This window comes from Triticum dicoccoides, chromosome 3B (genome assembly GCF_002162155.2).
Source record: "Triticum dicoccoides isolate Atlit2015 ecotype Zavitan chromosome 3B, WEW_v2.0, whole genome shotgun sequence".
Taxonomy (NCBI): domain Eukaryota; kingdom Viridiplantae; phylum Streptophyta; class Magnoliopsida; order Poales; family Poaceae; genus Triticum; species Triticum dicoccoides.
Window position 1 is genome coordinate 228,261,767 of NC_041385.1, and position 66,427 is coordinate 228,328,193.

General features: G+C 45.0%; 2 protein-coding genes across 2 annotated transcripts; one reads left to right on the forward strand and one right to left on the reverse strand.

The window, feature by feature from the left end:
- The first annotated feature begins 25,064 nt into the window (after positions 1-25,064).
- On the forward strand, positions 25,065-34,634 carry LOC119275645 (kinesin-like protein KIN-14A). The gene is made up of 19 exons (XM_037556539.1): positions 25,065-25,252; positions 26,035-26,321; positions 26,405-26,660; positions 26,881-26,963; positions 27,046-27,099; positions 28,236-28,307; positions 28,918-28,980; positions 30,336-30,417; positions 30,525-30,620; positions 30,688-30,858; positions 30,954-31,060; positions 31,161-31,339; positions 31,434-31,595; positions 31,679-31,929; positions 32,201-32,364; positions 32,664-32,957; positions 33,040-33,347; positions 33,452-33,630; positions 34,286-34,634. The coding sequence occupies exons 1-19, from the start codon at positions 25,186-25,188 to the stop codon at positions 34,354-34,356; spliced, it is 2,946 nt and encodes a 981-aa protein (XP_037412436.1). The 5' UTR covers positions 25,065-25,185; the 3' UTR covers positions 34,357-34,634.
- A 6,627-nt stretch (positions 34,635-41,261) lies between these two features.
- LOC119275646 (ERI1 exoribonuclease 2-like) lies at positions 41,262-59,449 on the reverse strand. Its single transcript, XM_037556540.1, has 2 exons — positions 59,402-59,449; positions 41,262-42,553 (listed from the first exon to the last, which is right to left on the reverse strand). Exon 2 carries the CDS (start codon positions 42,468-42,470, stop codon positions 41,472-41,474), a length of 999 nt encoding a protein of 332 aa, XP_037412437.1. The 5' UTR covers positions 42,471-42,553; positions 59,402-59,449; the 3' UTR covers positions 41,262-41,471.
- Between the last annotated feature and the right edge of the window lie 6,978 nt (positions 59,450-66,427).

Consider the following 66,427-nt stretch of genomic DNA (forward strand, 5'->3'; position numbering starts at 1 on the left):
TACTTTTGGCAACTTTTTATATGATTTATTTGGACTAACTTACTTATCCAGTGCCCAGTGTTGGTTCCTGTTTGTGGCATGTTTTTGTATCACAGAAAATCCATATCAAACGAAGTCCAAACATGATGAAACTATACGGAGAATTATTTTGGAATATTTGTGAAGTTTAGGAGGTGGAATCAACGTAAACGGAGGCCCGAGGCCACCACAACCCACTAGGGCGCGCCACCAGGCCTAGGCGCGCCCTGGTGTATCGTTCCCTCCTCGAACATCGGGTTGAGCTATACTTCGGCTGCAAGGAAGCTTATATCCGGAAAAAAATCGTGTATAAAGATCAACACAATCGGAGTTACGGATCTCCGGGAATTTAAGAAATCGTGAAGGGCCAGATCCGGAGAGCGCGAAACAGAAGAGAACAGAGAGGGAGATCCAATCTCGGAGGGGCTCCTGCCCCTCTGCCACAATGGAGGCCACGGACCAAAGGGGAAACCCTCCTCCCATCTAGGAGGAAGGCCAAGGAAGAAGAAGAAGGAGGGGGGCTCTCTCCCCCTCTCTCCCGGTGGCGCTTGAGTGTGGCCAGGGCTAGGATCGTGACGACGATCTACATCAACAACCTTGCTACCGTTAACACCAACTCTCTCCCCCTCTATGCAGCGGTGTAACACCCCTTCTCCCCGCTGTAATCTCTACTTAAACATGGTGCTCAACTCCATATATTATTTCCCAATGATATTTGGTTATCCTATGATGTTTGAGTAGATCCGTTTTGTCCTATGGGTTAATCGTGATCTTGGTTGGTATGATTGTATATTTTATTTATGGTGCTATCCTACGGTGTCATCCATTCTCGCGCAAACGTGAGGGGGCCTGCTGTAGGGTGTTGCAATATGTTCATGGTTTGCCTATGGTGGGTTGCGAGAGTGACAAAAGCTTAAACCCGAGTAGGTGGGTCATGGCGTATGGGAGTAAAGAGGACTTGATACTTAATGCTATGGTTGGGTTTCACGACCTTAATGATCTTTAGTAGTTGCGGATGCTTGCTAGAGTTCCAATCATAAGTGCATATGATCCAAGTAGAGAAAGTATGTTAGCTCATGCCTCTCCCTCATATAAAATTGCAAGAATGATTACCGGTACTTGTTATCGATTGCCTAGGGACAAATGACTTTCTTGTTGACAAAAGCCATCTACTTTTATTGCCTTGCAATTTATTCTTAGTTTTATTCTCGCAAAGTACTCATAGTCTTATCCTTGCAAAATAGTTTCATACTTGTTCTAGGTAAAGCAAACGTCAAGTGTGCGTAGAGTAGTATCGGTGGTCGATAGAACTTGAGGGAATATTTGTTCTGCCTTTAGGTCCTCGTTGGGTTCGACACTCTTATTTATCAGAGAAGGCTACAAATGATCCCCTATACTTGTGGGTTATCAAGACCTTTTTATGGCGCCGTGCCGGAACAATAGCGTGGGGTGAATATTCTCGTGTGTGCTTGTTTGCTTTATCACTAAGTAGTTTTTATTTCCTATTCTAAGTTATTCTCTATCTTTTGTTATGGATATGGAACATGAAGCACCAAAAAAATAGTGGTACTTGCTACTAATGGAGATGGGGAACCTCCTAAAATCCTCGATGATTGTTATGTGAAAATATTATGCACTACTTTGATAATCCTGAGAAAACCCCATTCAACTTGATAATGGGAGTAACGTTGGATCAACGTGAATACTTTAGGGATTATCGCTTGACACAAAAATGGAAACTTTTATGGGATCAAATTTATATGTTGCATTGGTATGCTTAGGATTTATGCTTGAGATATGATTTTACTTGTTGCTCTAGGATGAATGCTCTACACCTTCCCTTTTCATGCAAATTTAATGATAATGAAACCTTGGCTTCTTATGCTAGAGGTATATATGATTACTATGATGTGGAACGAATAGAAGAATTTGTTGCTTTATGGGTTCTTATGAAACTGAATCTTTGTGTGAAAAGTTTGAAGATTTTGATGATTCGGTTAATAGGCCTGAAAATTTTGGTATCCTTAAATATTGCTATGATAACTATAAATACAATTCCGATAGTGATGCGTTTATTTAGAAAGTCTCTGTTATCCAAGAAGAGACTAATATTTTGTAGGGGTCTATGGAAGAAGGAATTGATGAAACTGTGAGCTCATGTGATAAAAAAGATGATGAGGAGAGTGAAGAACAAAAGGAGGAAGAGTGAACTAGCTACCCGTGCCCACCTTCTAACGAGAGTAATTCTCCAACTCATACATTGTTTAATGTCCCTTTGTTCTTACCGAAGGATGAATGCTATGATAATTGTTATGATCCAGTTGATTCATTTGAAATATCCCTTTTTGATGATGCTTGCTATGCTTGTGGCCAAGACGCCAATATGAATTATGCTATTGGAGATGAACTTGCTATTGTTCCTTATGTTAAACATGAAATTTTTGCTATTGCACCCACACATGATAGTCCTATTATCTTTTTGAATTCTCCCAACTACACTATATCAGAGAAGTTTGTTCCTATTAAGGATTATATTGATGGGTTGCTTTCTACCATTGCACATGATGATTTTGATGAATATAATATGCATGTGCTTGCTGCTCCTACTTGCATTTATTATGAGAGAGGAACTACATCTCCACCTCTCTATGTTTCCAACATGATAAAATTGCAAGAAACTACTTATGCTATGTATTGGCCTTTACTTGATGTGCATGAATTGCTCTTGTATGACATGCCGATGCATAGGAAGAGAGTTAGACTTTGTCATTGCTTGATATGTGTTGCTTTGTGCTCACTACTAAATGCCAAATCGTTGTTAATTCAAATTGGCTTTGATATACCTTAGGATCCGGGTGGATCCATTACTTGAGCACTTTATGCCTAGCTTAATGGCTTTAAAGAAAGCGCTGCCAGGGAGACAACCCGAACGTTTTAGAGTCATTTATTTCTGTTGAGTGATTTTATAAAGTTTAAAAAAATAGAGGGCAACTTAAAACTTTTCACAAAAGAGAAACGGTTGAAAGGTGATGCATTGCTGAAGTGAGGGTCGACCTTGAACACTTGTGTTCATGCTCATGGAAACAATGTAGAATTTTTCATGAAGATTCTCACAAAAATAGTTATCCCCTTGTATAATTCCATTGTATTATAAAAATAATGTGCCAAGGTTTTCCATTAGGATGGGTAGATTGCTTGTTGGTTTGTGCGGTGCAGAAACAGAAACTTTGGCTGTAGCGCGCGATTTTACATTTTTACCGGAATGTCAAAAGGTTCTGAAACTTTTTGCACAGTCTTTCTATACAAATTGTTTATTTTTTCCATTATTTTTCAAAAAATTTGGAGTACCATAAGTATGGTAGATGTTCAGATTACTATAGACTTTCCTGTTTAAGACAGATTTTGTTTTTGATGCATTGTTTTGCTTGTTTTGATGAAACTATTGATTCTACCGGTGGTATAAGCCATGGAAAAGTTATATTACAGTAGCTAAAATGCAAAAAAAAATATGAATTGGTTTGAAACAGTACTTAGAGTAGTGATTTGCTTTATTATACTAACGAATCTTACCGAGCTTTCTGTTGAGTTTTGTGTGGATGAAGTGATCAAAGACCGAGGAGGTCTCGATATGAGGAGAAGGAGGAGAGGCAAGAGATCGAGCTTGGGGATTCCTAAGGCACCCCAAGTAAATATTCAAGGAGACTCAAACGTCTAAGCTTGGGGATGCCCCGGAAGGCATCCCATCTTTCTTCAACAAGTATCGGTATGTTTTCGTCTTCATTTCGTTCATGTGCTATGTGCAAATCTTGGAGCGCCTTTTGCATTTAGTTTTGATTTTTCTTTTATGCACCATGCTGGTATGAGATAGTCCATGGTTGATTTATAGAATGCTCATTGCACTTCACTTATATCTTTTGAGTATGGCTTTATAGAATGCTTCATGTGCTTCACTTATATCATTTGAAGTTTGGATTGCCTGTTTCTCTTCACATAGAAAACCGATGTTTGTAGAATGCTCTTTTGCTTCACTTATATTTGTTAGAGCATGATCTTTTGTAGAAAGAATTAAACTCTCATGCTTCACTTATATCTATTTAGAGAGACAAATGGAATTGGTCATTTGCATGGTTAGTCACAAAATCCTACATAAAACTTATGGATCACTGAATATGATATGTTTGATTCCTTGCAATAGTTTTGCGATATAGAGATGGAATATGTGGGAAGTACTAGAAAACGGTTGTGGTTAGTAAGAATATTGGTGTTAAGGTTTGTGATTCCTGAAGCATGCACATATAGTCTCTCGTTATGCTATGAAAGTTGGAGCGCAATTTATCCTTGATTGTGTATCTTTGTGTGAAGGTCGGGGGCGTGCGATGTTTAACTCCTAACAACCTCCCCCTAGGGGCATGCGTAGTAGTACTTTGCTTCAAGGGCTAATAAACTTTTGCAATAAGTATATGAGTTCTTTATGAATAATGTGAGTCCATGGATTATACGCACTCTTACCTTTCCGCAATTTGCTAGCCTCTACGGTACCATGCATTACCCTTTCTCACCTCGAGACGTGGTGCAAACTTCGCAGGTGCATCCAAACCCAGTGATATGATACGCTCTATCACACATAAGCCTTGTTATATCTTCCTCAAAATAGCCACCATACCTACCTATTATGGCTTTTCCATGGCCATTCCGAGATATATTGCCATGCAACTTCCACCGCTTCCATTTTGATGACTTGAACATTCATTGTCATATTGCTTTGCATGATCATATAGCTGACATAGTAGTTGTGGCTCAGGCACCATGCATCATTTTTTATACATGTTATGCTAGATCATTGCACATCCTGGTACATTGCCAGAGGCATTCATATAGAGTCATACTTTGTCATAGGTATCGAGTTGTAATTTTTATTTCTTTTGACTTATAAGTAAATAGAAGTGTGATGATCATCATTCTTAGAGTAGTGTCCCAGTGAGGAAAGGATGATGGAGACTATTGAGGATATACCTTGGGGCCTACGTACGGTGGTGTTGAGTTCTTGGAGGGATCTTAATTAGGGTTTTGAGAAGTTTGCAAATTTCCAGATGAAGAAAGGTCAGTTTTGAAAGGATCTACGTCAGCTTTGGTCAAAGATCAGAAATTGTTTGTTAAACGGAGTTCATCCAGTTGGTTGACCGTGAACCGCCGACGCCTCATCGGGTTTCCATGAGAAGGCCCGCCGCCACCGACAGCCGCCTTGCAGGCACGCTCATCGCGTTTCACTGTAAACCGCCACGCCTCAAACAGGTCTACCTCCTCCTCGTCGGGTCGACTCCATGGACACAGCACTTTGTTTTTTGATACTACACCACACACCGCGGATGAGCCATGCCGCACTTCGTTTTTTGCCACCTCGACCAAGGACTCGAGCGCTGCCTCCATGCCTAACCTCATCTTCACCCTCGAATCCGTTTTGGTGTCGCGAGTCGCCGCACCTATTCCAAGTCGCCCAGGAATCTGCTTCCGCCACAGACTCTAAACCGCTGTCGCTGTCATCCGCCTGGTCCTGTCTCTATTACGCCGGGCAACCGTGTGAGCCGCCGCGGATAAGCCATGCCACACATCACCTCCTCAGCTGCAGATCCGTCTCCGTCTCCGAGTTGACCTGCCGGATTGCCAAAAGGGCCTCCACAATTGCGAGCCGGCCCCCACAGCTAAGAACCATCGCCTCCACCCGTGGACCAGGAGGTCGCCAATAAGCCGTGCGCCCAGTGCTCACGCCTGCCGACTCCCGCGCCTGATGAACCGCCCTTCAGCACCCGAGCTTTTCCTCGACTCACCGTATCAATTTTCCCTGTTGAGCCACCTGACGCTTTGCGCTTCTACTGCCATCTTATCCATCCAGTGAGCCGCTCACTGCTGCGGGCCTGATTCTTCCACCGCTGCTGAGTTGCCTTCGGGTTTCGCCGCTGTTGAGTCGCCTTCGGATTCGCCGCGATGAGCCGCCACAGATTTCCCTCGAGTATCCACTAGCGCGCCTCCGCCGCCGTCTCTGCGGCCGGCCTCAGTCGCTGTCGTCGAAGCAACCCCGGACTCTGCTGCCACGGACCTACCGTCTTTGCTTCCTCTGAGCCGTTGTCGTGCCTGCCACCTTCACAGCGGCCTGGAGCCGCGAGTCTCGGCCGGCCTGTCCCCGGTTGAGAGCCGCTCGCGCCCGGCCTGACCTCGCCTCCGCTTCACATGGCTGGTCCAGCTCCGCGGCCGTCGTGTTGAGCCGCCCCCGCTGGTCCGGCCCTGAGACGCCGTGAGCCACCCCCGCTGCTATCAGAGCATCGTCGACTTCCACCACGCTACCGCCTACTCCGTTGCGCATGAGCCACCACGGCCCGATCCTAAGTCGCCCCGGCCTCTGCTCCAAGCCACTGTTGACCCATCGCTCCACTGTCCTCTTCCCCCGCAGCCTTGAGCCATCCTTACCTTTGATGTGAGCTGTTGAGCCCTTCTGCTTATGCCATAACCCACCGGCAAGTTGTATTTGCTTCGCACCTCCGGCGATGAGCCGCCCATTGTGCCATCACCACCTCCTGCTGAAACCACTACTGCCCTGAGTCGCCTCAAGCAAGCTGCATCACAGGCCGCCTTCAAGCTGTCATTGCAACCCTTGCCTTCGTGGCTGTCGTGTCGCATCGTCGGATCCCCGCTGTTGAGGTTGCGACCGTGCCACAAGCCTCCTCTACCTGTTATGAGCCGCCCTCACCTTGTCGTGGACTTGCCTCTACTGAGTCGGCGGCCTTTGACCCGTCGTGGTTGTGGCTTCATCTTGCCGCTGTGACCCGCCCCGGCCGTGGGCTGCCCGTGAGCCGCCCCTCTGTTTGGCTTCCTCCAAACCGCCATGAGATGGACTTCGTCGAGCCGTTGTGGACTCGCTGTCAAACCACCGCGGCCTTGTGTCACCTCAAGCGCGGCCCATGTGCTTTGTCAACCGCCATCGTTGAGCTGTCGTCGTGCTCACAACCCTGCTCTGCTGTGCGTCGCTGTCGCGCCGGGTTGTCGCTCCGGCCTCGAACCGCAGTTTCTGACAAGCGCCGACGAGCGCCTCGCGCTGCTACCTCCGTTGGTGTTGCCCCTGCCTTGAGCATCGCCCGCTCCGTACCGCACCAAGCTGCTCACGTCTGTGCGGTGTTGCAAATCGCCAAGGATCAGGTCCTGAGGCCACAAGTGAATGCTCAAGTTACCAAGGCGTTTATTTGTGCTGCTGTTTTCTACCTTGTCACACAAGGGGTCAATCGAGTTGGTACTGCTCGCTGTTGTGCAAAGCAAATTCAGTTACGGAGTAGTACTCCATGAGTACAGTTTACATAAAGGCCAAGTTGATAAGGACATCCAAGTTTGATGTGCTGCTCGAGGGGCATGACTCATTTAAAAAACTGGATGGATGCATGGTTATCATTTAGTCAAGTTGTCATGCAGTCACTTCATCCAAAAATACATCAGGTGATACCCATCCTATTTATTTTATCTGTATATAATAATGTGTCTACGAACAGTTACTCTGTTTTGCGATATTTTTTTATGCAGGACAATTGTTCACTGCAAAAGCGATGGCCATGTCATGGATATATAGCTCGTGCCACCATTATCATGCGCGAGCATCTGACCATACCATGATGCTTAACGAATATATATGCAAACTGCTGCCTCTGTGGCCCACTCAACATCAACACAACGCGATTGTCTCACCGTTCGCGTGGCTTACCGTGCCTGCGATTGATTCGCCCGTCTGCACCGGCTTACAATGCCGCTGCTGACTCATTTGTCTGCTACTACGGTCAACTCGCCCATGATTGATTTCAGCTTCACCATGGTGATCATCAACTCCGCGGTGGATATTTTCTGGCCTAACATATCAGGTGAAATCCATCCATTATATTTTTATATTATATATTGCTTTCTTTAAAAGTGCAATTACTCTGGCTTGCAAGTGTTTCAATGCAGGACAAGTTGTCTAATGCAAAAGGGATTTTTATATCATTGAGCTGTTGAATGACTTATACCGGTTTATATCATGGTCAAATATGAAGAATCTCAAGGCAACTCCTCGAGTCGTCTTAAGGCTCGGGGGCTACAATGACATGACTCGGCAAAATTGGCCAGTTTCAGTGAATTGAAGAACTCCGGGTCACTGGAGGGAAAGATAACCCGGTCCCGGAGGCTACGACCGTATTGATAAAAATTTAAAGGCTATCAGAAAATTTCCAACTCAAAATGAATAATTCCGGTTTAAAATCCGGCTCAAGGGAAATCTGTCTCTCACTGAAGCTCTCAAATATCCGGTTTAAAATCCGGCTCAAGGGAAATTTGTCTCTCACAAAGCTTTGAAGCTCTCAATATCCGGTTTAAAATTCTGGCTCAAGAAAAATTTATTTCTTGCAAAGTTCAAGTTCTCAGAAAAAATTAAAGGGACCAAAGAGAGTCTATTGCAAAGCACAACTAAAACATAGGTACCCTGCTTCATGGTCACTTGGGGGCTTCCTGTTCAAACATAGGTGTATTCACCAAAGAGAACATAGCTCTCATTACCCTCTTGATCGGAGCAATGCCAAAACCTCATGGTCACTTGGGGGCTTCCTATTCAAACATAGGTGTATTCACCAAAGATAACATAGCTATCGTTACCCTCTTGATCGGTGCAATGCCAAAACCTCATGGTCACTTGGGGGCTTCCTGTTCAAACATAGGTGTATTCACCAAAGAGAACATAGTTGTCGTTACCCTCTTGATCGGCACAATGCCGAAACCTCATGGTCACTTGGGGGCTTCCTGTTCAAACATAGGTGTATTCACCAAAGAGAACATAGCTGTCATTACCCTCTTGATCGGCGCAATGCCAACACCTTATGGTCACTAGGGGGCTTCCTGATCGTATTCGAATCATAGCTGTCGTTGCCTTCTTGATCGGCCCAAGGCCACAAACCACTTGGGGGCTTCCTGCTCGTATTCGAAGCATAGCTATTAGCCCTTTTGGTCCGGCTTCCTGCTCGTATTCGAAGCATAGCCACGTTTTCTCTTTTTTCTTGGTTTTTTGAATGTTTTTTCGGTCCATCTTGCTACCATCTTGACATATGGTTTAAAGAGATTCAGGCCATGTAGCCTAAATTCTTATAGCTCATATTTGAAGCGTACCCGTGGTTTCTATTAACCCGACCTGGCTTTGGATGATAAGTCGCCAGTATATGATGACATTAAATGCTTGGAAGTATTGGCTTCTAAGTTTTGGGTTATCACCCTTACTGCATTGATATGGTCTTCAAAGTCGCTTCCGCGCAATGGCTATTATTTCTTTATCAATGGATATGATTTATTCTGCAATGGAAGAAATAGTCCCGAGTCGCTGCAGGCTTACGACCCAGCACTTGGGGGCTAATGCAAAGTCATTTTTTGCTCAACTCATTGAAGATCCGAATCATCACATTGTAATGAGCCGGCCCTTGGGGGCTACCAATTGCTCCTATCAAAAATTCAAGGTACACAAGCCTTAGTCCATTATATTGAAAGGTCCACTACTCAGTTGGTAGAGTACAAAGCTCTTAACCTTGTGGACGTGGGTTCAAGCCCCATGGTGGAGATTACATCATATGATGTTATTATCAATAAATTATATACAAAAGTCCCAGCTCAATATTATCTTACTGAGCCGGCCCTCGGAGGCTACACGTCGCTACTCAAGTATGCATGATCATATTTACAAAGTCCCTACTCATTATTGCATAATGTCCCGGCCCTTGGGGGCTACACTGGTTGAAGTTTTTTATGAGCTTAAAGGCAATTACAAGTCCCAGGTTGTTGCAAGCATGACAATCCGGTACTTGGGGGCTACATATAAGGGAGATACATTTTCAAGTTTGATGTTAAACAACAATTATGACCCGGTGCCATCAATACTTACAAACCAGATATTTTGCCAATGATAAACCGACAAGTTCTACAAGCTGGCTGAAAATCAGATGAGTGTGTCAAGACCAATGTTTTTCTGTGAGAAACCAACGTCAGCAAATTGATTATGAAGCTGGCCTATTAACCCAGATTTTCTAGAAGGGAATACATAGGAGTTAAGGATGATTAGGTGCCGGCTTACAAGAGTTCTTAACCCGGAGCATAATCTGTCAAAATTGTTCTTGTGTTTGTTTTACAGGATCAGTTTAACATGGATAAATCCAAATTAAACTAGGGGCTAATGTCAGGGATATACCCCGCGGTGTGACCCGGCCGGAGATATGACCCGGCTGGGACTTGGTGTTTCATTGGTGACCCAGCAGATTATAAACCAGCAGATTGTAAGCCGGCAGACAATTAAGGCAGATTGTAAGCCGGCGGACAGTTAAGTCAGATTGTAAGCCGGCGGACAGTTAAGGAAGATTGTAAGCCGGTGGACAGTTAAGTTAGATTGTAAGACGGCAGACAGTTAAGCCAACTTGTAAGCCGGCAGACAGTTAAGCCAGATGGTAAGCCGGCAGAAGATAAGCCAGATGGTAAGCCAGATTGTAAGTCAGATTGGTAAGCCAGATTATAAGTCAGATTGGTAAGCTAGATTGTAAGTCAGATTGTAAGCCGGCAGGTATTGGTAAGCCGACTTGCGTCAAGAAGCCCAAGACGTTAAGAAGCCCACGGTGAGAAGCCCATGGTAAGACGCCAAAATAGGTTAAGTCCTAATCCGAGTTTGACTCTACATGTAACCCGCCCCTTCAACTTATATAAGGAGGGGCGGGGCACCCCAAGAGGAGGGGAGAGAGGCAAGAAAATAATCGTTAAGGCTAGACACAACTAGAGGAGAGCCGGTTATGCGGCGTCTCCCTCATGAGCATAATGAGACCTAGCCACAAACAGCATGTAGGGCTATTACCGGATGATGTTTCCCAGGGCCCGAAGCTATCTAAATCCTTGTCTTGTGTGTTGATCCGCCTCACGTCTCTTATCTCGATCAACCCCTCTCAAGCTACCACATAGATGTGTTGGCCTCACGACTAAGTCCTCACACTAGGACATCTGTCGTGACTATTCCACGACAGAGACTATGATTCCCCCGCAAGTCGAGATGAGACTCCGGACAATGAGAGAAAAAGAAAGAGAAAAAGAAAAAAGGAAAAGTGAAAAAAGGAAGAAAAAAGGAAAAGGGAAAAATAAACAAAGAGAGAAGGGGCATTGTTAGTATCCTTTACCACACTTGTGCTTCAAAGTAGCACCATGTTTTTCATATGTAGAGTCTCCTATGTTGTCACTTCCATATACTAGTGGGAATATTTCATTATAGGGTTAGATGCACACCCACTTAGTTTTCATATGGAGCTTTCATACACTTAGAGCACTTAGTGCATTCGTTGCATGGCAATCCCTACTCCTCACGTTGATATCAATTGATGGCCATCTCCATAGCCCATTGGTTAGCAGCGTTGATGTGAGACTTTCTTACTTTTTTGTCTTCTCTATATTTACCCCTATCATCATACTATATTCCACCGATAGTTCTATATCCATGGCTTGCGCTCATGTATTGCGTGAGGGTTGAAAAAGCTGAAGCGCGTTAAAATGTATGAACCAATTGCTTGGTTGGCACCGGGGTAGTACATGATTTATACTTTGTGTTAGGAAGACAGAGCATGACAAGATTATATGATATTGTAGGGATAGCTTTCTTTAGCATTGATATTTTGAAAGACATGATTGTTTATTGGGATGCCTGAGTATTGATGTCTTTATGTCAAATTATAGACTATTGCTTTGAATCACTTATGTCTTAATATTCATGCCATGACTAGATATATGATCAAGTTTATGCTAGGTAGCATTCCACATCAAAAATTATCTTTTTTATCATTTACCTACTCAAGGACGAGCAGGAATTAAGCTTGGGGATGTTGATACGTCTCCGTCGTATCTATAATTTTTGATTGTTTCATGCCAATATTATACAACTTTCCCAAACTTTTGGCAACTTTTTAAATGATTTATTTGGACTAACTTACTTATCCAGTGCCAGTTGTTGTTTGTTGCATGTTTTTGTATCGCAGAATATCCATATCAAACAAAGTCCAAATGTGATGAAACTCTACGGAGAATTATTTTGGAATAATTGTGAATTTTAGGAGGTGGAATCAACGTAAATGGAGGCCCGAGGCCACCACAACCCACCAGGGCATGCCACCAGGCCCAGGCGCGCCCTGGTGTATCGTGCCCTCCTCGAACATCGGTTGAAGCTATACTTCGGGTGCAAGGAAGCTTATATCCGGGAAAATCGTGTAAAAAGATCAGCGCAATCAGAGTTACGGATCTCCGTGAATTTAAGAAACTGTGAATGGCCAGATCTGGAGAGCGCGAAACAGAAGAGAACAGAGAGGGAGATCCAATCCCGGAGGGGCTCCTTCCCCTCCGCCGCCATAGAGGCCATGGACCAAAGGGGAAACCCTCCTCCCATCTAGGGGGGAGGCCAAGGAAGAAGAAGATGGAGGGGGCTCTCTCCCCCTCTCCCGGTGGCGCTGGAGTGCCGCCGGGGCTAGGATCGTGACGACGATCTACATCAACAACCTTGCTACCGTCAACACCAATTCTCTCCCCCTCTATGCAGCGGTGTAACACCCCTTCTCCCCGCTGTAATCTTTACTTAAACATGGTGCTCAACTCCATATATTATTTCCCAATGATATTTGGTTATCCTATGATGTTTGAGTAGATCCGTTTTGTCCTATGGGTTAATCGTGATCTTGGTTGGTATGATTGTATATTTTATTTATGGTGTTGTCCTACGGTGCCCTCCGTTCTCACACAAGAGTGAGGGGGCCCCGCTGTAGGGTGTTGCAATATGTTCATGGTTTGCCTATGGTGGGTTGCGCGAGTGACAAAAGCTTAAACCTGAGTAGGTGGGTCATGGCGTATGGGAGTAATGAGGACTCGATAATTAATGCTATGGTTGGATTTCATGACCTTAATGATCTTTAGTAGTTGCGGATGCTTGCTAGAGTTCCAATCATAAGTGCATATGATCCAAGTAGAGAAAGTATGTTAGCTCATGCCTCTCCCTCATATAAAATTACAAGAATGATTACCGGTACTTGTTATTGATTTCCTAGGGACAAATGACTTTCTTGTTGACAAAAGCTACCTACTTTTATTGCCTTGCAATTTATTCTTAGTTTTATTCTTGCAAAGTACTCATAGTTTTATCCTTGCAAAATAGTTTCATACTTGTTCTAGGTAAAGCAAACGTCAAGTGTGCATAGAGTTGTATCGGTGGTTGATAGAACTTGAGGGAATATTTGTTCTGCCTTTAGCTCCTCGTTGGGTTCGACACTCTTATTTATCAAAGAAGGCTACAAACGATCCCCTATACTTGTGGGCTATCAAGACCTTTTTATGGTGCTGTTGCCGGGGAGCAATAGCGTGGGGTGAATATTCTCGTGTGTTGTTTGCTTTATCACTATGTAGTTTTTATTTTCCTTTTCTAAGTTGGTCTCTATCTTTTTTTATGGATATGGAACACGAAACACCAAAACAATTAGTGGTACTTGCTACTAATAGATATGGGGAACCTCCTAAAACCCTCGATGGTCGTTATGTGAAAAATATTATGCACTACTTTGATAATCCCGAGAAAACCCCATTCAGCTTGATAATGGGAGTAACATTGGATCAACGTGAATACTTTAGGGATTGTCGCTTGACACAAAAAGGGAAACTTTCATGGGATCATATTTATATGTTGCATTGGTATGCTCGGGATTTGTGCTTGAGATGTGATTTTACTTCTTGCTCTAGGATGAATGCTCCACACCTTCCCTTTTCTTGCAAATTTAATGATAATGAAACCTTGGCTTCTAATGCTAGAGGTATATATGATTACTATGATGTGGAACGAATAGAAGAATTTGTTGCTTTTAAGGGTTCTTATGAAATTGAATCTTTGTTTGAAAAGTTTGAAGATTTTGATGATTCGGTTTATAGACCTGAAAATTTTGCTATCCTTAAATATTTCTTTTAAGAGTTGTATCGGTGGTCGATAGAACTTGAGGGAATATTTGTTCTGCCTTTAGCTCCTCGTTGGGTTCGACACTCTTATTTATCGAACAAGGCTACAAACGATCCCCTATACTTGTGGGTTATCAATAGCTTGAAGTCTGATCTCATTCTTTCTTTCCAGTAGACATAGTCATTTCCATCGAAGATAGGAAATCTTTTAGAGTGCAAGGATCTACTTGCATACGACATACTCTATACTCCAAGGACATTAGACCTTTAATAAATAGAGACAGGGAGTACCTTCTCTGATACCAATTGTTGGGACTGAGAGTATATCAACCAGAGGGGGGTGAATGGGAGATTCAAAAATTCTTTCGAATGTTTTGAACTGATCCCAAACACATCAGCGGAAATAAGGTTCGGTAGAATAGAAATTAAACAAGCAAGCTATTGAGGAACATATTCATAAAGATATGAAGCAATAATGGTTCGAGTACTGGATATCACAGGCTTGACGATGAATATGGTAATTCAATATGCTAATAGATATAGTAACATCTCATAGACGAGAAATGAGATACAATTAGAGAACACTAGAAAGAATTATGAGGAATGAAAACGATACAGATCAAACAGAATGTATATGACTGGAATGGCTACACAGAATGGTGAGAATGCAACAGGGTGAGTAATGAATGATAGTAGCTGGGGATGACAGAAATGAAGGATACGAACAATATGTAACAGACAAAGATAAATCAGCTAAACTATCGTCATAGAGCAAGAAAGTGAACTGCTGAATGTAATGCAGTAATGTAGAGTGAACCAGTGGTGCTCGATGGCGACAGTTAGATTTGGTAGACCAGTTTGCCCTTCTGCCAAAGGACTACGTCTGGTTGGAGGGGTTGTGATTTAACACAGAGATAAACTCTCTTCGCCCTATTCTCATTCAACTCAGAGCTGATCAGACTCTAGTTGATTTCACTCGTGGTAGATACTTGTTGGCGATCTCCAAACCTTCGGTCGACCTTAGCGAACTACAATTACTCTTGGTTGTTGAAGATCTTGCTCGCTGAAGACAACAACTCTGCAACACTCGAGCCGACACCTATCCGTCTCGAGAGTGCGCAACTCTCAAGAGTAATAGGTACAAGAACTCTAACTCAGAACTATTGTGATGCACTACCACTGTCTAAGTTTGGGCTCTTGATTTTTCTCTCGGTGGATCTTAAACTCAAATCACTCAGAGAGGGGCTGTTTAGACAATCTTCTCAGAAATCTTGAGCGGAGCAGCCAACGGGCAACATTGGAACGGGGTGGCTATTTATAGCCGCAGCCTTCCCTAAAGGGAACTGACCAAATTGGACATGTGGAGCAGCCAATGGCCGAACGACACGAGTCCAACGGTCGGAAGTTGAGCACAACGGTAACATTTCTTGCGGAGCAAGTAAAGCTAACTCCTTAGTTTGAAAGATATCTTCTGCAGCACGAAGAACAACGTCAGTTGCTGCAAGGTAATCATTCGGAGCATAAAGAGATTTCTCTCTCATATTTCATAGGTTTTGGGCTAAGCATCACAGCATATCTAAGCTTCGAGAACCTATACCCCTCTTCATAGTACAGAGGTCCTATGAATCAAATAAATGTAAGAAGAAAAACAAAATGAATACTACGTCTTCACTTTGTTTTTGACTTCCCTTCACTGTAGTGAATTTCTTCGGACAACATCTCCGAACCAATTGCTTTGCTTCAGCAACGAATTTTAAGGGGTTAATGATGTCTACTACCCAACCTTCTTCTTGTAGACTCGTGTTGGGCCTCCAAGCGCAAAGTTTTGTAGGACAGTAGAAAATTTCCCTCAAGTGGATGACCTAAGGTTTATCAATCCGTGGGAGGCGTTGGATGAAGATGGTCTCTCTCAAACGATCCTGCAACCAAATAACAAAGAGTCTCTTGTGTCCCCAACACACCCAATACAATGGTAAATTGTATAGGTGCACTAGTTCGGCGAAGAGATGGTGATACAAGTGTAGTATGGATAGTAGATATAGGTTTTTGTAATCTGAAAATATAAAAACAGCAAGGTAACTAGTAACAAAAGTGAGCAAAAACGGTATTGCAATGCTTGAAAACAAGGCCTAGGGTTCGTACCTTCAGTAGTGCGAAGTCTCTCAACAATGATAACATAATTAAATCATATGGAAATCACTCATCATGCAACAAAGAATCACTCCAATTTTTCTATCGGAGAACGTAGGACGAAAATATGCATCAACCCCTATGCATAGATTACCCCAATGTCACCTCAGGAATCCGCGAGTTGAGTGCCAAAACATACATCAAGTGAATGAACAAAACATCCCATTGTCACCACAGATATCCCATCGTAAGACATACATAAAGTATTCTCAAATCCAACACTCAATCCAACATAACGAAACCTCAAAGAGCAAGACTCAATTCATCACAACAAGAGATAGAGAGGGAAGAACACCATAAGATCCAAATATATTAACAAAGCTCATGGTACACCAAGACCATGCCAAATCAAGAACACGAGAGAGAGAAAGAGAGATATCAAACACATAGCTACTGATACATACCCTCAGCCCCGAGGGTGAACTACTCCCTCCTCGTCATGGTGGCCGCCGGGATGATGAAGATGGCCTCCGGTGATGGTTTCCCCCTCCGGCAGGGTGCCGGAACAGGCTCCAATTGGTTTTTAGTGGCTACAGAGGCTTGCGGCGGCGGAACTTCCGATCTAGGGTTCTTTTCAGAGGTTTCTGTATATATGAGTATTTGGTGTTGGAAACAAGTCAAGGGGACACCCGAGGAACCACAAGCCCTAGGGGCGTGCCCTGGGGGTGGGTGCGCCCCCTGGCTTGTGGCCTCCTTGGTCACCTCCTAGAACAGCTCCGGTGCTCCGTGGGTCTCTTCTGGTCCATAATTGATCACCGTAAATTTTCAGCTTGTTTGGACTCCGTTTGATATTCCTTTCTGTAAAACTCAAAAACAAGGAAAATAGAAACGGGCACTGGCTCTGGGTTAATAAGTTAGTCCCAAAAAATATATAAAATAGCATACTAATGTAGATAAAACATCCAAAATAGATAATATAATGGCATGGAACAATAAAAAATTATAGATACGTTGGAGACGTATCAGTCAACTCCTTCACGTCAATCTTCTCGTCTACATGTCTTCAATAGATGTAGCTCAGTCTTCTCTGCAATGCAGATATTCTTTGGTGAAGTTCCTCAAACTTGGCATCGGAGACAGCATTCTCGTCGGTTCTGCATGGACTATTTCTCTCTGTGTGCACTAGCAAACAAATCAGTCCATGCCTGTTTCTATCAACAATCTCCAAAACGGGCAAATATTGCACCAACAAGAGGTATGAATGAAACATGCTCCACGACTCTAAGCCAACTCATGTCAACCTATCCTAAATGCTTCGAGACTCCAAATGACACCACTCAAAGTGTTTGAATAAAAGATAGGGTTTTTGGTATTTCACAACTCCTAACTTGGAGGCTCCAACAGCTCTCTTGGGAGGGTTCAACTATATTGGAATTTGAGTGTGGCTACCGACCATTCTCGAAATGTCCTGGCGGATATGACCAGGAGTGTCTGAGCTGACATTTTGATACAAACTTCACTCGCGTTGAGGTTCTAGACAAAAATCACTAAGAGAAACCAAATGAGAGCAGGAAGGTTATGTAACATCCCAGAAGATTCGAACCTGTCAATCGAAGTGTCCGAACCGTAATTAGTCTACCAGATGCACTCTCTCTACAAGACTTGGAGGGTCTAGAGATAAGCTTCTCGGCGGCCAGGCCTCCTCAAGGTGTTGAGAACCGAGACCAATAGTCTTAAAAGCGGAAGGTCAAGGGTCCTAACCCTCATATCCGAAATTCTAGGTCGAGACCCTTGACCCTTCACCGCACGAGCTAGGTATCCGCTCGTGGACTACCACACCGCGTGGGTCATCACTGGTGGGGACGACTACATGACCGCAAGGCACCCCTGCACCCTAGTAGGATCCCCGTGTGCCTGACTCAACAACCTCCCAAAGGGATGCACCTAGAACTAGAAGGACCATGAGAAACTGGTCGTCAATCCTCAATCTCCCGAAACTATTTTTCTAGATTTTTTGGGAGTTTTCCTGAAAATACAATAACACCTGAAAATAGAAACTAGAACTCGCACTAGACTAATATGTTAGTTCAACAAAATTTAATAAAAAGTATTCCAAAGTGTTTATAGTTGATATCAACATAACATGAATCATACAAATCCATACGTTTGAGACATATCAATCCTCGGAACAAATCTGGTTTTCTGGCGGTGCCCTCCCTCCCTCCTCTCTCTCTCTCTCTCTCTCTCTCTCTCTCTCTCTCTGCATAATTTTGCCGCAAGGCTGCTCCACCTCCTTGTCCTCCGGTTGTTCTTCCTTCTGGATGGTGAAGTGTTGTTGAACGTTTGATACGATATGCGCGGATATCACAGAGTCACAGTGCTTTCGGCGCTTGATCAACGGATCACTTCATGCGAGGAAAATTCTTGCGGATGGGAGGTAATACCTAGCTACGGGAATCTGCACATCATCACCAATGTTTTCTTCTCTGTTGCGTTCATTGGTGAGATTGATCTACCCCTTGCATCTTCATAGTAATCCTAGGCTTGTATGTAAGTGTGATTTTTTATTACTTTGTACTATGTTACCCAACAAAGCCCCGCTCAAGGAAAGGGCCAAACACCACCGTCTCCCCCCTTCTTGCACTCTTCATCATCGATTGAGCCATAGCTCTACGATCTCTACCAACTTTTGTATTTTGAAGGCCGCCATCCTTGAAGGGCACCAAGTCGCCAGATCTTATTCCTCCCCCTGCGGGAAACCCTCCATACTTGGAATCCCTAGCGCTCTCTTTGTCGTGTCTGATGGGGAACTTCTACTCATCCAAGCAAGTGGCCTTTACAAATCTAGCCCCTAAGATGACAGGGCTGAAGGCGGTGGGTCCATGAAGGCCAGTTCCACTAATGAAGCATAAGGGGAATACAATAGAAGTGTCCTAGTGGTGCATACCACACTTGAAATTGAGAGACAACAAGCGAGAAGGAAGCACGACAAAGAAGACAAGAGGTGATGAAAGCTAGATGACTTCTATGCGGCTACTAACAAGGATGTCTTTCACAGAGTTGTTGGAGCATGGACCAGAGGGCCCCCAATCAGAGGTCGAGATATCTTCTCAAGTCCAGCAAACATCCCAAGTAACATGCCACATTGAAGGGCCTGAGAGGCTACGGACGACTGCCTGTGGCATGATCCAGTGTGAACCAACGGCGTGAACCCAACAATGATCCGACCTTAGTCATGTAACCCTAACTTGTCCATGTATATAAGAGAAGAGAGGCATCAAACACATTCTAGAGAATCCTAGAGCTAGGTTTACCCACCTACCTCCATCTTCTTCCTCTCTGTCGCTAGGCCAAGAGCTTGTAATCCAAGAAACATATCTCCCCACAAATGTTCGTTGTCATTGACGAGAAACCGAGCAACACAAACACCAAAGGCAAGAGTAGGTATTACCTCCTCCCAGAGGGCTTAGACCTGGGTAAATTCCTTGTTTCGTGCCTCACCATATCGATCTGCTGCTTGCACGCCCCTTCGTACAAATACCTTGTCACTGGATGATTGATAACCCACAAGTATAGGGGATCGTTTGTAGCCTTTTTGATAAATAAGAGTGTCGAGCCCAATGAGGAGCTAAAGGTAGAACAAATATTCCCTCAAGTTCTATCGACCACTGATACAACTCGATGCACGCTTATCGTCTGCTTTACCTAGAACAAGAATAAAACTAGAAGTAATTTGTAGGTATGAAGGGATAGGTTTGCAAGATAATAAAGAACGTAAAAATAAAAAGTAGGTGCTATTCTAATTAAAGTACAATTAAATTAGTATAGCAACTGCGGATTAGTAGTGGTAGGATTTGCGGAATTGTCCCTTAGCAATTGACTATGTTACTAGACCGATAGCAAGTTTTTATGTGGGAGAGGCCACTGCTAGCATGATTGGAACTATTAGCAAGCATCCACAACTACTAACTTCATTAAGGTAAAACCCAACCATAGCATTAAGATATATATTGGTCCCCCTTCAATCTCGTATGCATCAATTTCTATGGTAGGAAGAAGCTTCTGTCACCCTTTCCCTCCAATGCATAGTCCTACCAACATACAACTAACCGTATGGTGTGATCCACACGCGCGCTCATATGATGGGCATCAAAAGACAACAACATAACCACAAGCAAATTAAACCAATCATAGCAATTCACCAATTACCGGTAGGACAACAAAAATCTACTGAGACATCATAGGATGGCAACACATCATTGGATAATAATATGAAGCATAAAGCACCATGTTCAAGTAGAGGGTACAGCGGGTTGCGGTAGAGTGGACCACTGAATATAGATGGGGGAAGGTGATGGAGTTGTTTGTGAAGATGATGGAGTTGTTGGAGAAGATCGTCGTCACATGATGATTGCCCCGACGGTGTTCCGGCGCCACCGGGAAATAGGGGGAGAGAGCCCCCCTCCTTATTCTTCTTCCTTGGCCTCCCCCCTAGATGGGAGGAGAGTTACCCCTCTGGTCCATGGCCTCCATGGAGGCGGAGGGAGCCCCTCCGAGATTGGATCTCTCCCTCTGTTCTCTTCTATTTCGCGCTCCCCAGATCTGGCCGAAAACCGTTTCTTAAATATCCGGAGATCTGTAATTCCGATTGCGCAGAGATTTTAACACGATTTTTTTGGAAATAAGCTTTGTTGTGCCCGAAGGAGAGCAGCAACCGCCTTACGAGGTGAGCACAAACCACCACCACGCGCCTCGGCCCTGGGGCGCGCCCTGGTGTCTTGTGGGGGTTGTGGGCCTCCTTTTGCGTTAATTCAACCTCCCAAAAGTCACATATATTCTAAAATAATTCTCCATAAAATTTTATTGCATTTGGACTTTGTTTGATATGGATATTCTGCAAAACAAAAACATGCGATAAGCAGGAACCGGCACTGGGCACTGGATCAATATGTTAGTCCAATAAATCATATAAAATGTTGCCAAAAATATGTGAAAGTTGTATAATATTGGCATGGAACAATAAAAATTTATAGATGCGACGGAGACATATCAATGATACTGCCAATACAGAACACCGACACAAGGCGGTGAAGGAGAGTATGTCACTACTCCCAGGATCTCATGACGAGTTCATCACGTTCATGTACCTACAAGCATATATCTTTGATGCTATTGACATGTTCGATGTTGATCTCACCTTCTTCAATTTATTACCGGTGTTTTGGGTTGATACATCTTGCTTTTGGCAAGTGGAGCTCGAATTTTGGTCGATACTTGATTAGGCGGGGCCATCCAGCTTCTCTGACTTTATGTGATGGTTGGTCTCCCCCATAGGCGACGACACTATTTGTCACTAGCACTGTAGCAGAACAATGATTTGTAGGGGTGTACGATAGCCTTATAGTGAAGTTTGTCATGCATTGAGACTTTGATATTTTCTTGAATGGGTTCAGTTGTCTCAGCACAACGCGACTTGGTCTTGTATTAGGAAGGCATCGGGGGAGGCTTAGTTAGTGATAGTCATACGCAAATCCTCGGTGCCAACTCCAAACTTCTGTTCCTTGACATTGAGTTGAGTCATTCGAGACTCCTCGGTCTTCTTGAGTAAATATTTGATATCTAGATCTCTCCCCTTGGTTGTATGCAAGTGAGAGTGAATAGGGGTACATACACATGGGGTCAATTAAGGTTAGGCTTGCTTGGCAAATGAATAGGGCTACCCTTGTAGTAGTAGGTTGGAGGGGTAATCTTTGACTAACTAGGTTGATGTGGTGCATAGTACATGATGGACTAGCTCACCTAGCTTCGACTGACTAGGTAGGAGTGGTGCATAGTACATGGACTAGCTCACCTAAGTTCGACTGACTTGGTAGGAGTGGCGCATAGTACATGATGGACTAGCTCACCTAACTTCCTACTAGTGGACTTCTTTGTGCTGGGACATTTATTCTATTGACTTGTTCTTTACCTCTCTTCTCATTTGACTTATTAATTATGATTAGTCGCTCATACTTTCGTTGATTCGACTTGATTTTGATAATTTGTGACGTAAATACCAAGTGGGACTCCACTAGAAGTAACTATTCACACAATAATGATAAAAGACTCTTTGATTTTTTAGAGTGTTCATGTATCCTTTTTCGTAAAGAAGTGTTGTCACCTCTCAGCAGGTGGTTAATTCTGAGGACTGGTGCAACACCAAACTAGTGAAGGTGGGACGTCGCATCTCTGAGCTCAAGGTGATGCCAAGTCTCGCAAGTGGGTGGCACGAGAACTTAAAGGATGGTTGCAACACAAAGTTGAAGAAGGTGTGGCATCATGGCTCTGAGCTCGAGGCAATGTTAATGCTTACACATGTTGCATGGAAAAATCAGGGATCCTCGCAGCTTAAAATTGGCAAAGGTGTAGTGCGCAGCTCCAAGGTTTAGGCGATATCAAGGTCCGGAACTCGGAAGCGAGCGAAGTGGTGACTCTGAAGATCATCATGGCTTCAAGTTGGTGAAAGCAAGGTGTCATGGCTCCGAGCTTAAGGCGATGCTAAGACTCAGAAGTGGGCAGCACGCCAACTCCGAGGGTCACGCGTCACCAAGTTGGCAAAGGCATGATGTCATGTCACCGAGGCTCCACATGGCTTCAATGCGGTGAAGGCGAGTAACATCACAACTCCAAGGGTCTCTTGAAGAGCTCCTCACCTTTCTGTAGTTGCAAGGGTGTTTTTCGATGCTCTCGACATGTTCGATGTATATCTTACCTTCTTCATTTATTCACGACACATTAGGTTGTTACTTGAAGTTTTGAAATTTGGTTGATTAGGCGGGGTCATCTAAACTTCTTTGGCTATACTAGCAAAAATGCCCGTGCATTGCAACGGGGGAAAATTTAACTTCCCTAGCATAGACTAAAATATAAACCATTATTTAATTTATGATCCATGACAATTATTCCCAAGATGAATAAGAATTATGCTTTCAATCATACCGTCTTTGCAAAATGATCACAGTTCAGTTTGCGGCTTCATAGTTTCATTCTCGCCTCCATGCCACAATCAAATGAGAAGAAAGAAAAAAATGTTTCGGAATAGGCCCATCTTGGCCGACGTAGGAGAGAAATAGAAACGTACTATTTTTCGCTGCTCCACAATTGAATCGTAGAAAGAAAGAAAATGTGGAGCAGCCTAGGTCGGCCCACGTGTCGGAGAAACGTAAAAGGTGTGTGGTACATTGGTAGATAGACGACGGCCGAAACTATAATTGGATGGAAGAATCCTTCCTTCCTTTAATATTAATAGAATAATTAGTATATATAAAAAAGGGTTTAGGGCAACAAAGTGACACGAATTTTACATCGGGGCAAAATTTCAATGACCTCATCGAAGCAATGACAGAGTCTGCAACATCTGGTTCATGACCATAGATTGCACGGATCATGTTGCATGCAGCTAACGACAACAATCAAACCATCAACAAAATCTAGGAGGTTGACCGCACCTCGATGAATATTGTTGTGAGTAATTGGAAATTTTCTTACAGAGCAAGATGATTATTTTTTGAATGGATGAACATTTTTTATAACTTGTGATCATTTTTTCAGCAGGCCCACATTTTTGGAATGGGTGAACTTTTTTGAAATTAATGGTGATTTTTTGTTTGACAAACATTATTTTTTAATGCATGAAGATTTTGAATCAGCGAACATTTCTGCAATCGGTGAACTTTTTTTGAAATTCATGATATTTTTTTGTGAACATTGTTCTAAAATTTAATGAACATGTTTTGAAATCACATAATTTTCGTTAAATTCATAAACATTTTACTACTTTTGAATCATTTTTCATAACTCACATTTTTTTAATTTGGAACTTTTATGAAATCCCAAATTATTTAAGAAAGAAAAAAAGAAAATACGAAATAAGAAAACAGTGGCGTCCCTCCCCGCTCATGGGCCAGCCTAATAGGGCGCACGGTTTCTAAAACATTTTTCAATACTCTCATTTTCTTTTAAAATTTGGAACTTTCTGAAAACCCAAATTATTTTAAATAAGGAAAATAGAAAAAGGAAACGGAATAAGAAAAAGGGGAGTCCCGCCCCACTAATGGGCGTAGCATATATGGGGTAATATTCCTCTGTCTTTTCATATCTGGGTGGACTGGCTGTTGCATTGCGGCTTGATATAAGTGGGCAGCGGTTGAGACCCTCTAAGAGCAATTTTTTTTTTTACTTTTTAACGTAAAACAGCAACGGACGAAAACAAAAAAAAACATACGAAAAACATCGATGGACCAAAAATAATGGAGAAACAATCTGTCCTTTAATATTAGGTATAAATATAGATATAGATATAGATATAGATGTGATGGTTAGTCTTGCCCGGGGCACTGCCACCATTGTCATCATGGAGAAAAAAAATCGTAAATCAGATTCACTGCACAATATTAAGAGGACTTTGCAATGAGGAGAGAAGACGAACAAGTAATACTGCAATTATATTTTTGATATGGTCAGATTGGAAGTATTAAAAATACATTTAGTCACTTGAGTTACTACCTGGGATCGGGATATGCCCAGATTGGAATCGAGCGAAATAATAGCTCAGATTGCAGAAGTAAATATAGGGTATCTTGTTACATCCACATGATACCGCCGATATACTAGGAGCGTCGGCATGGTCGGTGCACCCGTCACGGAGGAGCGTCCGACTGTCTGGCCACGACCGTTGACTCTCAAGTTGGCCCCACGACGACGGGTTTCCCCACCAGTACAGTACTACTACCTGGGAGGCCGGCGCCGCACACGCACAGACCCCGAGCCAGCAGAGCCCTCCCTGTCCGTCCGATCTTTGGGGGGCGGTGTCGAGATCCCGGACACCTTTAACCGCCTCGGGCAGGCCCCACCGCCGCACCCCACAGTTTCGAATTCAAACCCCTCCCCTCTCTCTCTCCCCTCCCTCCCCACGCGGCGCGCTGCTCCCGAATCGAAGCTTCCAGAAGCCTACGCGGAGGCGCGCCGGGACCCGAGCGGGGTGAGGGACGGAGGCGCATGGCGGAGGCGCGGAGGGTGTCGTTCCGCGACGGCCGCTTCGCGTCGCGGAAGACGGAGGAGGCTGGTACGCAGATCTCTCGTCGCCCCCATCCACGGCTTCTTGCTCGATCGGTTCATCCCTGTAGGCTGTAGCGCGGTGCTTCCTTTGAGATTCCTGCGGCGCATCTTCTTCTTCTTCTTTCTTGCTGCGCCTCCTTTTGGTTGGGTTCTGGGCGGGTTTGCGCTGAAGCGAGCGCGTGGCCATTTTGGGGCGCGTTTGTTTTAGTAACTTTGGTGGAGGGCTCGCGGGAATCGCGCGGTTCCATTTCTGGATACCATATTGAATCACGGGATCCTGCGGATATTGTGCCATCTGATGCGCAACGATTAATTTTTTCCCCTGCTTCTTATGGGTCAAATCGATGCGCTTGTTGGCGGAAGTTCGTTGTACAAATCGGGGTTCGTCGGACTCAGACGCGCTGCTGTGCCTTCAACCCTAGTTCTGCAATATGTTTCAGTGATTCCTGAATCTGCCGCTGCTATCTTTGCTCCAAGAACCGTGCAAAGCAGTGAAAGTGCAGCTTTTATTCCGATTATTATTATTATGCATGCTTTCATTTCTGTAAGATAAACAATGTTAGTTGCGGAGAAAAATCCTAAACAAGATTGTGCAGTTGGCCAGTTCTAATTATACTTTTAATGCAAGAGTGTCATTCTTGCAGCTAGAACGCCGCATTACTGCATTTCCTTGCATATGTAGCCAATACTACCATGTTTAGTTTAACATGCCACAGTTTCCAACACATGAAGTTGTGCTTGTGTAGATCTCATTGGCTCACTGTACTTTCTTGCTTTGATTTGTGCAAGCATGGAGACGGCACCAGGCTGCAGCCTGGCTAGAGAGCATGGTTGGGCCCTTCGGCCTTTCCCATTGCCCATCGGAACAAGAATTTGTCTCTTCTCTAAGAAACGGCATTGTCCTATGCAAGGCCATCAACAAAATACAGCCAGGTGTTGTGCCAAAGGTTGTTGCAAACGCCCCCTGCGATAGCCAGCCATCGACAGCTTTTCAGTATTTCGAGAACATCCGCAACTTCTTGGTTGCTGTTCAGGAGCTAAAGTTGCCGAGCTTTGAGGCCTCTGATTTGGAAAAGGTTTGCTAGCTATCCTTACCGTCTTAATCTTGATGATGGATCGATGCCCATTAGCCACGACACTAATTTGGTTGTTTGTGCAGGACAATCTTGATGCTGGGTCAGTGGGCAAGATAGTTGATTGCGTCAATTCTCTGAAGTCCTACCAGGAGCGAAAGAAATGCAGTGAAACCTATGGGCCAGTCAAGTATATGAAATCACCTCTTGCACCATGTTCTGCAATTCATGTTCGGTCTGAAAATGTCACTTCAGGATCTTCTACCCCTCAAAAGTGTCTAGACTTGAAAGAGATTGATGCTGAGGGTCAATCTTTTCAAAACGTGGGTCCTAACATGGAAGGTTTGTGATGCACTTTTCTTTGCAAGTTTTGTACACTTAGTGCTTAAATATTTCTAGCTGATAAGTAACACGTGTCGCCATATAGATGCTGCTGCTTTAGTTGATTTCTCAATTAATTGCGCTATTTATGTTTTTCTGCATGCATTAACTAATTTCAGCGGCTTGGTTAACCATAGTCTCTGATGAATAATTTGACCATCTATGTATTGTGCATTTGTAGAGGCAATTGGAAAACTTCAGAGGATTATTCTTGATTGCATGATAAGCTGCAAGGAAAATCTGAACCAGGACGTTCTTAAAAAGGTCCTTAGTCAACATGTTTTTTTTTGGTTGAAAGTACAGAACCATGTATCAGCTTTCTGATATGGCTAAACTTATTTTCCAGGATCCAGTAACGCTAGTTGGCACTATTTTATCAAATCAGCTGGAAAAAGAACAGGTGACTTATCTATTGAATTATTCCTCTCAAATGCCATATGTATTGCTGACGTTAGCCTCATCAATTTAGCCGCACTCAGGCTCGCTTTTGTTTTATAAGCCGCAACAGTAAGCACCTGCGTCATTCCATATTCATTCTAAGACATCTTTTCTGAAAAATGCCTGTGTCAAATGGTTGAGAATCCACATACATATGTGGCCCGTTCGCCTTTAGTTGCGGTGCTATTATTCACGTGACGTCTCAGTATATTTTTGTATATCATAAGTTGATGTCTACTCAAAGCATTGTTGCACCAAATATTTTCCGTTTCTTATCATCATCTCAACTATTGTGTTGGCTTATTCTTTTCATGCACATTTATATTCTTGCTCAATTTAGTGCAAACCAATATGTGTTATGTGTGAACAGCTTTCCCTATATTAGTGATTATTACATCATAACTTAAGCATATTACTGTTACCACACTGTAATACTGGGAAAGGTGTTAGAACTACATCTTTCTACGTAAAACATAGAACAAGTTCTGTATAAAAGTAAGAATACTGATACCGTAGAACTGTAGAACTATGAGGAATCTTGACTTTATTTCTTACTGTTCGCGGTTGGGTTCCTCCTAATGAATGAAACTGATGGAGTTTATATTTGTTTTATTACTCTGAAGCACAGCTTTTAGAAAGTACCATGTGATACAAGCAGACACTAAGATCCTCGATCTTTCGTATCTCTCAGTTCTGAATTCTAAACTGTGGTTATACCAAGTTCCTTTTGTTTGTGTTGTCAGACATGTGCATTTTTTGCAATGAATTATATGGCTTTGTAGAGGGCAGGCCTGGCGCAGTGGTGAAGTCCTCCCCACTTGTGCCAAGAGGTCCTGGGTTCGAACCAGCCTCTCTGCATTGCACTTTGCAGGGGTAAGACTAGGTTCCTATAATCCCTCCCCAGACCCCACCTTGTGTGGGAGCTTCTATGCACTGGGTCTGTCCTTTAATTATATGGCTTTGTAGGCTGGTATAGTTGGTCCACATTTCTGTTCGCCGATGTCTATCAGGATTTTTCCAATTGGAAATTTTCCTTTTTAGCGCCTCTTAATATTTTATCAAGGCTAATTACAGCTGACATCAATGCCTTCTATCCAGTTCAAACCACTCCTTCAACTTATTTCTCCAGAAGGGGCTGCTATGAAAAATGAACCAAATCAACATATCGAGGTAATGTTTAAATATTGCAATGTCCCTTTTCATTTATCTGCAGAAGTTAATGGAATTGACTTGAACAATATTTTTCTCACGAGAGAAGCAAAAGCTTTGTGTTTATAGAATAATAGAATGAAAAGCATGGTGTGACAAGCCTAAAGACACCTAAGCAATATGTAGCTGCCACGCCACATTTGGTAGCTAAAGATTCCATGCATCACCTTTAATCTCACGAATAAACTTTTAGAATGCGCAACTAGAGAATAGCCATTTTAGTATTTGGCTGTGATACAGGTTCCTAACCTGACATTCTATCAGTCTTTTCTCATAGTTATGGTAAAAGGCTACATATATTTTTGCTCTGATTTGACTATGTACTTCACATCTGGGATGCGTAATAAATGCCGGTGCTGAAGCCTGAAGAACACAATACCAGAATAAATTCTTACTCTGTTTAAAAATGTTGTTATAGGGTAGAGAAAAGGTCAAATAACTCTGTAGCTTCTGAGGAAATAATCCCCCCATGACATTTATTTCCCCAACACGTCAGTGACGAATTATGACACTTCGCTCAAATTTTGTACATCATTGTGATGCATTATACCTTTTTATTTTTTTCTTTCAGTGTTCAAACTCGCAGAATGAGAATAGACTGCGTCTCTTGGAAGCACAGGAATCTGAACTCTTGGTGAGATCTCATGCTAATAACTAAATTATACTCAAGTTTGATAGTCAGCATCATCCATTTAGGCTCTGTTTGGATGTCTGTATTGTTGGGCTCTGTATTGAATTGACTGGAATACCAATTCGACAAGGAAATTGAAATGGCATGAATACGAATTCGCTTGTTTCGTTGTTTGCTGAATTAGCTATTGGAATTTCATCAGGTTTCATTACCAAGTCCTGTTTGGATGACAAAGTCTGGAATTGCATGTTCACATGAGTATGAAGATTCTGAAGATGGAATGTGACAAATTTCAGCGCCATTTTGTTTGTATTTGCAACAAAAACATTACCAAAGTACGCTCAAGAGCATAAAAAAAATACTTCGGGGAGCCATGCTTGCTAGCTCTGCACGCTAATACTTGCTGCCGCTCCCGACCGCTGCTTGTCCTCTGTTGCTCGCCAATCCTGCTCGAAACTGCTTGTTGCCGCTGCTCGCCACTCCTTGTCTATTCAGCTTCCCGCCCTGCAGAAGATCGACCGCCGCCGCTACGCCGCTCTCCGTCGGAGACAGGCCAACAAGGATTCAGTCTTGCCGAGATGAGGCTGCCTCCGCCAAGAAAGCACTGCGGGAGGGAGGGATAGGGTCATGGTCGTGAGGGAGGAATTTGTCGCCACCACAGGATGGGGATGGGGACGCCCGAGATACAGGATGAGGTTGTGGTGGGCGCGCAGGCGGAGGAGGCAGGGACGGAATGGGGACGCGGAGGAGCTCCCTGCCAATTTCACTTTGGAGGCCAGCGAGTGCGAGGAACGAGGCGGCGGTGGAGCTCCCTGCTCCTCTCCTCCATGGACGGCGGGGGGCTCCTGGAGGCCGGCGAGCGCAAGGGGCGAGGGCGGCGGCGGAGCTCCCTGCTTCTCTCCTCCATGGACGGCGGGGGGCTCCTGGAGGCCGGCGAGCGCAAGGGGCGAGGGCGGCGGCGGAGCTCCCTGCTCCTCTCTCCATGGGCTTCTTTTTTCTTATCAAGACGAACCGGTACGTTTTGCGGGGGCGAGCGTTTCCGAGCAAATCAGAGGGTTCGGGCTCGGTATTCAGCACAAGCGAGAGGATTCAAGCTCTGTATTGATATTCATTTCCATCGGCCAATACAGAGGACATCCAAACAGCTGAATTGGAGGCTGCCAATACCAATTCCCAATTCAGAGGCTGAATACAGACATCCAAACGCAGTGTTAAGGTTTTCTTAAAATAAACGTGTTTCTGAGATACTGTAATGATCTTATATGTTCCTTAAATGGCAAGTTTACCTCTTTGTGGGTTGAACAACAGTTTGCTCAGCACTCAGTTTGTACTTTGTAATGACATGACATATTTTACAGGAGCTCAAGACAATGTTTCAAGAGGTTAAAGTTGATTTCAGGTCTTTGCAGACCCAATTCCAAGATGATATCACAGAATTAGGTATGTTGTTTAAACCTTCGTCCGAGCACACAGTTCCAGGTATTCAAAGTAAGCTCCATTTACAATCTTTAGCTGTCTGGTGTAACACTGAGACTTATACTTTACAGGTCATAACATTCAAGGGATTTCCAAAGCTGCTCTTGGCTATAACCAAGCTGTGAAAGAAAATAGAAACCTGTATAACATGCTTCAAGAAGTGCGAGGTATCAGTATAGTTCAGTGTTGTCATGGATGTTACTGTTTTGATGATTTCTAAGAGTTTTTTTATAGGAAATATCCGAGTCTTCTGCCGGATAAGACCACTTATGAATTCAAAGTCTATTTCTTCAATTGAACATGTTGGAAATGATGGTTCGATAATGGTTTGTGATCCATATAAGCCACAAACTACACGTAAGATCTTTCAGTTCAACCAAATTTTTGGGCCAACAACCACTCAAGGTGATATGGTCTAAACTTTTTGTCTAAACTGTACTTGAAGTTGCATGCCCATGTCTTTATCTAATTTTTACATCTTCATGCTCAAATTTCCCCAGATGAGATTTACAGGGAGACACAATCATTGATTAGATCTGTCATGGATGGTTATAATGTGTGCATATTGGCTTATGGGCAGACAGGTTCTGGCAAAACCCATACAATGGTATAGAGACAAATCATAATTTCTACAGTAACTCCTTATTTTTATCAGACCATATTGAATCACATGTAATTGTTCTTTGTCTATGCATGGTGGTGATTAGTGCGGCCCGTCTGGTGGGTTATCGTCTAACGATCTTGGAATTAATTACATGGCACTGAACGATCTCTTCACCATATCAACTTCTAGAGAAGATGTAAAGTATGACATACGAGTGCAGATGGTTGAAATATACAATGAGCAAGTTCGTGATCTCCTAAGCGAAGATACTTCAAGCACGAAATATCCTTTCATATCTGATGTGCCATTCTTGTTATATTTTTGTCCTAGTGGAATCCAATTTCATAACTGTGTTGGTTCCTGACAATAATTTCACATTAGATATAAGGTCTTCAAGCAATGGTCTGTTCAACCTCCCAGATGCAAAGATGTGCCCAGTTCAGTCCCCTTCTGATGTTATGAATTTGATGCTGCTGGGGGAAAAGCACCGTGCTTCTGGTCCAACAGCAATGAACAATAGAAGTAGTAGATCTCATAGGTTTGAGTTCGCATTATCTGCCCCAGTAACCTTTTTTGTGTGTTCTTTCAATATTTGCTGCAACTGATTTTTTATGTTTGCAGTATCTTGACTGTCCATGTAAATGGGAAGGACATTTCTGGCAATGTCAGCTGTAGCTGTCTGCATTTGGTAGATCTTGCAGGAAGTGAAAGGGTTGACAGGTCAGAAGCCACGGGGGATAGATTGAAGGAGGCTCAGCATATTAACAAGTCACTGTCTTGCCTAGGGGATGTCATCACTGCCTTAGCTCAGAAGAATTCTCACATTCCATACAGAAATAGCAAACTTACCCAATTGCTACAGAGTTCATTAGGTATTTGGCTATATCTTGGAACATGCTCACCACATTCACTGGTCTAGCTGTCGATATTAATACTACTGATCAACCAAGTGGTTGGTCACTTTTGATGTTATATGTCTTTTCTTTAAGTATCTTTTACATAATCAGCATCATAGTGTAAGTCCATGCAAAATCACTGATAATGAAGCAGTGCTTTCATTGGCTCCATCCTACCTTGTTATACATTGACGTCATATGCCCACTGTAACATCTTCTAATATTGTTTTTGCGTTGCCGATGACAGGGGGGAATGCAAAGACATTGATGTTAGCCCACATAAGTCCGGAGGGGGAATCTTACGTAGAAACTCTTAGCACACTGAAATTTGCCCAAAGGGCTTCTACTGTTGAACTTGGAACTGCTCATGCAAACAAAGAAAGCAATGATATAAGAGAGCTTAAAGAACAGGTATTTTCCTGTTGCTTCCCATTGCATATTCAAGAGTTGTTGCTAGTTTGCTAAATCAACAATATAATTTGACCACCTTTACAATGTTGCACTTACACTTAATTTACTATTTCATCACTTTATCTTTGTTTGAAACATTGGACTGAAGAATGGAAGACTTTGTCCCTACAGAATTTTGCATTTATCTCTGTGTTAGTAGTGTACATTGAATTGTTATTGTTCCAAATGCTTACATTGGATATGTAATTCATTTGCTTTACAAACAGAAGATAAGTATGTAAGGTTCAAGCTATTTTCAGGTAGAAACTCTCAAAAAGGCATTGGCAACCAAAGAATTTGAAAGATCGTCACTTAAACTGAAGGAAAATACAGTAACGAGTGGAAGAACAAAGCAACTCCCGGAGCGTACCCCACCAAGGCCGCGTAGGTTAAGCCTAGAGACTACTAGTAGTGAAAAGGGTAGCATACCAGGAAAGCCACCAAAATCACCTGTTTCAGCGATGAGATTCAACAGAGATCACGGGACAGCTCGTGACAAGGAGTGCAGTATTGATGGCTTCAATCGCACAAAGCTCCACAGATCTGTAATACAGGTATATCTTTCTCTGAATAACTTCATAATGTTTGGTGATGTAGTGACTGACCTTTTATCCTTCTTCCTCATTGTGATAAAAGATGTCCCCAACGTTATCTGAAGAGCCAGTCGGACATGAGAATGAGAAGATAATTACAACAGATGATACGGTTACCTTTTATCAACTACCCCCTGATGGTTATAATCAATACAAGCAGTCAGGTTTGGATACTCTCCAGAGAACACCATGCAGATCAAGGTACATGGGCGTGGAAGTGAGGCAGACGGAAGAACCTTCTGATGCCAAATTGGATAAAACAACCACAAGCAGCGTGGCGAAGAAAGGGTCACATTTAAGAAGATCCATTCAGAGCAGCATAGGGAAGTTGATTCATGGCTCTGAAAGAAGGTAGGTCCATTCAGAGCAGCATATTAGTATGCACTTGCAAACGAGTATAGATTGTAATTCTGCATGTGCACTAAGCTTTCTCTGCCGTTGACACAACGTTGCAGGAATACTCCACATTCAGCCCAAGCAACTCCTGCCAAAATCACAACTAATGCAAACAATGACGGCGCATCTCCAATTACTACCAACGCGAGGTTAAAAAGAAGACAGTCACTAACAGGTCTCCCACCTCCATCGTCGACCATGTCACGCAGATCATCTCTAGGAGGAAAGTCGGATTCGAGTAAGTACTGGATAAAGAAACTGCTGTTTTGCTCCTACTTCATATACTTAATATGTAATGATGGAGGCTGCCTTGTGCAGAGGAGTAATCAACTAAATTGTTACTAATGTTGTACCGTTTGATGAAAGGTGTACAAAATAGCCAAATCATTGCATGTGCTGCCAGCGCCAACAATTACAAGCCACTGCCATTCTCCTGGGTTCGATGGCCTGAACAACATCAATGTGAACTCTCCATTCTTTCTCAACCAGTCCTTTGCTTCCCAGGCCAAAACCACTATAACCCTCTTTTAGCTGCTTGCATTCTATTTCCTCGTGGCTTCAGTAATCATTGGTTTTCATACATATGCAATCAAAGAAATCATCAAGGATTCTTGCCATTGCTTTCTGAGCCTATAGGTCCCTTCCTGTCAGTATATTGTTCCTAGTTTTTAAAATTTTCCGAGTGAGCTGCTAGTTGATGCTTGGAACTGAATTTACTTGTTCCCCGCTGCAACTTTAATAATGCAGCAAGTGGGAAACAGAGCTCTGCAGGAGAAAATGCCCAATCAGATATAATTTTACTATAAATCCTGGTGCTGTACATAGTTTTAAAGGACGTTGTGTTGTGATGATCCTAAGTTTTTTACTGAAAGAGCTTCAACTTCCATTGGCAGGTTCAAGTGACAGAAAAGCCAAAACGCCACCTCCGATGAATTCAGCTGCGAAGGCAAAGAGATGGCTGTGAATCCTCAGTGAAAATCGTCAGAGATTCCCATCTCAAGCTGAGCGTGAGTCCGCGATAGCTGCCGAGTTAGAGTCATCAGCTTCTGTCAAACCATGATACTGCTGAAGAAGGAACACCAGGCGAGGGTTCGCAATGTTGAGAGAGCCCCCCACAGGTTCAGGCTAGGTTACATTCCTTGTAACAACTTAAACTTCTTGAGAGGTTACATAACATGTGGATGGAGTATGGAAGGTGTGAAATGGAAGCAAGTAAAGAATGCTTGTTTTGTGTTTGTTGTATTCTGAATCTCTGAATGTGTCGAGAAAGCAATGCAAAAATGATTCAGATTAACCTAGCAGCAAAGTGTCAGATTTGGCATATGTAATTTCAAGGCTACTTCTGAAGCATTTTTTTAACTGCTCGTTCGGCCTCGGTTTTCTTTCCTTTTTCTTTATTTCACATGAGCTAAATAGCCTTTGCATGATCCATCAGTTTAGAGTCTTCACTTACGCTGATCCATCAGTTTCAGACAACCAGATACTTGGAGGGGCTCGTATTGAGGGCACACTTTTGTGGTGGCAAGAAATATTAGATTTGACAATATGACTGATCTTTTTTCAGTTTAGTTTAACCGCCTGTCGGGATGCAATTTGGTTTCTCGACAAAGAATGGATTTCCTTAGCTTAAAATGGAGCATCAGGGATACAAACCCAGTGGGCACACCACACCGGCCTCTGCATGGTCAGGATGCACATAACTAAGGGCATCTCCAGCCGCGCCTCCAAGAAGGCCTCCCCAGGCGTTTTTTTCGCGCCGGCGCCGAAAAAACGGCCCAGTCGCGCCCCCAGGAGCCCGATTTTCGCCGGCTTGGGCCGAAAACAGCGCCGGCGGACCTCGGGGGCGCCGGGCGAACTTTTTTGGCGCGAAGAAACCGCGGGCCCGCCGCGTCAGCGACACAGCTCTCTTCTCGGCCCTTCGTCGTCCTCATCGCCTCGTTTCCCGCGGCGAATCAATGCCAAAGCTGCCGCGCCGGTCAGCCTGCGCCATTGATGCCTCACGGGCGGCGCAGTGAAGGCCGGATGACGCGCGTCCCTCGCCCTCCCTCGTCCGCCACGCGTACACACGGTGCCACGCGTGTGGGCGGCGCCTCGGCCTATATATGACGCGCCCCGGCGCACTCGGCGACTCACACTTCCCGCCGTCGTTCCTCCCTCTCCTCTCCTCTCTTTCGCCGTCTCCAGTTCAAAACCCATGGCCGAGCGCTTCCCAGGCGACGGCGCGGCGGCGAACGGCTTCGGCCGCCGCCATCTTCATGAAGACGAGGCTCGCCTCCTTTACGAGGGCGAGTACCCGGTCCCGCCGGACATGCGGGTGCCCGAGGCGTGGAGGATCAGCGCGGGCGGCGTGCCGATGCCCCCGATACCCACCGGCGCGGCGCGGCGTGCGGAGGTCGCACGCATCCGCTCGAACCTGTCGCGTGCGGCGAGGGAGGGGCCATGGTACGTCCCCGACAGCCCGCTCTGGGAACCGTACTTCCGCCGCCGTCACGCCCAGCAGCTCGAGGCCACCAACGGCGTCGTGCCCTCCGGCAGGCTCAACTCCGCCGGCCGGCGTCGGTGGTGGGGCGTGCCAGGGCGCACGTTGGAGGCCGTCCTCGAGTACATCGAGGGCGGCAACACGCCGCGCCTCGACTACCCCGCTCCCCCTTCCTTCTCACGCCGCCGGGGAAGCTCCTGGACCCCGAGGCGCATGGAGACCGGGGGGTCCTCCTCCTCGTCCGGTGGCTCGCCCTGCCTCCGCCCCGTCAAGCCGGAGCCCCAAGGCACACCGGTCGTCGCGCGCACCCGCAGCTCCGGCGTCCGCATCGGCGCCAACGCCTCTCCACCCACCGGCCGCTTCATCCTCGTCGAGCCCAAGCCGAAGCCCGGCCTCCCCGCGGAGTACGAGGAGATAGCTCGGCGCGGCTTCTCCGACGAGGACGCCATGCAGTGGGCGCGGGACGACTACCTCCGCGACGAGACGGTCCGGCAGCGCCGGGCCCTGGAGGAGATCGCCGCCCGCAAGCGTGGGCGCGAGGACGAGCACGGCGTCGTGATCCTCGACAGCGACGACGACGACGCCCCCGGACCTTCCAACCCGCCGCGCCAACCGGGGGAGGGATGCAGCAGGGACGGCGAAGGCGTAGGCGGGGGCGGCGGCGACGATGACGACGACGACGACGGCGGTGACTACACGCGGTTCTACAGCTCCTCGGCATGTAGAACCGCGTGGGCGGGCGGCGAGGCGCGCGGCGAGGGAGACGGCGGGGTAGCCCGCGGTAGTTTTTTTTCTTTTTTTGTAAAATATGTTTAAGTTTGAACGAACTCGCCGATGTTTGCGTTAAATTTGAGTCGTTTTGCGCCGTGTTTGACTTTTTTGCACGAACCGTGGGCGCCGCGACTGGGGGGCGTCACGCCCCCAGTGCGCGGTTTAGCGCCGGTGCGCCCCCGGGGGCGATTTTTTGCCCCTCCTGGGGAGCCAACGGCTGGAGATGCCCTAACATCAACACGTACACAAAAACACACTGGCACAAGTCAGAATCTGAAGTCAGCTGTTGACTCTTTCAGTAAAGTAGTGAGGGAAAAAGAGGCGTGTCAGATCGAATTGGGAGCAATGAAGGGCCATATGGATTTACCTGAAATCTAAAAAGCGGCCGGCCACTAAATAGACAGAACGAGCGGCCGAACGCTCGCCGCTCGATCGACTCAGATCGCGCGGCCTGCAACGCCAGGTGTTACCTGGTCGGCGAGGCAGTCGCGAGCACCGCGATACACGACAGACGTCCAATCTCTCCTCCTCCACCTTCTCCTCTTCAGCCACGCCCATCTTCCCCCGTCGTTCCCCTTCTTCATCCACCTGCCCCCGAGCAGCAGGGAGCATCGGCGCCTGCGCTGCGTCGCCATGGATGGCCCGCCCCGAGTAGCAGCCAGCAGCCAACGACGTGAGGCTGGGAGTTCCTCTCCTCCCCGGATCCCGGTGACGGCGAGATCCAGCAGATGTAGACCAACCGGCGGTTGTCGTCGCCACGGCACGCGGCCCTCCATGGGCTTGTGCTTTCGCTCGCCAGGCGACGTGGTTCCCAGTGACTTACCACACGGCTGCTTCGATCTGTGCCCCGATGACATGCCTAGTGCCCCAAGAAGGTCGTATCTTCTCCTCATCCACTCCTTTTGCTCTCTTTCTCTCTCTTCTTCCCTGGCCTGATGCGATGATTTGCCCCCAACAAATCCATCAATTTTTCATGTTTCCTTGCCGGGAATGAATAGATTGGATGTGTTGGTTCGTTGCTGCAGGGACATGCTGGAGTCCTCGTCCACTGCATCTAGTAATTACAGGCCGCAGCATGGGAAGATAGAGAATCTCTGCCAACATTTCTGCTCAGACTGCGTACAACTACAAAGTGTTGCAGTACCCAGATCAGAAGCCTCTGCATCCTGAAACGGCACCTTCGCCACTTGCAGATCCAGAACAAGTATTTACAGGGTAGTTTTAGTTGGCATCTATAGTAGTTTTAGTTGCACACATAGTTGTTTTTCGTTGGATATGATTATTGGAAAGTTGCACATACGGTGATCATTTTTGTTGGCATCTATAGTAGTTTTAATTTAATTGCACACATATTTGTTCTCAGTTGGATATGATCATTGGGAAGTTGCACACACAGCGATCATTTTTTGTTGGCATCTATAGTACTTCTAGATATTACGCACATAATTGTTCTCGGTTAGATACGGTAATTCGGAAGTTACATAAACGGTGATCATTTTTTGTTGGCATCTATAGTAGTTCCAGTTGCACACATAGTTATTTTCAGTTGGACACAATCATTGAAAAGTTGCACACACAAGGATTATTTTTGGTTGGCATCTATAGTAGTTCTAGTTGCACACATAGTTGTTTTCAGTTGGACACGGTCATTGGAAAGTTGCACACACGACGATCATTTTTTGTTGGCATCTATAGTAGTTCTACTTGCACATATAGTTGTTTTCAGTTGGACACGGTCATTGGAAATAGTTGGCAGGGGCAATAGAAGTAGTTGCACAGAATCTGCTAGGCAGTTGGCCAGGGCAACAGATAAAGTTGCACATCTCACTGACATGAATTTGTTGAATGGTGAAAAAATGCACATCCATAGACCATGAGGGTGCAGAAAAGTTGTATACAGGTGAGATCTTTGAAACTAGATCCCGCATGGGTATATTTTGACGAATTTTTTTCGATGCCAACTTTGGAGCTATATAGTGCAACTCTATTACTGCATTGTGCAACTTTATTACTACATCATGCAATTTTTTTCCAAAACTAATGTTTGGAGCTGCGCCTTCGTATGAGGTTACAACCTAGCAACCATGACAACTTTGATGTGCGACTAGTCTATTGCCTCGACGAAAGTCGATGTGCAACCTCCTCTTGTAATGTAGTTTAGTCGCACACACATTGATATTTAGTTGGCTTGTAATGTAGTCTAGTTGCACATACATTGATATTTAGTTGGCTTGTAATGTAGTCTAGTTGCACACACATTGATGTTTAGTTGGCAGGAAGACTAATTGCACACGCATATGCTTAGTTGGCTTGTAATATAGTCTAGTTACACACACACTGATGTTTAGTTGGCAGGACACTAGTTGCACACACATATGCTCAGTTGGCGTGGCAATCTAGTCTAGTTGCACACACATTGATGTTTAGTTGGCAGGACTTTTTTGGCACACACACATATGCTCAGTTGGCGCGGCAATCTAGTCTAGTTGCACACACATTAATGTTTAGTTGGCAGTACTTTTTTGGCACACGCATATGCTCAGTTGGCGCGGCAATCTAGTCTAGTTGCACACACATTGATGTTTAGTTGGCAGAAAGACTAGTTCGTCGAAACATCCCCATGCGGGATATAGTTTTGAAGAGCACGTCGCGAGGATTCCAGCGGTGAAAACGGATCTTAATTCCGACGCGCGGTTTGGAAGATATAGCTTTTTGAAAATTTGAAAACCGAAACAAATGCATATGTGATCTGTTTTTTCCAACTGATTGTGACCGGTGTGAATGTATTAAATGCTAAAAGATACATGCGCTAGCGGACAAAAATTACACACATGCATGTCTATTTTAGGCCGGCCGCTCGCGCATGTATGGCTGGCCGCTCCATCGCGCTAGTGGGCAGCCGGCCGCCCACTAGACGCTCCCATGGATTTATTACTCAATCAACTTGATTTACTTACAAACAAAGAGGACAAGCAAGACTCCTGTATATATCTGGAAAAAAAACAAGGAGTTTGGTATGATTGCTGGCAGGCTGGAGCAAGCTGTGCAGCATGTCCGTCAAAATGAGGTCAATTTGAGTGAGTTACTTGACAGATTTAGAATGGTACAGACTCTCTAAAGGAGAAGGAGAAATAAAATCAATATTTACGTAACGTCACTGAAGAAAAGAAGAAAACATTCACATCAACCATTTATAAGGAAAAAGAGTTCAAAGAACGCATGACAAGTCTTGTTGAGCGAATCTTCATTGCAAGACCATCATCGACTCTCCGTTATGCCCGTGTTGTCATAACGCGCCAGAGGACAGAGCTCACCTTTTCTTCACATGCCCGGCAGCCGCAACTATTTGGGGCGCTATTGGAATGTTGCCCTCCTTCTCCCCCCTTGCGGATCTTTTGTCTTTCCCATGTCCAAATGGACTCCCTCAGTCGGTTTCGCCCTTTATGTTACTACTTTTCCTTTGGAAAATATGGGATGCTCGCAACGCAAAAACCTTCAAAAACTTGTCGCTCTCTCCTGACGATGTCATTAGGGCTATTATTTCAGACCTCACCCTATGGTCTCACCGCCTTAAAAAGGCAGATCAGAAAATCCACGCCAGATTGTGGCGGGATTTTCTAACCTCTCGTCTGTCTTGAACTTATTTTTGATAGAAATATATTCAGGCGGGGAGTCTTTCCCCAGAGATAGTTTCAAAAAAAAAAGTCTTATTGAATCTATGAGAGAGCTTGAGAATCTTGTTACAGATCAAGAAAGTATCATTTCACAGTGAATCTAGGTGCTTGTATTTGCATTGCATTCAGTACTGCGGGTACCTGCTTATTTTTTCTGAAAACTAGATTATTCGATGATAATTAGTTTGATCTTAACCAATCTCGCCATCTTGCGATAACTTTTGTAGGTGGTTGATATAGCCCCTGCTGTAGAATCAAGGGGTAGGTGGTGCAGAGGTGCTCCATCCCCTCTGTAGGCAGTAGTTTCGGATAGCGCAGAGTAGCTTGATCCCCTCTATAGGCAGTATATTTTGGTAGTCTTTGAGCACCTTGTAACTGACCCATCCAAACCATGGTTAGTTCTTCCTTGTGTTTAGGTTGTGCCACTTGCTGGTCTGCAAAGGTGAGACTTGATTGACCGGCAACAACGGTTGTGGAGTGCTTGTGACCATATTTAATTCCGTTTATGTAAAGAGTTTGACGAGGAAATGATCTGAATTTGGTGTTGTCTCAGAAATCTACGACTCACTGTTTTTCTTTATCTTGATATACAAGGTGGCATATATGATCTGAGTTCTCTAACACTGCCCATTCGTCTTTCTTTTTGTTGAACATATTCATTTATCTTTCATCAGCTATTAACAAAATTTTAATTGCAAGTTAATCCATACTGAAGAAATTTACTGACAAGGAACATAACTAAAACAAATCTTCTGATGATATTAAACCTGGGGCTTCAATATCAAATACAATGAGGCATTTGTGTTTTAAGAAATGATTTGAGTTAGCTCTCATCTCAGAAATCCACGGTTGGCTGTTTTTTTCCTTTCATTCTTGATATAAATAAGGTTGCCTATATGATCGAGATTTGCGTTCGATGCTGAAGAAATTAGCGGAGAAGGGACATAACTAAAAAGAATTTCTATTGATAATAATACTAATTCAGACACCAATTACATCAAGAGTAGCCCCATTGGCCACGTTTGGTTCCAGAGACCATATTCACACCTAGACTGGCTAGAACCAGCCGAGCTAAGCTCTGATTCTGATGGCTAGCACGATTTACACTAACAGCTGAGCTACACTGATTCTAGTGCCCTGCCATGGGTGGTTCATTCAGTTGGTCCAGACGAAGTAGGGGCACACGGGTCCCATGGCCGGCGTCCAGTTGCCACACCCGAAGAAGCACTTGCCCTGCATCGGCCCTGGCACGGACACCACGCCTCCTCTGGTCGGTACCCTGCAGTAGCAGAAGCACGTCGCAGAGGAGCCGCCGCAGGGGCTTATCATGTGTGGCTGCGGCGGCTGCTGCTTCTGCTGGATCAGCGGCGGCGCCAGCGCCGATGAGCCACCGAAAGGGCTTGTGCGAAGCTGCGGCGACTGCTGCTTCTGCTGGATCATCGGCAGCGGCGCCAGCGCAGATGAGCCACCGCAAGAGCTTGTGAGAAGGTGCGGGGGCTGCTCCTTCTGCTGGATCGGCAGCGGCGGCGCCAGCGAACCGGTGATGGTCATCTTGACCCCCCGCCGCATCAGCTCAACAAGAAGCCGCGCCGTGTTGCGCGCGTCGTCCAGGCCGCAGTGCAGGCGGCCCTCCCAGTCCAGTCCCGCTGCCCTGACCGCCTCCTGAAGGGTGACCCGCCCTCCGCCGCCGAGCGCCGCCTGGAAGGGGACCCTCAGGTTGATCCAGCGATCGAAGTAGGAGGGCTTCTCGATCCCCTTGAAGCGGCACTCGGACTCGAGCATGATGCGGCAATCCCAATCTCCCCAGGTCACAACGGCCAAGCTGCCTCCCCCCGCCGTCGCCGCCTTCAGCCAAGAGTCGTGCATACAGAGCGCCTCGCCGAGATCCACGCCGCCGTCGACGTCCTCCTGCCGGATGCCGGTGAGTTCCCTGCAAAATTGGGTCAGCACAAGGTGATGTTTTGGACGAACGTACCTGCGAAACGCGGACTCGATGCGGCCGGTGGCGCCGTCGACGAGCACGGCGGGGAACTCAATGATTTCCTGCGGAAAGATCCGCGCGTCTTTCACGCACGTCGCCTCGAAGTCCACCACCACGAAGAAGTCGAAATCTTGCACCTGCCCCTGCCCGCGCGCCGCCATGATCGCTGCCATGTTCGACGAGGTGCGCGCAAACTCCGAGAATCGAGATCGGGGAAACTAGGGCGGGGAAGATCGGGGGAAGAGGGAATCGAGAACTAGGGCAGCGATACTTGTCGGATTGGCGCGCTTTTTTTTCTTACGTGGTTGGCGCTATTTTTTTTTGCGGGGGCGCTATTTCTAATCCAATCGACAAATCAAAGGACGTGAGAGCAACTCCGGGCATAACGCACCGACCAAAACGGCCGCGCTTCCGTTTGTCGTTCGCCTGCCGATTCATTTCCGGCTTTTTTTGTGTGCTGACATGTGTGCTGACCGCTGGCGAATGCGTCAACATACTGTGTGGTGATATGTTTTGAAGCCGGTATTGTATGCCGGCGCTGGCATGATGCCGGCATGAGACATGGCTGGCCGCATGATCTATGGCCGCGGGCCTTTTTTAAAAATTCAGTGCGGACATGAAATGGATCGGGGCGTTGAGCGCACTGCCGACCCAAATCTAAAATAGGACGGATGCCAAGCGGGCGGGCGACCCAAACAGACAAAAAGGACAAATGTGTCGTCTATTTGGGTCGGCCTGTTTGAGTTGCTCTGATTAGCGGGAAAAGGACCAATGGATGTGCTAGAAGACTCGTTTGACTCTTCTCCACTTTCACGTGTTCATGTTTAGTTGGTTTTGTTGGAATGTCCAAAAAAGTTGGTTTTGTTGGAGTTTCTTTTTGATGTATCTCACTACTGGGTTACTTCTACTCTACTCTAGAGCCTGAGAGCATCTACAGCCGAACACCCCAACCACGCGTTAAATGTCTGGGCGAACGACCCGGTCATTAACCAGTCAAAAATGACCTACTCGGGCGTCTCAAACTGCCCTTAAATCATCAAGTTGTTCGGAGCCCTCATATTGAGCCCAAATGTAGGACCGATATGGGAGACCCACGCGCGTCCGCCACGTCAGCCCGGTCCACCCGACCCCTCTCCGTCCCCAATAAACCCACCAATCCGAAAACCCTAACTCAGTTCACTCCGCTCTCACTCTGTCTCTTCTTCTCGCCTTACTCCGATTTTGATCCACTCAAATGACTCTAACGACCATGTCGAGTGCCGACAGCCGCTCCGACTCCGACCTCGATGTCAAGGAGCTGGCCCTCCGCATTGCCCTCGAGAGGTCCAACGTGGACACTGGGGGCAGTTTTGGATCTGCCACCTCGCATCTTCCCCACCAGCGCAGCGCGGATGCCAGAGTTGGCCCCTTCAACCCACATGCAGCTCCGCGAGGGTTGCACAGTCCGCGCCACTCCCACGCTGTCACCTGCCCCTGCTTGTGCCCTACCCATAGGCCCGGACGCGCACGCCGGAATTCGAGGCATGCGCCGCTTGCCGTGAGTGGCAGCAGGCAAGGGAGAGGGATGCGGCAGAGCAATCGGTGCGCCACAACCACATGTTGTCGTCGAAGCCCGATGAGGACGGGCGTTTCCTCGCTTGGGTCTCCTGTCGGTCTCTTACAACGGCGGAGGCGGACGCTCGGGACTATGCCGGAAGAACGCCAAGGCGCTCCGGCTTGCCATTGAGCAGTAGGAGCGCGAGGTGACAGTGGCGGCTCGGCTCGCGAAGCTCAAGCGGTAACAGGAGAGGGGCTGTCCGGCGGCTCAAAGTGCTCATCGTCCTCTTCGACTCCTCCTCCGATGACAGCGACGACTACGGCGCCTCATCTGAACACTCGGATGATCCTCCACCAGCCGCCGACGCCTATAACTGCGCCGTCGACCAAAAGAGGAAAGGGTCAACGAGGAAGTGGTGAAGATCCACCTTCCGCGCTTTAATTTTAAGTTTTTAGATGTAGTTTAAACTTGTCCGTCGTTTATGTGCATTATGTGAATTTTGGCAATCTTTTGAAGATCTGTTGGTGATCTTTTGGTGAACGGATTGTGCATTTCTATGTACGATCGTACGTCTGTTGGATGGATCCCGATGCACGGTGGATGAGGATATGAGAGAGTTGGCAGCCTCTTTCTATGAACGGCTGTGTACTTTTGATGGGTTGGTTGGTGCTAACGTACTGTTACAAAATATTGTACCTTTGGTTACGGCGGATATGAATCAAAGGCTGACGGCAGCCTTTTCCGATGATGAGATTGAGCGAGCCTTATTCCAAATGGGGCCGACGAAGGCACCTGGCCCAGATGGACTCCCGGCTCTTTTCTACCAAAGACACTGGTCATTGGTTAAAGATGATGTGTGCAAGGCGGTGAAGGAGTTTCTCAACGGTGCATCCACGCCGGAGGGCTTTAATGACACAGTTATAGTTATGATTCCGAAAATCAACTCACCGGAGTGGCTTTTAGTTCAGACCGATTAGCTTATGTAACGTGCTCTATAAAATAGCCACAAAGGTGTTGGCAAACAGGCTAAAAGGTTTACTCCCTCTGTTGATATCAGAAGAACAAAGTGCCTTTGTCCCGGGAAGGTTGATTACGGATAATGTTTTTGTGGCATACGAGTGCGTGCACGCCATTCTAAACAGGAAGAGGAAGAAGCCATTGTGTGCGGTTAAACTCGACATGATGAAGGCATATGATAGGGTCGAATGGATTTTTCTCGAGCAGGTTTTGAACCGAGTGGGTTTTGATGCTCAATGGATTGCTATGATTATGCGATGTGTGACATCGGCGAGGTTCTCAGTGAGGCTTAATGGTGGCTTATCCAGGGGTTTTGTGCCCTCTCGTGGTTTGAGACAAGGTGACCCGTTATCCCCCTATTTGTTCTTGTTTTGTGTGGAGGGGTTCTCGGCGCTACTAAAGAGAGCACAAGAGGAGAAGAGAATCAAAGGAGTGTCATTTGGGAGCACTAGCCCCAATGTTACACACTTACTGTTTGCCAATGATAGCATTGTCTTCCTTGAGGGATCTTTGGATAATTTGATGGAGTTGAAGGAAATTCTGAGGCAGTATGAGGAGGCTTCGGGCCAGCGCATTAACTTACAGAAATTTGCTACCTTTTTGGGAAGGGCACTCACGATGACATGAAAGGCCAACTGCAGAACACACTCGGTATACACAATGAAGCCCTTGGCGAGCGATACCTGGGTCTGCCTACACTAGTAGGAAGATCAAAGGATGGCACGTTTAAATATGTCACAGAGTGTTCAAAGGGAAAGGTTAATGGTTTAAAGGGCCAGGGGCTCTTCAAGGCCGCGCGGGAAGTTCTAGTTAAGTCTATACTCCAAGCTACACCAACTTACACTATGAGTTGTTTCCACCTCGCAAAGAAAATGTGCCAGAACCTGACTTCAATCTCGTCAAAATTATGGCGGGGGGCGACAAATGGTGATAGGAAGGTGCATTGGATCTCGTGGGAGAAGATGTGCGAGACAAAGAGGGATGGTGGGCTTGGCTTTCGGGATCCAGAGGCTTTCAACCAAGCTCTCTTGGCCAAACAGGCATGGAGGATCTTACAATGTCCAACGTCGTTGTGTGCACGAGTTCTAAAGGCAAGGTACTTCCCGGATACCACGATCATGTCAGCAACATGCCCCTCGGGTGGGTCCTTTACCTTTCGAAGTATTCTTTATGGCTGCGATCTATTGAGAGAAGGACTTGTTTGGCGGGTCGGCGATGGTTCTAGCATCAACATACATCACGATAACTGGATCCAGGGAAGCTGGAGTATGAGGCCACTTGGGGTTGTATACTTGCAGGGAGTGACAAAGGTGGCAGACCTGATGGTAGCGGCTGGAGATGCGTGGAACACTGCTAGACTCGATGAGATGTTCTCGCCGGATGATGCGCAAGACATAAAACAGATAGCTATTGGGGGACCAGTGATGCAGGATGTTTTGGCTTGGAATTTTACAAAGAATGGCACCTTCACGGTGCGGTCATCCTATCACTTGAAGATGACACTGAATAAGCTGAAAACCGGATGGCCGGAATTAGCTAGTTCGGTTAACAAGCATAATGGGTATTTGGGTCTTTGGGATACCAATGCTCCGGGCAAGGCGAAAATCCACATGTGGAGAGTGATTAGAAATGGCTTGGCCGTGGGGGCGGAGCTGCTATGAAGGAAGATCAAGCCTGGAGTATTTTGTGTAGTATGCGGACGAGAGGAAACTATTTTGCATCTATTTTAGACTTTCCAACACTCGGTCCAGTTCTGGAACCAGCTGAGCTCAGAAAAGGGAGTAACGGTGGCTGCCCCACCGAGTTTCACATGCTCTCAGAGCGAGCTGGCTAATTGGTTGCTTGGGTGGTTTGCAGAGGCTCACGAGGACGAGCGACAAGCAATGATCCATGCGGTCTACGCTTTATGGCTGGCACAAAATGAAATTAAGGAAGGCAAGAGGATCGATGAACCACATGCAATAATAGAGAGGGTATGTGATTTCATGCAGGAATGGAGGGAAGCTCACAACAAGACGGGGTTGGAGCCCAAAGTCCCGATCATGCAACGCTGGTCAGCGCCGGAGGAGGGTTGGATCAAGGCCAACACAGACGGTGCTATGTCAAAGTTTGGAGGCAAGAGTGGAGGAGGGGTTGTACTGCGGGATCATAACGGTGCCTTCCTAGCCGGTGCAAGCCACTTCTTTCCTCATGTGGTTGATGCAAAGGCCGCAGAGATCAAAGCGTGCAAGCGAGCTCTATTGCTAGCAGCGGAAAGGAACGTGCAAAGAATCCAACTAGAACTGGACAGCCAGGCTCTAGTACAGATGATCAACACTCCAGAGAGGACTTTGGCGGCGACAGGCTCATGGGTGGAGGAGATCAAGACTTTGCTTCGCTCTTTTGATGCATTCAGTGTTTCGTGGGTGAGGCGTTTTGCAAATATTGCCGCGCATAAGTTAGCAAAGATAGGTGTAGGAGAAGAACTTTGTAAGGTCTGGCTTGGATCACCACCGGGTTGTATTTTGGAGGTGATCGCAGGTGAGATTCCAGACTCTTTTTAATTTGAATAAAAGCGCCGACATTAACCCTAAAAAAACAAATCAAAGGATGTGAGAGCAACTCCCGGCGTAACGCACCGACCAAAACGGCCGCGCGTCCGTTTATCGTTCGCCTGCCGACCCATTCCCGGCTTTTTTTGTGTGCTGGCATGTGTGCTGACCGCTGGCGAGTGCGCCAGCATACTGTGTGGTGATATGTTTTGAAGCCGGTATTGTATGCCGGCGCTGGCCTGGCCGCGGTAAATGTGCCTGGCACGGCACGACCTGCGACGGCACGACTAATAGTCGCGTCGTGCCGTACCGGCCCATGGCGGGAGGTCGCAGCCCAGGCATGACCCATCTACTAATAGGGGCGGCCCACCGGCACGCCAGACCTGCTAGTTCGTTTGCTATTTGACTCATCGGGCGTTTTTAACCTATTTCTACCTGTTGGGTGATGTCTACTACACAACCTTCTTCTTGTAGACGTTGTTGGGCCTACAAGTGCACAGGTTTGTAGGACAGTAGCAAATTTCCCTCAAGGGGATGACCTAAGGTTTATCAATCCGTGGGAGGCGTATGATGAAGATGGTCTCTCTCAAACAACCCTGCAACCAAAAAACAAAGAGTCTCTTGTGTCCCCAACACACCCAATACAATGGTAAATTGTATAGGTGCACTAGTTCGGCGAAGAGATGAAGATACAAGTGCAAAATAGATAGCAGATATAGGTTTTTGTAATCTGAAATAATAAAAACAGCAAGGTAACTAATGATAAAAGTGAGCGTAAACGGTATTGCAATGATAGGAAACAAGGCCTAGGGTTCATACTTTTAGTAGCGCAAGTTCTCTCAACAATAATAACATAGACAGATCATATAACAATCCCTCAACATGCAACAAAGAGTCACTCCAAAGACACTAATAGCGGAGAACAAACGTAGAGATTATGGTAGGGTACGAAACCACCTCAAAGTTATTCTTTCGGATCAATCTATAAAAGAGTTCGTACTAGAATAACACCTTAAGACACAAATCAACCAAAACCCTAATGTCACCTAGATACTCCATTGTCACCTCGAGTATCCGTGGGCATGATTATACGATATGCATCACACAATCTCAGATTCATCCAACCAACACAAAGGTACTTCAAAGAGTGCCACAAAGTTTCTACCGGAGAGTCAAGAACGTGTGCCAACCCATATGCATAGGTTAATGGGCGGAACCCGCAAGTTGGTCACCAAAACATACATCAAGTAGCACATGATATCCCATTGTCACCACAGATAAACACGGCAAGACATACATCAAGTGTTCTCATAAAAGACTCAATCCAATAAGATAACTTCAAGAAGGAAACTCAATTCATCACTAGAGAGTAGAGGGGGGAGAAACATCATAAGATACAACTATAATAGCAAAGCTCGAGATACATCAAGATCGTGCCATAGAGGGAACACGAGAGAGAGAGAGAGAGAGAGATCAAACACATAGCTACTGGTACATACCCTCAGCCCCGAGGGTGAACTACTCCCTCCTCATCATGGAGAGCGCCGGGATGATGAAGATGGCCACCGGTGATGGATTCCCCCTCCGGCAGGGTGCCGAAACGGGCTCCCGAGAGGTTTTTGGTGGCTACAGAGGCTTGCGGCGGCGGAACTCCCGATCTATCTTGATTTGTGATGGTTTTAGGGTACGTAGGTATATATAGGCGAAAGAAGGCGGTCGGGAGGTGCTCGAGGGGCCCACGAGACAAGGGGGTGCGCCCTATAGGGGGGGGCCCTCCTATATCGTGGAGTCCTCGAGGATCTTCTGACTTGATCTCCAAGTCTCCAAGATCATATTCTTCCCAAAAATAACGCTGCCGAAGGTTTCATTCCGTTTGGACTCCGTTTGATATTCCTTTTCCTCAAAATACTGAAACAGGCAATAAAACAGCAATATGGGCCGGGCCTCCGGTTAGTAGGTTAGTCCCAAAAGTAATATAAAAGTGTATAATAAAGCCCATAATCACTCAAAACACATAGTAATATAGCATGAATGCTTCATAAATTATAGATACGTTGGAGACGTATCAGCATCCCCAAGCGTAATTCCTACTCGTCCTCGAGTAGGTAAATGATAAAGAAAGAATTTATGAAGTGTGAATGCTAGAAGGTGCACAAGTTTGATCAATGATAATTTCAATCACCTTTTCTAGCATGATAATATGTCATAACAGTAGTTCATCTCATAAAACTTCTCACGATAAAGTAACAAGCAATTCACATGTCAAAGCATAGACCATAAACTTTCTTGAAAACTAGCAAACTTCCTTCTCAGTCATTCAAACAATTGCAATCCATCTTATTTTCAGGAATATCAAACTCCACATACTCAACTGTCATATAGTCTTCTACAATTGCTAACACTCACGCAATACTAATGGTTATGAAGTTTTAATCAGACACAGAGAAAGATTGGGGCTTATAATGTTGCCTCCAAACGTATTCACCTTTGGGTGATGTCAACAATAATAGTTCATGCTAACTTACATCCAATTGGATATATATATATCGGGATCACCCCAACACAAAGTGCTTGCGAAAGGAAAAAAATGAAAAAGGGAAAGGTGAAGATCACCTTGACTCTTGCATAAAGTAAAATATAGGCCCTTCGCAGAGGGAAGCAGAGGTTGTCATGCGCTTTTAGGGTTGGATACACAAAATCTTAATGCGAAAGAACGTCACTTTATATTGCCCCTTGTATATGGACCTTTATTATGCAGTCCATCGCTTTTATTGCTTCCATAACAAGTTCCTACAAAGTTTATTTTCTCCGCACTAATAAGTCATGCATATTTAGGGAGCAATTTTTATTGCTTGCACCGATGACAACTTACTTGAAGGATCTTACTCAATCCATAGGTAGGTATGGTGGACTCTCATGGCAAAACTGGGTTTAAGGATATTTGGAAGCACAAGTAGTATCTCTACTTGGTGCAAGGAATTTTGGCTAGCATGAGGGGTAAAGGCAAGCTCAACATGTTTGAATGATCCATGACAATATACTTTAACTGAGATGTCGGAAAACATAACCCATTACGTTGTGTTCCTTGTCCAACATCAACTCTTTAGCATGTCATACTTAATGAGTGCTCCCAACTATAAAAGATGTCTACAATAGTATATTTATATGTGAAATCTCTCTTCCTTCAATATTCTTTCATGAATTGTTCAAATGACCAATACAATGCTTGCTAACCTTCAATAAATTTACAACCTCTACTTCTTAGATGTGAAGTCATTACTCCCCATGGGATAAGAAAATGAGACATATATAAATTCAGATTTATGACAATCAACTCATTCAACCATTTACTCAAAAGATATAAGTGAAGCACACGAGTAAATGACAAACTACTCCAAAAAGATATAATTGAAGATCAATGAGTAGCTAAACAATTATGTAGCTAATGTGAAGACTCTCTCTCATTAAAGAATTTCAGGTCTTGGTATCTTATTCAAATAGCAAGCAAAACAAAACAAAATGACATTGCAAGGATAACACAACTCATGTGAAGAAGCAAAACTTAAGCTCAACCGATACTAACGGATAGTTGTTGAAGAAGAAAGGTGGGATGCCTAACGGGGCATCCCCAAGCTTAGATGCTTGAGACTTCTTGAAATATTATCTTGGGGTGCCTTGGGCATCCCCAAGCTTGAACTTTTATGTCTCCTTAATTCCTCTCATATCATGGTTTCTCTTCTTTTTATCAACAACTTCATTCACAACAAACTCAACAAGAACTCGTGAGATAGGTTAGTATAAATCAATGCAAAACCTTATCATCTTCATTAAACATAGCATCCCCAAGCTTGGGACAAACATTAATTTCAGCAAATATATTCTCAAATATTTCATCCTCATCAAACATAGCTTCCCCAAGCTTGGGCCCTTTCATATCATAAGCATAATCACACTCATCATTAAAAATATGGATAGCACCAATAGTAAAGCAATTTTCATCATCACAATGAGTGGTAGGAGCAACATCATTTGGGAGGGATACCTTTTTACCTTTGTTGCTCCTTCTTTTCTTTTTCTTCTTCATATTATGTATGGGTTCAACCTTCCTCTTTGAGCTCCTTATTGATGAGATTGGTTGAATAGAAAGCTCCTCCTCGTTACTTGATTCATCATGAGAAATAATAGGAGGATATGGGGAAGTCTCTTCCCTTCCATTAGTATTCCAATCATCTTCTATTTGCTTTCTTTTCTTTAGGTAATTGGCAATATAAGGATTTTCAATGCAATTCTCCGCACAAAACAAATAAATCTTTTCTAGATCAATATCAAGGAATTTCTTATGGGCAGATTCTGGAAGGTCCTTAAGTAAACGTTTCAACTCTTCATAACCCAAAAGCAAACTAAGTTCATTGTAATGAGCAAGGGAGATCAAATATCACAATTTTTGGACACGGTTCGATCATGAAACAATTTGCATAGGAGATGTAAATGACCACGTTCATTGCAAAGTTCACAAGTACGGCAAAGGAATTTTAAATTTTCAGCACTCACACCTAGCCTTTCATGCAACCATTTAGTTTCTAAATGCTTATGCCTCTTGCAATATATATCTTCTCTATTTGGTGTTTTCATGCAAACATGCACTCCACAAAAGTTGACATGCTCATAAGATATATTTTCATCATGCCTAGAGCAACCATCATTAGTACTAAGGATATTCAATGAGTTCATACTAACAACATTGCAATTATGCTCATCATTCAAAGATTTAGTATCAAACATTCTATAGATTTCGTCTTCTAGCACTTGAGCACAATTCTCCTTTTCATCATACTCACGAAAGATATTAAAAAGACGAAGCGTACGAGACAAACTTAACTCCATTTTTTTGTAGTGTTCTTTTATAAACTAAACTAGTGATAAAACAAGAAACGAAAGATTCGATTGCAAGATCTAAAGATATACCTTCAAGCACTCACCTCCCCGACAACGGCGCCAGAAAAGAGCTTGATGTCTACTACACAACCTTCTTCTTGTAGACGTTGTTGGGCCTGCAAGTGCACAGGTTTGTAGGACAGTAGCAAAATTCCCTCAAGTGGATGACCTAAGGTTTATCAATCCGTGGGAGGCGTAGGATGAAGATGGTCTCTCTCAAACAACCCTGCAACCAAATAACAAAGAGTCTCTTGTGTCCCCAACACACCCAATACAATGGTAAATTGTATAGGTGCACTAGTTCGGCGAAGAGATGAAGATACAAGTGCAAAATAGATAGTAGATATAGGTTTTTGTAATCTGAAATAATGAAAACAGCAAGGTAACTAATGATAAAAGTGAGCGTTAACGGCATTGCAATGATAGGAAACAAGGCCTAGGGTTCATACTTTCACTAGCGCAAGTTCTCTCAACAATAATAACATAGATAGATCATATAACAATCCCTCAACATGCAACAAAGAGTCACTCCAAAGCCACTAATAGCGGAGAACAAACGTCGAGATTATGGTAGGGTACGAAACCACCTCAAAGTTATTCTTTCGGATCAATCTATAAAAGAGTTCGTACTAGAACAACACCTTAAGACACAAATCAACCAAAACCCTAATGTCACCTAGATACTCCATTGTCACCTCGAGTATCCGTGGGCATGATTATATGATATGCATCACACAATCTCAGATTCATACAACCAACACAAAGGTACTTCAAAGAGTGCCCCAAAGTTTCTACCGGAGAGTCAAGAACGTGTGCCAACCCATATGCATAGGTTCATGGGCGGAACCCGCAAGTTGGTCACCAAAACATACATCAAGTAGCACATGATATCCCATTGTCACCACAGATAAACACGGTAAGACATACATCAAGTGTTCTCATAAAAGACTCAATCCGATAAGATAACTTCAAGAGGGAAACTCAATTCATCACAAGAGAGTAGAGGGGGGAGAAACATCATAAGATCCAACTATAATAGCAAAGCTCGGGATACATCTAGATCATGCCATAGAGGGAACATGAGAGAGAACACGAGAGAGAGAGAGAGAGAGAGAGAGAGATCAAACACATAGCTACGGGTACATACCCTCAGCCCCGAGGGTGAACTACTCCCTCCTTATCATGGAGAGCGCCGGGATGATGAAGATGGCCACCGGTGATGGATTCCCCCTCCAGCAGGGTGCCGGAACGGGCTCCCGAGAGGTTTTTGGTGGCTACAGAGGCTTGCGGCAACGGAACTCCCGATCTATCTTGATTTCTGATGGTTTTAGGGTACGTAGGTATATATAGGCAAAAAAGGTGGTCGGGAGGTGCTCGAGGGGCCCACGAGACAGGGGGCGCGCCCTACAGGGGGGCGCGCCCTCCTATCTCGTGGAGTCCTCGAGGATCTTCTGACTTGATCTCCAAGTCTCTAGGATCATATTCTTCCCAAAAATAACGCTGCCGAAGGTTTCATTCCATTTGGACTCCGTTTGATATTCCTTTTCCTCGAAATACTGAAACAGGCAATAAAACAGCAATATGGGTTGGGCCTCCGGTTAGTAGGTTAGTCCCAAAAGTAATATAAAAGTGTAATAAAGCCCATAATCACTCAAAACACATAGTAATATAGCATGAATGCTTCATAAATTATAGATACGTTGGAGATGTATCATTGGGCCATATAGAGATGTATAGAAAAATAAATAAACCGTGATCGGGTCGTGCCGTGCCGGCCCGCGTGCTCAGGCTAGCAGCCCAAGCACGGACCAGGGCATGCCACGTGTCGGGTCTGGCCCGTTTAGCCCGTGCCATGCCTGGCCCATGTCGGGCCGTGCCGGCATGCTCACGGGTCGGCCTGGTTAGCCCGCCCATTTGGCCAGCTATAGTGTATCCTGCTACTTCTACTCTAGAGTCTTAAAGCATCTTCAACAGATGACGTAAAACTTAGTGAAGCAAAAACAGTTATAGGCTAGAAGAGAAGGTGTTTGGGCATTGTGGCTGCTAAAAAATATTAGGTGCTACTGGCCCGTAGGTGATACCGTGATACATGCTTTTGGAGCCATTGGATCTTAGATCCAACGACATCTGAGAAACTGTTGTATCTACGCGCAATTTTGAGACTCTTGGATCCTTTTTTTGTAAAATGTTCAAGACCTCCGAGGAGTCATCAGATCTGAAGATCCAACCGCTGAGGAGTCTATATCACAGTATCACATAAAGAGCCAGTAGCGCATGATATTTTCCCCATGGCTGGTGCTTTTTCATATGCCCAAAAACTGGAGCCAAAAATTCGAAAAGCAATTGAACATGAAATCCAATGTTTGAGTGGTCTGGAGCTCCGAATGGGGCAGCGATTCGGCAGTGCTCTGGTCGGTAGATTGGACGACGCCCGACCGCTAAAAAAGCTCGACGACCGGCGATGCTGCAGCGCGACCATCTCCAGGGGGACTATTCGAATTTGTGGTGGCGTTTCGAGCTTCCGCAACAGTTTTCTTGGTCGACGGGTACGAGCACAGAGTGGTAACGTGGCTAGGGGCGGTCGCATGATTGGCGATGAAAAGTATGTTTCCCCGTGGTGGTTCAGTTCCCGGCGCGACAATGGTAGAAGGCGTCTAAACATTAGGGATAGTTACATTTGATTGTTATAACATGACCCTAGTTAGCCTGGCTGGAGCCGGCGAGGGACATTTGGTTTGAGCTGTCACTTGGTCAATTTGGGTCATGCATTAAAGATCCAACGACCCACGTGTATTTTTCTGAAATAACAACATATATTTGATTAAACAAATACTTTCTCTGTCCCATAATATAAGAGCGTTTTTGACACTTACACTGGTACAACGAGGTGCTATACAAACTGTTTTTAACCCCTTTCCGCAATGGTATTTGGAATCGTCGTCAAGTGAGTGTGGGCGATAGGGGGGTCCTTCCCACATGACCCAGAAACCGTCGGGGATATGCCCTCCTGGCACACACGCTCGGCAAAATGAGGTCGTGTGCGACTGGTGAGCGATCAAATACGGTTATACATACAATAGTGCTAAAAAATACAATTATACAGGCGAAATCATTTCCGGTCGTAAGTACATCCCAGACAGTCAGTCACCGCTAAACGTTTCCGTTCGTATATACATCCCACATAGTCGCTCCAAGGAAAACGTTTCCGTTAGCAAGTACATCACATACGATATTAACAATTTTATCGTTTGCGTTATTGAATGCATCACTATAGGACCGAAAGTATGTCTAGAGGGGGGACTACTTGACCAAATAAAAATCTAGCATTTTTCCAATTTTCAGTCTTGGAAGATTTTAGCAACTTAGTACAAGTCAAGCAATCAACCTACACATGCAATTCTAAGAATATAACAGCGGAATGTAAATCATTGCATATGAAGGTAAAGGGGAGGAGTTTGGAGGGAGCAAACGCAATGTAGACACGGAGATTTTTGGTGTGGTTCTGATAAGTGGTGCTATCGTACATCCACGTTGATGGAGACTTCAACCCACGAAGGGTAACGGTTGCGCGAGTCCACGGAGGGCTCCACCCACGAAGGGTCCATGAAGAAGCAACCTTGTCTATCCCACCATGGCCATCGCCCATGAAGGACTTGCCTCACTTAGGTAGATCTTCACGAAGTAGGCGATCACCTTGCCTGTACAACCTCCTTGGTTCAACTCCACAATCTTGACGGAGGCTCCCAAGTGACACCTAACCAATCTAGGAGACACCACTCTCCAAAAGGTAATAGATGGTGTGTTGATGATGAACTCCTTGCTCTTGTGCTTCAAATGATAGTCTCCCCAACACTCAACTCTCTCTCACCGATTTGGATATGGTGGAAAGATGATTTGAATGGAAAGCAACTTGGGGAAGGCTAGAGATCAAGATTCTTGTGGTTGGATTGGAATGTCTTGGTCTCAACACATGAGTACGTGGTTCTCTCTCAGAAAATGAATGTTGGAAGTGTAGGCACGTTCTGATAGCTCTCTCCACGAATGGAGGAAGGGTGGAGGGGTATATATAGCCTCCACACAAAATCTAACCGTTACACACAATTTACCAAACTCGATGGGACCGAATAGAGAAACTCGGCCAGACCAATTCAGTTCAAAATGTGAACGTTAGGCTTTTCGGTAGGACCGACATGATCAACTCGGTGGGACTGATGTGCTAGGGTTAGGGCATAACTTGATCTCAATGAGACGGATCACATGAACTCGGTGAGACCGATTTCAGTAATAGGCAAACAGAGAGTTGACCAGGCAAACTCGGTGGGACAGATCGCTCATTTCGGTGAGACTGAAACGTTACAAAAAGGAAACAGGGAGTTTGCATTGCGAACTTGGTGGGACCGATCGCTCATCTTGGTTTGAATGAAATGTTACGAAGGGAAACAGAGTGTTTGCAATCCCATCTCGGTGAGACCGAGATCCCTATCGGTGAGACCGAATTGATTAGGGTTTCTGGCTATGGCTATGTCAAATGAACTCGGTGGCGCCGGATAGATCAAATCAGTGGGTCCGAGTTTGACTTTAGGTTTAGGACATATGTGGAAATGAGAAAGTGGTTGAGGGATTTTGGAGCATATCACTAAGCATTTTGAGCAAGCAAGCCATTAAGCAACACCTCATCCCCTTTTAATAGTATTGGCTTTTCCTATGGACTCAATGTGATCTTGGATCACTAAAATGAAAATGTAGAGTCTTGAGCTTTTGCCAATATGTGTCCTTAGCATTTTGAGGGGTCCACATCTCTAGTCCATGCCATGCCAGTCATTGAACTTTCTGAAATGATCATCTTGAAAGAGTATTAGTTCAATGAGCTATATTTTGTTAAGAATTACCAAAACCACCCAGGGATTAAGTTGCACTTTCAATCTCCCCCTCTTTGGTAATTGATGACAACATATAGATCAAAGCTTCGACAAATGATGATAAGAATGAAATACATCATTGCTTTGAAAAGTATGTGATAAGCAAGAGCTCCCCCTAAATTTGTGCATTATTTAAAAATTTGCTTTGGAATGCAAATGCACAATCGATTAGGAACATGGGTTACTCTTCCATGTCACATACATCTTGGTGGAGCGCTCAAAATGATAGTAAATGAAATATACACTCATCACCAAGACAAAGTGAATGATCATACATGAGAAAAGGATAAAATCATCATTCAAGCACAAACATTAAAGTATGATATGATCAAACACATGACCATAGAAGTATCTCACACACATAACCATAAAGTATCATCCAGGCAAGCAAACAAACAAGTAGCAAGAAAGCAAAAAGAAGAAGGTTCTCTCTCGTTCTCGAAGCCTATGATCTATACACTTTCTCCCCCTTTGGCAACAAGTTACCAAAAAGCTTGAAAATGCATAGTGCTATGCGGCACTCTAAGCTTGATCTTCGGGAGGAGGCATGGAGAGGAGTCCTGCAACAAATGCATCTGAAGAGGTTAAAGGAGCTGGTGGAGTTGCAACTAGAGGGGTAACTGAGGTTGTGGCTGCAGGGGCTGAAGTTGTAGCTCTTGTATCTGCCACTGGCACTGCTCCAGACCTCTGCCTTCTGGGCACCCTTTGATATGCATCTATAGTGGTATTTTCACTCTTATCCTCAAGCTCTTCTTGGATCTTCTCCACAGAAGTATGAATCTCTGTCACCTTGACATCCAAGTCAGGAAGTTTAGTCTCAAAAATCCTCTCAAGACTTTCTTGATTCCGAGTCAGGGTGGCCAATCCTTTCTCAATCCTCAAGGTGGCTTCAATAAGATAGCCATTTGGTCTTACTTTGACTTGAGAAAAACTTGTGAAGCTTCTTCAGCACTTGGTATTTTGGCTGCCTTCTCTGCTTTTGCCTTCTCTCTCTTCTCCTAAGCCTCTACTGAAGTGGGATCTGTAGCATCCATGACAACTGTGTTGTCCTCAAAGTCTGGCCTCAGGGGAAGGTGCTCTTTGTCTAGTAGATATATGCCTTTGCCCGTCTTGGAGTTTATGAGCATCTGGATGTGTGGAGCATACCCACATGATCTCTTCTGATCAGCGGCTGTCCTCTTGATTGTCTCTATAATCAATGTCATTACCTTGAACTTTTCTGGCACATCAAACATATGCAGCAAGTTGATGGAATGCACTCTTATCATCATGTGATCTCCAGACTTGTGCAACAATGTGTGCCTAAGGATGGTGTTGATTGTGGGCAGACCTGACAGGAGATAATAGACAGAACCAAACTGGTGATGTTCCAAAGCTGCATCTGGAATTTCTCTGTACATATGTGCCATGGAGTTGTGTCCGTTCCTTGGCTTGGCATACACATCTGTATCATCCTCGTGCTCTTCAGGGGCATTGATTAGCTTGGCCCACTCAGCAACAGTTGACTGATACCTTGTACCTTTAGACATCCATACTTTTTTCCATATGGGTAGAAGTGAGTTGTTGAATAGAATTGCATGATAAGCTCATCATTCCACTTGGTTAATTTCTGACCCACAAAGGCATCAACTCCATTCATCCTGAAGCTTTCATGAACTCCAGGGAAGTGGTCTTCATTGTCATCAATATATGACCAATCAACCCATTTCATGTCACTGAATATGGGCTTCTTATCCAGGAGCACAGTCTCATAGAAGTCTTGATGTTCCTTTGTGTGGAAACTGTAGTCTACAACAGTCCTCCTTCTTGCAGCATAGGGATCTGGCTGTCTCCAAAGTCTGAGACCTGCATCCTTCCTGATCGTCGTGTTTTCAGCCACTAGGTGTGTATCATCATGATCTGGGATCTTGGGCTTCAACTTTTTGAGCACTTGGGCTTCCTCTTCTTCTTCCATTTCAAGCACTAGGGCCTTGTTCTTCTCAGCAGCTGGTATGTTCCTGGATTGTGTATCATCATGATCTGGGATCTTCCTGATCTTCATGTTTTCAGCTACTAGGTGTATCATCATGATCTGGATCTTCTCAGCAAACTCCGAGAGTCGAGATTGGGGAAACTAGGGATCGAAAACTAGGGCGGCGAAGATCGGGGAAAGAGGGAATCGAGAACTAGGGCAGCGAAGGTCGGGGAAAGTTGGGATCGAGATCTGATCTGTTTTCTCCTCACGCTTGGGGCAGGCACAGTTGGCGCTCTTTTTTTAATACGTGGTTGGCGCTATTTATTTTTTTGAAATCTATTAGCACTTTATTGCATAACTGAAAAGGTTACATCCTTCATTACATGCGGTAATAAAAAACCTGGAGGCTCATCCTCGCAGGAGAACTCTAACTGCATATCATACGCATGTCTAGCTATAAAGTGTGCAAAAGTATTTGATTCCCTAGGACAGTACAATAACTTCACGGTTGGTATTTCATGGGCCACTTGAAAACAGTCAGCTAATAATGCTGAGTACGGTGCTCTAATTTCCTTCTCACCATTACATGCTTCTATAATTTCTAGTCAGTCTGATTCCATAGTCACTCTTGAGCAGTTTTTCTCACAGGCCTGCAACAAGCCACGCTGTAGTGCTAGCACTTCTGCTGAAGCAGCATCCTGAGCATGAGCGAAGAGCTCTGTAGCCCCCGCTATTGCCTGTCCTCGAGAGTCTCTGATAATAGCAGCGATCGCTCCCGAGCCATCTTCAAAAAAAGAAGCATATGTGTTTACCTTGTACGATCCTGGTGTCGGTTTCACCCATCGCTCGAAAAAAGTAATATTTTCCGGAATCCGACCAGTATGATTTGATGCAATTGCATGAATTGAGAATCTTGAATCGATGGGATTCTTCACAGTAGCACCCTTCTTTGCTTCCCTACGTTCCCACCAAATATACCATGCACCAACCGCAACTACTTCTTGGAGACCCAGGTGACCCAGTATTGGTGATCTCTGAACTGGCCACCTTAGAATCTCCTCCAAAACAACTGAACCAGACCGATACACAAGGAGAGCTTTCTCTATTTCATCCATAATGCCAAGTGCCTTCCACACTTTCCTCGCCCTAATACATGTGAATAATAGATGCCGGATGTCCTCGGCCCCCTCTCGACAGATAGGGCATTGTGGAGATACCTTTATGTGTCTGTGAGCAAGAACTCCCATCCCTGGGATCACGCCACGTAGTGCTTGCCACATATACATTTTGATCTTACTTGGTACTTTCAGCTTCCATATAGTTTACCACACTGGGTTCACCGATAAAGGGCCTTTGGTGCTTGATGACCCACAAGTGTAGGGGATCTATCATAGTCCTTTCGATAAGTAAGAGTGTCCAACCCAACGAGGAGCAGAAGGAAATGATAAGCGGTTTTCAGTAAGGTTTTCTCTGCAAGCACTGAAATTGTAGGAAATAGATAGTTTTGTGATAAGATAAATAGTAATGAGTAACAAGTAAATAAAGTGCAGCAAGGTGGCCCAATCCTTTATGTAGCAAAGGATAAGCCTGGACAATTTCTAATAATGAGGAAGGAGCTCCCGAGGACACATGGGAATTATCGTCAAGCTAGTTTTCATCACATTCATATGATTCACGTTCGGTACTTTGATAATTTGATATGTGGGTGGACCGGTGCTTGGGTACTGCCCTTACTTGGACAAGCATCCCACTTATGATTAACCCCTATTGCAAGCGTCCGCAACTACAAAAGAAGTATTAAGGTAAACCTAACCATAACATTAAACATATGGATCCAAATCAGCCCCTAACGAAGCAACGCATAAACTAGGGTTTAAGCTTCTGTCACTCTAGCAACCCATCATCTACTTATTACTTCCCCATGCCTTCCTCTAGGCCCAAATAATGGTGAAGTGTCATGTAGTCAACGTTCACATAACACCACTAGAGGAAAAGACAACATACATCTCATCAAAATATCGAACGGATACCAAATTCACATGACTACTAATAGCAAGACTTCACCCATGTCCTCAGGAACAAACATAACTACTCATAAAGCATATTCATGTTCATAATCAGAGGGGTAATAATATGCATTAAGGATCTGAACATATGGTCTTCCACCAAGTAAACCAATTAGCATCAACTACAAGGAGTAATCAACACTACTAGCAACCCACAGGTACCAATTTGTGGTTTTGATACAAGATTGGATACAAGAGATGAACTAGGGTTTTGAGAGGAGATGGTGCTGGTGAAGATGTTGATGGAGATTGACCCCCTCCCGATGAGAGGATAGTTGGTGATGACGTTGGTGATGATTTCCCCCTCCCGGAGGGAAGTGTCCCCGGCAGAACAGCTCTGTCGGAGCTCTAGATTGATTCCGCCAAGGTTCTGCCTCATGGCGGCGGAGTTTCGTCCCGTAAGCTTGGCCACGATTTTTTCCAGGGTAAAAGCTCTCATATAGCAGAAGATGGACACCGGAGGCCCACCAGGGGGCCCAGGAGACAGGGGGGCGCACCCCCCACTCTCCTGGCCAAGGTGTGGGCCCCCTGATGTATTTCTTTTGCTCAATAATTCTTATAAATTCCAAAAACATGTTTCGTGGAGTTTCTGGACTTTTGGAGCAGTGCAGAATAGGTTTCCAATGTTTGCTCCTTTTCCAGCCAGAATTCCAGCTGCCGGCATTCCCCCTCTTCATGGTAAACCTTGTAAAATAAGAGAGAATAGCAATAAGTATTGAGATATAATGTGTAATAACAACCCATAATGCAATAAATATTGATATAAAAGCATGATGCAAAATGGACGTATCAACTCCCCCAAGCTTAGACCTCGCTTGTCCTCAAGCGGAAGCCAAAATCAAAAAATATGTCCACATGTTTAGAGATAGAGGTGTCGATAAAAATAAAATACGGACATGAGGGCATCATGATCATTCTTAAAACAGCAACATATATAGATTTTATCATATGATTTCTTATGCTCAAGTAACAATCAATTCACAATGTCAAGTATGGTTCAAAAACTTCATTGAGAACTAACAAACTATAATCTCAGTCATTGAAGTAATTGCAATTTACCATAACATCAGAAAGAGTCAACAATAGAGCTTTTTAGCAAGTTCACATACTCAATTATCTTGTAGTCTTCTATAATTGCTAACACTCGTGCAATACTTGTGGTTATGGAGTTTCAGCCGGACACTGAGAAAGATAGGGGCTTATTGTGTTGCCTCCCAACGTATTCACCTTCAGGTGATGTCAACGATAATAGCCCATGCTAACTTACATCCAATTGGATATATATATCATGATCTTTCAAACACGAGGAGCTTGCCAAAGGATAAAATGAAAAAGGGAAAGGTGTAGATCACCTTGACTCAAGCATAAAGTAAAAACATAAATTAAAAGATAGGCCATTTGTAGAGGGAAGCAGAGGTTGTCATGTGTGTTTAGGGTTGATGCACAAAATCTTAATGCAAAAGAATGTCACTTTATATTGCCCGTTGTATGTGGACCTTTATTATGCAGTCTGTCGCTTTTATTACTTCCACAACAAGATCGTACAAAGCTTATTTTCTCTGCACTAATAAGTCATACATATTTAGATAGCAATTTTTATTACTTGCAGCATGACAACTTACTTGAAGGATCTTACTCAATCCATAGGTAGGTATGGTGGACTCTCATGGCAAAACTGGGTTTAAGGAAATTTGGAAGCACAAGTAGTATCTCTACTTGGTGCAAGGAATTTGGCTAGCATGAGGGGGAAAGGCAAGCTCAACATGTTTGGAAGGTCAATGACAATATACTTTAACTGAGATGTGCGAAAACATAAACCATTATGTTGTCTTGCTTGTCCAACGTCAACTCTTTTAGCATGTCATACTTAATGAGTGCTCCCAATTATAAAAGGTGTCCAAGATAATATATTTATATGTGAACCCCTCTTTCCTCATCACTTCCTATTAATTGCAACGATGACCAAAACTACGTTTATCAACTCTCAACATTTTTTATGCCTCATACTTTCTATGTGTGAAGTCATCACTAACCATAAGATCAATATGAACTCTTTTATTCTTTCTACTTCCTCAAGATCATAGCAACATATAAAAGCCCTTGACTCAACACTAATCTTTATTATAGATAACTGACGAACTCGATTACAAAAAGAGATCACAAAGCAAAACTCAAAACTACTTGATATCGAAACTTCAATCTACTAGATCAAGATACTACTAAAAGGATCAAACTAAATAAAACGGTGAAGATAGGAGTGTGATGGTGATACGATACCGGGGCACCTCTCCCAAGCTTGGCAGTTGCCAAGGGGAGTGCCCATACCCATGTGATTATGTCCTCGGAGGTGGTGAAGTAGGAGATGTTGATGATGTAGTCTTGTTCCTCAATTTATGCTTGAGTATAATATTTTGCTCCTTTAGGTCCTCGATCTCCTGCTCAAGGCTTAATACTCTTTTGCATAATTCCTGTTTATTTTCCTGCAAGAGACGAAAAGGGATAAACTCGATGTGACGCCCCCGATTCAATCGTACACTAATCATGCACGCAAACATGTACGATCAAGATCAGGGACTCACGGGAAGATATCACAACACAACTCTAAAACATAAATAAGTCATACAAGCATCATAATACAAGCCAGGGGCCTCGAGGGCTCGAATACAAGTGCTCGATCATAGACGAGTCAGCGGAAGCAACAATATCTGAGTATAGACATAAGTTAAACAAGTTGCCATAAGATGGCTAGCACAAACTGAGATACAGATCGAAAGAGGCGTAGGCCTCCTGCCTGGGATCCTCCTAAACTACTCCTAGTCGTCGTCAGCAGCCTGCACGTAGTAGTAGGCACCTCCAGTGGAGTAGTCGTCGTCGACGGTGGCGTCTGGCTCCTGGGCTCCAGCATCTGGTTGCGACAACCAGAAAGAAAGGAAAGGGGGAAAGGGGGAAGAAAGCAACCGTGAGTACTCATCCAAAGTACTCGCAAGCAAGGAGCTACACTACTTATGCATGGGTATATGTGTAAGGAGGCAATATCGGTGGACTGAACTGCAGAATGCCAGAATAAGAGGGGGATAGCTAGTCCTATCGAAGACTACGCTTCTGGCAGCCTCCGTCTTGCAGCATGTAGAAGAGAGTAGAGTGAAGTCCTCCAAGTAGCATCGCATAGCATAATCCTACCCGGCGATCCTCTCCTCGTCGCCCTGTTAGAGAGCGATCACCGGGTTGTATCTGGCACTTGGAAGGATGTGTTTTATTAAGTATCCGGTTCTAGTTGTCATAAGGTCAAGGTACAACTCCGGGTCATCCTTTTACCGAGGGACACGGCTATTCGAATAGATAAACTTCCCTGCAGGGGTGCGCCACATAACCCAACACGCTCGACCCCATTTGGCCGGACACACTTTCCTGGGTCATGCCCAGCCTCGGAAGATCAACACGTCGCAGCCCCACCTAGGCACAACAGAGAGGTCAGCACGCCGGTCTAAACCTAAGCGCACAGGGGTCTCGGCCCATCGCCCTTAGCACACCTGCACGTTGCGTACGCGGCCGGAAGCAGACCTAGCCTAGTGGCGTTCCAGTCCAATCCGGCACGCGCCACTCAGTCGCTGACGTCACGAAGGCTTCGGCTGATACCACGACGCCAGGATACCCATAACTACTCCCGCGTAGATGGTTAGTGCGTATAGACCAAATGGCCAGACTCAGATGAAATACCAAGATCTCGTTAAGCGTGTTATTATGAAGCAACCGCGGACGCTGACCAGGGCCAGGCCCACCTCTCGCCTAGGTGGTCTAAACCTGCCATGTCGCTTCGCCACAAAGATCCACACAGAGGGACGTCGGGACAAAGGTCCTTTCAGCCCCCAATTCGCGAATCACTCGCGGGTACTCTTCAAGCGGACCCGACTTTAGTCACCATCTATAGTATGTATATATGTATAGTATATACCCGTGATCACCTCCCGAGTGCTCACGGCCTAATAGTATAGCAAGGCAGACTGACAAGAATGTAGGGCCAATGGTGATAAACTAGCATCCTATACTAAGCATTTAGGATTGCGGGTAAGGTATCAATGACTGTAGCAACAATGACAGGCTATGCAACAGAATAGGAGTAACCGAACTGTAACATGCTACACTACTCTAATGCAAGCAGTATAGAGAAGAATAGGCGATATCTAGTGATCAAGGGGGGGGGGCTTGCCTGGTTGCTCTGGCAAGGAGGGGGTCGTCAACTCCATAGTCGAATTGGGGGTCGCCCGCAGTCTCAGGGTCTACCGAAAAGAAGTAACGGAAGGGGAACACAATAAATAATAGAGCAATCAAAGCATCACAAAGCGTAACATGGGAATACGTGGTGCTAGGTGTATCCTAACGCGGTAGTAGGTGATACCGGCAAAGGGGGGAAACATCCGGGAAAGTATCCCCGGCGTTTCGCGTTTTCGGACAAATGAAACGGAGGGGGAAAGTTGCGTGTTTGCTATGCTAGGGATGTGTGGCGGTCGAACGGGTTACGTATCCGGATTCGGCTCGCCGTTCTGAGCAACTTTCATGTATAAAACATTTTCATCTGAGCTACGGTTTATTTTATATGATTTTCTAAAGTTTTAAATCATTTTTAGAATTTATCTAATTAATTTAATCCAACATTATCCAGAATAGTGTTTGCTGACGTCAGCATGACGTCAGCAGTCAACAGGGGGTTGACTGGGTCAAACTGATGTGTGGGTCCATTGGGTCCCACCTGTCATACTCTGTTTATGTTAATTAGGTCTTAGTTAAACTAATTACTATTTAATTAAACTAATTAGTTAATTAGATTAATTAAACTGGATTAATTAACTTAATTAATTCACTTATTAATTAATTAATTATTAATTTTATTAAATAAATTATTATTATTATTTTGAAACGTTCTCAGGGGCTGGGCCCTAGCTGTCATAGGCCTAGAGGGGCCTTAACGGGTGCGGGCATCGGGTAATACCCGAACAGGCGACGGGCGCCATCGGGCAGTGGGCGCCCGAACGGGCAAATCCATGGCGCGGCCGGGTGGCTCGCCGGAGCCCGGCCACGGACGGCACCGGCGGACGGCGGCGGGTCGGCGAACGGCGGCGATGCTGGGCAGCGCACCGGGGGGGCTGCGGACGAGGCCAAGGGAGCGGGGGCAT

Excerpts from the sequence above, each read along its gene's own strand:
- LOC119275646 (XM_037556540.1), bottom strand. The coding sequence starts at position 42,470 with ATGGCAGCGATCATGGCGGCGCGCGGGCAGGGGCAGGTGCAAGATTTC.
- LOC119275645 (XM_037556539.1), top strand. The coding sequence starts at position 25,186 with ATGGCGGAGGCGCGGAGGGTGTCGTTCCGCGACGGCCGCTTCGCGTCG. Across the intron at positions 30,418-30,524 it reads AGATGATATCACAGAATTAG|GTCATAACATTCAAGGGATT; the intron begins GTATGTTGTTTA and ends TATACTTTACAG. Across the intron at positions 31,596-31,678 it reads AGAAGTAGTAGATCTCATAG|TATCTTGACTGTCCATGTAA; the intron begins GTTTGAGTTCGC and ends TTATGTTTGCAG.